General features: G+C 43.6%; 4 protein-coding genes and 1 pseudogene across 9 annotated transcripts; 3 read left to right on the forward strand and 2 right to left on the reverse strand.

Annotated features, from left to right (window-relative positions):
• The first annotated feature begins 10,333 nt into the window (after window positions 1-10,333).
• Window positions 10,334-18,716, forward strand: LOC106569403 (phosphatidylinositol 3-kinase regulatory subunit gamma). Of its 2 annotated transcripts, none has more exons than XM_014140740.1 (7): window positions 10,334-10,728; window positions 14,687-15,081; window positions 15,288-15,556; window positions 15,757-15,933; window positions 16,047-16,121; window positions 16,316-16,486; window positions 16,670-18,716. In XM_014140740.1, exons 1-7 carry the CDS (start codon window positions 10,674-10,676, stop codon window positions 16,974-16,976), a joined length of 1,449 nt encoding a protein of 482 aa, XP_013996215.1. In that variant the 5' UTR covers window positions 10,334-10,673; the 3' UTR covers window positions 16,977-18,716. The 2 variants fall into 2 exon arrangements, with proteins under 2 accessions (XP_013996215.1, XP_013996216.1); XM_014140741.3 differs by having other exon boundaries at window positions 10,343-10,433.
• Window positions 18,717-25,083: 6,367 nt separating this feature from the next.
• On the forward strand, window positions 25,084-35,366 carry ipp (intracisternal A particle-promoted polypeptide). Its single transcript, XM_082960936.1, has 10 exons — window positions 25,084-25,190; window positions 25,943-26,411; window positions 26,537-26,748; window positions 26,925-27,144; window positions 27,344-27,499; window positions 27,694-27,861; window positions 28,036-28,173; window positions 28,430-28,552; window positions 28,689-28,909; window positions 32,118-35,366. The coding sequence occupies exons 2-10, from the start codon at window positions 26,051-26,053 to the stop codon at window positions 32,340-32,342; spliced, it is 1,824 nt and encodes a 607-aa protein (XP_082817062.1). The 5' UTR covers window positions 25,084-25,190; window positions 25,943-26,050; the 3' UTR covers window positions 32,343-35,366.
• A 121-nt stretch (window positions 35,367-35,487) lies between these two features.
• On the reverse strand, window positions 35,488-36,364 carry LOC106569398 (transmembrane protein 69 pseudogene; annotated as a pseudogene).
• A 752-nt stretch (window positions 36,365-37,116) lies between these two features.
• Window positions 37,117-48,885, forward strand: gpbl1 (Vasculin-like protein 1). 4 transcript variants are annotated; one of them, XM_014140661.3, is made up of 11 exons: window positions 37,117-37,436; window positions 39,424-40,619; window positions 40,699-40,813; window positions 42,682-42,811; window positions 42,951-43,279; window positions 44,909-44,984; window positions 45,120-45,478; window positions 45,643-45,876; window positions 46,014-46,138; window positions 46,222-46,324; window positions 48,504-48,642. In XM_014140661.3, the coding sequence occupies exons 3-11, from the start codon at window positions 40,754-40,756 to the stop codon at window positions 48,522-48,524; spliced, it is 1,437 nt and encodes a 478-aa protein (XP_013996136.1). In that variant the 5' UTR covers window positions 37,117-37,436; window positions 39,424-40,619; window positions 40,699-40,753; the 3' UTR covers window positions 48,525-48,642. The 4 variants fall into 4 exon arrangements, with proteins under 4 accessions (XP_013996136.1, XP_013996134.1, XP_013996135.1 ...); XM_014140659.3 differs by having other exon boundaries at window positions 37,120-37,436; window positions 48,521-48,885; XM_014140660.3 differs by having other exon boundaries at window positions 37,123-37,436; window positions 45,643-45,801; window positions 48,521-48,885.
• Window positions 48,886-49,625: 740 nt separating this feature from the next.
• hgv2 (HGV2 protein) lies at window positions 49,626-57,184 on the reverse strand. Of its 2 annotated transcripts, none has more exons than XM_014140670.3 (14): window positions 56,989-57,126; window positions 56,713-56,826; window positions 56,515-56,595; window positions 56,241-56,350; window positions 55,753-55,998; window positions 55,640-55,662; window positions 55,451-55,542; window positions 55,196-55,269; window positions 54,881-55,069; window positions 50,738-50,916; window positions 50,529-50,594; window positions 50,345-50,422; window positions 50,159-50,271; window positions 49,626-49,787 (listed from the first exon to the last, which is right to left on the reverse strand). In XM_014140670.3, exons 2-14 carry the CDS (start codon window positions 56,817-56,819, stop codon window positions 49,781-49,783), a joined length of 1,365 nt encoding a protein of 454 aa, XP_013996145.1. In that variant the 5' UTR covers window positions 56,820-56,826; window positions 56,989-57,126; the 3' UTR covers window positions 49,626-49,780.
• Window positions 57,185-62,801: the final 5,617 nt, after the last annotated feature.

A 62,801-nucleotide genomic window follows, 5' to 3' on the forward strand; every position in this document is an offset into this window, starting at 1 on the left:
CAGGAAGGAGAGTTTTTGAGTGGAAGAGAAAAAGAGGGAGAAAAAGAGAGAGAATGGGGAACATAATGTGCTGTATATGTACTATGTATGTCATTCCTGCTGAAATATACTGTTAATGTAGTCATTCTCCAATGCAGTTGGTCCTTTTCTTCTCTACATTGGTTTTTCCTTTTGGCTTGTTTCAGTTATTTTGTGACCTCCTTAGAGAACAAGCTATGTTCCCAGGCCCAGCTATTTGAAGCTCATAGTTTTGGTCATCCAACATTTCATTCTGTTCCAACTCAAGCAGCTCAGACACTGTCCCCACTCATACACTGTCCCCATTTCCACAATGGTAGGGTCCTGAGGACCAGACCATAGCCATCCTACACTTTGCCCGCAGTCCAGTTGCCTCTGGCATCGTCACTGCATGCTTTGTGAGCTGGTCTGGCAGCAGATCAGGGAAACCCCACAGCTACTCGGTGGAGAATGCAGAAAGAACACCCTATCAAGTACGTTACAGACCGTTCTGCATCGCTTCAATTGTGGTAAATAGGTCTACACACACACACACACACACACACACACACACACACACACACACACACAGCAGACTTGAGACATGCTGCATTTATGTTTTGATCACGTGGACTGGGATATATTCCAGGTTGCCTCTGAGAATAACATTGACATATACACTGACACAGTGACTGAGTTCATCAGGAAGTGTATAGAAGATGTTGTTGCCACTGTGATGATTAAAACCTATCCAAACCAAAAACCGTGGATAGATGGCAGCACTCGTTCAAAACTGAAAACGGGAACCACATTTAACCATGGCAGGGTGACTGGGAATATGGTTGAATACAAACAGTCCAGTTATGCCCTCCGTAAGGCAATCAAACAGGCAAAATGATCAGTACAGAGACAAAGTGGAGTCGCAATTCAATGGCTCAGACACGAGATGTATGTGGCAAGGCCTCCAGACAATCACGGACAAGCTAAACACCTTCGCCTGCTTTTGAGGATAACACAGTGCCACCGATGCGGGCCGCTCCTGAGGACTGTGAGCTCTCGTTTTCGTGGCCGACGTGAGGAAGACATTTAAGCATGTTAACCCTAGCAAGGCTACCGGCCCAGACAGCAACCCTAGCCACATCCTCAGACATTATCAGACCAGCTGGCTGTAGTGTTTATGGACATATTCAATCTCTCCCTATCCCAGTGTGCTGTCCCCACTTGCTTCAAGATGTCCACCACTGTTCCTGTACCCAATAAAGTGAAGGTAACTGAATTAAATGATTATCGCCCCGTAGCACTCACTTCTGTCATCATGAAGCGTTTTGAGAGGCTAGTTAAGGATCATATCACCTCCACCTTAACACCCCTATAGCTCCACGGGAGATGCAATCGCACTGCACAATACCCTATCCCATCTGGACAAGAGGAATACCTATGTAAAAATGTTGTTCATTGATTACAGCTCAGCCTTCAACACCATAGTACCCCCCAAGCTCATCATTAAGCTCGGGGCCCTGGGTCTGAACTCCGCCTTGTGCAACTGGGTCCTGGACTTCTTGACGGACCTCCCCCAGATGGTGAAGGTAGGCAACAACACTCCACTACGCTGATCCTCAACAAAGGGGCCCCACAAGGGTGCATGCTCAGCCCCCTCCTGTACTCCCTGTTCATCCATGACTGCGTGGCCATGCACGCCTCCAAATCAATCATCAAGTTTGCAGACACACAACAGTGGTAGGCCTGATTGCCAACAGCGATGAGACAGCCTACAGGGAGGAGGTGAGGGCCCTGGCGGAGTGGTGCCAGGAAAATAATCTCTCCCTCAACGTCACCAAAACAAAGGAGCTGATCGTGGGCTTCAGAGAGCACACGCCCCCATCCACATCAACGGAGCTGCAGTGGAGAAGGTGAAAAGCTTCAAGTTCCTCGGCGTAAACATCACTGACAATCTGAAATGGTCTACCCACACAAATAGTATGGTGAAGAAGGTGCAACCACGCCTCTTCAACCTCAGGAGGCTGAAGAAATTCAGCCTCCTAAGACCCTCACAAACCTTTACAGATGCACCATGGAGAGCATCCTGTCGGGGTGTATCACCGCCTGGTACGGCAACTGCACTGTCCGCAACCGCAGGGCTCTCCAGAGGGTAGTGCGGTCTGCCCAATGCATCACTGGGTGCACACTGCCTGCCCTCCAGGACATCTACAGCACCTGGTGTCAAAGGAAGGCTAAGAAGATCATCAAGGACCTAAGCCACCCGAGCCACGGCCTGTTCACCCCGCTATCATCCAGAAGGCAAGGTCAGTACAGGTGACTTTTTCAACATTTTGTTACGTTACAGCCTTATTCTAAAATAGATTAAATAAATATAAATCCTCAGCAATCTATAATCTACACACAATACCCCATAATGACAAAGTAAAAAAAAAATGTATACATTTTTGCTAATTTATTAAGAAGAAAAACCTTATAAGTATTCAGACCCTTCACTATGAGACTCGAAATTGAGCTCAGGTGAATCCTGTTTCCATTGATCCTCCTTGAGATGTTTCTACAACTTAATTGGAGTCTACCTGTGGTAAATTCAATTGATTGGATAGATTTGGAAAGGCACACAACTGTCTATATAAGGTCCCACAGTTGACAGTGCATGTCAGAGCAAAAACCAAGCCTTGAGGTCGAAGGAATTGTCCGTAGAGGTCCAAGACAGTATTATGTCGAGGCACAGATCTGGGGAAGGGTACCAAAAAATGTCTGCAGCAATGAAGGTCTCCAAGAACACAATGGCCTCCATCATTCTTCAATGGAAGAAGTTTGGGACCACCAAGACTCTTCCTAAAGCTGGCCGCCCGGCCAAACTGAGCAATCGATGGAGAAGGGCCTTGGTCAGGGAGGTGACCAAGAACCCGATGGTCACTTTGACAGAGCTTTAGATTTCCTCTGTGGAGATGGGAGAACCTTCCAGAAGGACAACCATCTCTGCAGCACTCCACCAATCAGGCCTTTAGAGTGGCCAGACGGAAGCCGCTCCTCAGGAAAAGGCACATGACAGCCTGCTTGGAGTTTGCCAAGAGGCGCCATCCCTACGGTGAAGCATGGTGGTGGCAGCATCATGCTGTGGGGATGTTTTTCAGCGGCAGGGACTGGGAGACTACTCAGGCTTAAGGGAAAGATGAACGGAGCAAAGTATAGAGAGATCCTTGATGAAAACCTGCTCCAGAGCGCTCAGGACCTCAGACTGGGGTGAAGGTTCACCTTCCAACAGGACAACAACCCTAAGCACACAGCCAAGACAATGCAAGAGTGGCTATTTTACAATAGTTATATTTTGTTTGTTTTTACTCCTGTACTTCCTCTAACCTCAACCTCTCCCATCTATTTCTTTCACAAAAGTTCTGAACCTATATAGGTTTTACGGACATAGTATGTTTTACATTAGTTATCTTGTTGTTATTAGTTGTTATTATTCCCAACCTTCAGCTCCATTCAACCCCTCCCATCTATCTCTTAACACCATTCATATTGGATTTCTATTTGCCATATATTTTTCAACTGTGCTGAGATGTTTCACAAAAGTTCTGAACCTTTCTATTTTCATAATTTCTACAGATTGTAAATTAAAAATAAGCATTTTTGCTAAAAGTATTATTATATTATTGATGAATTGACTATGACTTTTCAGATCACCCAGTAGTGCTATCTGCAGAGTTCGCTCCAGGTAAATGTTACAATTCTTCAGCCATTCCTGGACCTGTGACTAAAAACAAGCTACAAATGGACAGTTCCAAAACAAATGATCTAATGATTCTGTCTCTTCGCAGCAAAATCTGCAGAGCTGGGAAGGTTGCCTCCCCCATATATATAACACTCCATTGGTTGCAAGAATTTTGTATAAATTAAAAGTTTTGAATCCGGCGTCATTTTGCATATAAATTCATAAACCATGTGACATGGAATCGGTACATCGTAAATCTCTTCCTGACTATTTTGAGATTTTCACTGTACAGTTGCAGTAACAGCCTATCCCATTAAGGCTTTCAGTATCAACCTATACCTGTAAGCCTGCGATTAGCCTCCACTGATCTCATCAGGGCTGCCTAAATCTGAGGACCAGAGCCCACAGGAGCCCACTGGTTTATCCCTGCCAGAGTTACACACACTTCTCACTCACACTGATAATACACTTAAGCATAAGAGGGAGGGAGGTAGCCTAGTGGTTAAGAGCATTGGGCCAGTAACTGAAAGGTCGCTGGTTCAAATCCCAAACTGGCAAAATGAAACATCTGCTCTTGAGCAAGGCAGTTAACCCCCAACAACAACTGCTCCCTAGACATTGATTAAGGCAGCCCCTCTCTGATTCAGAGGGGTTGGGTTAAATGCGGAAGACATTCTGGTTGAATGCATTCAGTTGTGCAACTGACTAGGTATCCCCTTCCATACACACACTGAGTAAGCATTTCACTGTTAGTCTACACCTGTTGTTTACGAAGCAGGTGATGAATAAGATTTGACATGTTCACACACAAAGTCATATATAAAATGTCACTGTAGTCCCCTTATACATTGTCTTGATGTTTGCACGCCACAGACACACTCAGGGGCAATGCCATCTCTCCCCCTATACAGATCCAGCATTGATGCTAGTGTTAGCAGGGTAGGGCACTGGAAGTGAAACATGATGTCACAAAGGTCAGACCCAGAGGCCATGAGGCCACATTCTGTGTACTGATTGACATGAGGAATTTGCAGGGTGAGTGGTGGGGGATGGGCAGCCACTGACAAGCCCTGACAGACTAGCACTAAGAACCCACAAAGAGTACACACATGCACGTACGCACGCACACATGAACAAACATAGACACACACAAACTTGGACACATACACACCTGTCAACTGGAGGTCGAATGCTTCACAAGCCCTCTGCCTGGCGTGGGTGGCATTTTTCTGCTATAAGTAATAGTTTGCATAAGGAATGCAAGTTCCACTAAGAAAATGCAAATAATTAAAATACAGTACATTAGAGGGTGTACTAGATATACACGTGTGTGTGTGTGTGTGTGTGTGTGTGTGAGAGTGTGAGCGTGCGTGGCAATGTGCGTACCTTTGTGAGCGAGCATGAACGTGTATGGGTGTGTGCATGCATGTGTTGTGTTTCTATGACAGAGATGGTTAAAGTAGATGCAGGCTCAGAGGGACTAGTGGACACTGGAAAGACTCAGAGGGACTCGTGGACACTGGAAAGACTCGGAGGGACTAGTAGACACTGCAAAGACTCTGGAAAGACTCAGTGGGACTAGTGGACACTGGAAAGACTCGGAGGGACAAGTGGACACTGGAAAGACTCAGAGGGACTGGTGGACAATGGAAAGACTCAAAATGAATAGTGGACACTGGAAAGATTCAAAAGGAACAGTGGACACTGGAAAGACTCAGAGAGACTAGTGGACACTGGAAAAACTTGGAGGGACTGGTGGACAATGGAAAGAGTTGGAGGGAATGGTGGACACCATAAAGAAACAGAGGGACTAATGGACACTGGAAAGACTCAGACAGACTAGCGGACACTGGAAAGACTTTGAGGGACTGGTGGACACCATAAAGAATCGGAGGGACTAATGGACACTGGACAACTTCTTCGCTCGCTTTGAGGACAATACAGTGCCACCGACACGGCCCGCTACCAAAACCTGCGGGCTCTCCTTGACCACAGCCAACGTGAGTAAAACATTTAAACGTGTTAACCCTCGCAAGGCTGCCGGCCCAGATGACATCCCTTGCCGCATCCTCAGAGCATGCGCAGACCAGCTGGCTGGTGTGTTTACAGACATATTCAATCAATCCCTATCCCAGTCTGCTGTTCCCACATGCTTCAAGATGACCACCATTGTTCCTGTTCCCAAGAAAGCTAAGGTAACTGAGCTAAACGACTATCGCCCCCTAGCACTCACTTCTGTCATCATGAAGTGCTTTGCGAGACTAGTAAAGGATCATATCACCTCCACCCTACCTGACACCCTAGACCCACTCCAATTTGCTTACCGCCCCAATAGGTTCACAGATGACGTAATCGCCATCACACTGCACACTGTCCTAACCCATCTGGACAAGAGGAATACCTACAGTGGGGGAAAAAAGTATTTGATCCCCTGCTGATTTTGTATGTTTGCCCACTTACAAAGAAATTATCAGTCTATAATTTTAATGGTAGGTTTATATGAACAGTGAGAGACAGAATAACAACAAAACAATCCAGAAAAACGCATGTCAAAAATGTTATAAAATGATTTCCATTTTAATGAGGGAAATAAGTATTTGACCCCTCTGCAAAACATGACTTAGTACTTGGTGGCAAAACCCTTGTTGGCAATCACAGAGGTCAGACGTTTCTTGTAGTTGGCCACCAGGTTTGCACACATCTCAGGAGGGATTTTGTCCCACTCCTCTTTGCAGATCTTCTCCAAGTCATTAAGGTTTCGAGGCTGACGTTTTGCAACTCGAACCTTCAGCTCCCTCCACAGATTTTCTATGGGATTAAGGTCTGGAGACTGGCTAGGCCACTCCAGGACCTTAATGTGCTTCTTCTTGAGCCACTCCTTTGTTGCCTTGGCCGTGTGTTTTGGGTCATTGTCATGCTGGAATAACCATCCACGACCCATTTTCAATGCCCTGGCTGAGGAAGGAGGTTCTCACCCAAGATTTGACAGTACATGGCCCCGTCAAATGATGAGGTGAAGTTGTCCTGTCCCCTTAACAGAAAAACACCCCCAAAGCATAATGTTTCCACTTCCATGTTTGATGGTGGAGATGGTGTTCTTGGGGTCATAGGCAGCATTCCTCCTCCTCCAAACACAGCGAGTTGAGTTGATGCCAAAGAGTTCCATTTTGGTCTCATCTAACCACAACACTTTCACCAGTTGTCCTCTGAATCATTCAGATGTTCATTGGCAAACTTCAGACGGGCATGTATATGTATTCTTGAGCAGGCGGACCTTGCGGGCACTGCAGGATTTCAGTCCTTCACGGCGTAGTGTGTTACCAATTGTTTTCTTGGTGACAATGGTCCCAGCTGCCTTGAGATCATTGACAAGATCCTCCCGTGTAGTTCTGGGCTGATTCCTCACCATTCTCATGATCATTGCAACCCCACGAGGTGAGATCTTGCATGGAACCCCAGGCCGAGGGATATTGACAGTTCTTTTGTGTTTCTTCCATTTGCGAATAATCGCACCAAATATTGTCACCTTCTCACCAAGCTGCTTGGCGATGGTCTTGTAGCCCATTCCAGCCTTGTGTAGGTCTACAATCTTGTCCCTGACATCCTTGGAGAGCTCTTTGGTCTTGGCCATGTTGGAGAGTTTGGAATCTGATTGATTGATTGCTTCTGTGGACATGTGTCTTTTTTACAGGTAACAAGCTGCGGTTAGGAGCACTCCCTTTAAGAGTGTGCTCCTAATCTCAGCTCGTTACCTGTATAAAAGACACCTGGGAGCCAGAAATCTTTCTGATTGAGAGGGGGTCAAATACTTATTTCCCTCATTAAAATGCAAATCAATTTATAACATTTTTGACGTGCGTTTTTCTGGATATTTTTGTTGTTATTCTGTCTCTCACTGTTCAAATAAACCTACCATTAAAATGATAGACTGATCCTTTCTTTATCAGTGGGCAAACGTACAAAATCAGCAGGGGATCAAATACTTTTTTCCCCCACTGTATGTAAGAATGCTGTTCATCATCTACAGCTCAGCATTTAACACCACAGTACCCTCCGAACTCGTACCCTCCAAACTCGTCCCCGCCCTGTGAAACTGGGTCCTGGACTTTCTGAGGGGCCGCCCCCATGTGGTGAGGGTAGGAAACAACATCTCCACTCCGCTGATCCTCGACACTGGGGCCCCATAAGGGTGTGTTCTCAGCCCTCTCCTGTACTCCCTGTTAACCCATGACTGTGTGGCCATGCACGCCTCTAACTCAATCATCAAGTTTGCAGATGACACTACAGTGGTAGGCTTGATTACCAACAACGACGAGACGGCCTACAGGTGAGGGACCTCGGAGTGTGGTGTCAGGAAAACAACCACACACTCAACGTCAATTAAACAAAAGAGCTGATTGTGGACTTCAGGAAACAACAGAGGGAGCACCCCCCTATCTACATCGAAGAGACAGCAGTGGAGAAGGTAGAAAGTTTTAAGTTCCTCGGCGTACACATCACGGACAAACTGAAATGGTCCACCCACACAGACAGCGTGGTGAAGAAGGCGCAGCAGCGCCTCTTCAACCTCAGGAGGCTGAAGAAATTTGGCTTGTCACCAAATACACTCACAAACTTTTACAGATGCACAATCGAGAGCATCCTGTCGGGCTGTATCACCGCCTGGTACGGCAACTGCTCCACCCACAACTGCAAGGCTCTCCAGAGGGTAGTGAGGTCTGCACAACGCATCACCGGAGCAAACTACCTGCCCTCCAAGACACCTACACCACCCGATGTCACAGGAAGGCCAAAAAGATCATCAAGGACAACAACCACCCGAGCCACTGCCTGTTCACCCGCTATCATCCAGAAGGCGAGGTCAGTACAGGTGCATCAAAGCTGGGACCGAGAGACTGAAAAACAGCTTCTATCTCATGGCCATCAGACTGTTAAACAGCCATCACTAACATTGAGTGGCTGCTGCCAACATACTGACTCAAATCTCTAGCCACTTTAATAATAAAAAATTGGATGTAATAAATGTATCACTAGTCACTTTAAACAATGCCACTTTGTATAATGTTTACATACCCTACATTACTCATCTCATATGTATATACTGTACTCTATACCATCTACTGCAGCTTGCCTATGCCGTTCGGCCATCGCTCATCCATATACTTAAATGTACATATTCTTATTCATTCCTTTACACTTGTGTGTATAAGGTCGTTGTTGTGAAATTGTTAGATTACTTGTTAGATATTACTACATGGTCGGAACTAGAAGCACAAGCATTTCGCTACACTTGCATTAACATCTGCTAACCATGTGTATGTGACCAATACAATTTGATTTGATTTGATTTGGAAAGACTCAGAGGGACGAGTGGACACTGGAAAGACTCAGAGAGACTAGTGGATGCTGGAAAGACTCAGAGGGACTAATGGACACTGGAAAGACTCAAAATAAATAGTGGGCACTGGAAAGAATCAAAAGGAATAGTGGACACTGGAAAGACTCGGGGGGACTAGTGGACACTGGAAAGATTTGGCGGGACTAATGGACACTGGAAAGACGCAGACAGACTAGTGGGCACTGGAAAGACTCTGAGGGACTAATGGACACTGGAAAGACTCAGATGGACTTGTGAACACTGAAAAGACCCAGAGGGGCTAGAGGACACTGGAAAAGCTCTGTTCTCTCCTTCCTGGTGGGAAAATGGGGTGCTGAGGTTCATCACCTTCTCCACTATGGAGTAGAGGTCAAAAGATGCCTGCCATAAACCACTGGCCACCAACAGAGAAAGGCCTCTGTCCAACACAGGCCTTGTTCAACTAGGCTATATTTACTGCCACAACGTTTCAAGACTAGATGGCCCTTTGGATTGTAGCCTGGACAGAATGTATATGCCTTACAATGCTTTTCTGTTCTTTAAAAGGACAGAAATGCACATATTTGTGTCAATTGTGTGTATTTATCATGATCTTAGATGTACATTATAAGGTCAAATGTAATAGTACTGTAGTAATAGTGGTAGGCCTATACCTGCATATTAATGATGATCTAATTGCAATTAACAGCATATTACCACATATTACCGCTATGTCCAATTTATATAACTGATCAGGCTAGTAGTATCTTGTAACATTTAAACAGCACCTGGAAAGCCATTCATATTGGTTATTGTTGTTCATTTACTCATCGATCAGGATCTATCTGCCTGTCCATGCCTTTGCAATGCTGAGAATAATTATTGAAAATAAACAATTTATCTGTGTGCATGGTAGTTCATTCCATTCGTGTCGTCAAATAAATCAGCAAATTACCTTGCATTGAGATCCTTCAATGAAATGATAGGGCAGGGAAGGTACCACTTCCAATTTATGGGTGCGGTTATCACACAATACACCCACTAATAATCTTCTGTCAAAATAATCTTCTGTCTATAAGGCTATATAGGCTATAATCACTCAAATACAAGACAACATGATACTATTTCAGATTTACATCAGAAATGTATACTATTTTCTGTCTGTCTGCTTTAAGCAATCCGCCTTGTGGGGCAGCCCTCCCTTTGAAAGTGGTGTCTTTTGGTTTCTCCCAAGATGATGTTCCAGATCCCTTTAAAATCTCCTGACTGCTACCTCTGCGCGATGAAGTTTGGAGCGGCGCCGACAAAGCGATACTGACAGACGTGGCTGGAAATGACTATTTTTTTTGCAGAACACTTTCTGTGAGTAAATGTATTTAACCAATTACGAGTTTGGCGCAAATTATATTCTCCGAAATTGGACTAATGGACAATCCTGCTACTGGCTGTCTAATCTGAAATTGGCCGCATATGTTCCTAAAACGACTCGCCATTATGATCCTTTCACTCTGGTGCAAGTAAAACTTGTATTTCTCACGCATCGCAAGACAGGGAAAGATACCTCACAACAAGACGGTTTGCAATATAAACGTTTGGAACGGGATGTTTTATCCCTCTGAAGTCATATTCTACATCGAAATGGATCAGGCACCTCCAGGTATTTGTTGGATCTGTAATCATTATGCATATTATCATATTAATCATCACTTCCAACGATGATAGAACGTTGACATTTGGCCAGTTGTGCACACACAGGTGTCTGTGCTGGTACATTATTGTGTGTCCTCTCTATGGGCTTTGCCCAGACATGCAAAGTGCAATTCGCTGCTTGCCAATTACGTAATACTTTTCTGGTGGACTTGCTTGACGCGGTGGTTTTGCTCTTTGTCTTGCTTCGTGTTACTAAAGAGATATATCAAAATTAAACATGATATTTTTGGTCGTAGGTTGGTGAAATACTCTGTATCGTATTATTATGTTATAACGCATTTTACCAGCGCGTGAACAATGTTGAGTGGAGAAGAAATTCCGCATGAAACGACTGCTTTGTTCCCCTTTCTCCTCTAGTCTACTGTAGCCGACCATATTTAATTCGTACGCAAGCACTGAAAGCCTACCAACTTGTCGCATGATTTATTTTCAAACTACAAATTCACGTGTAGCCTATCCTACTTGATGTGATATTGTAATAGTTTAGAATATATCACATCGTGTGATATTTTTCATTCAGTAGTCTCTATAAGCGATTACAGTGAATGACATGGTGCATTGGCCTGGTTTGTGTCAAAGAGAGGGACAATTCCCTGTATTGCATGAACTGAAATACCTAATTAATGTATCTTTATATGTGCTTTTATAAACTCTATTCCTCATGATACGGTATTTGTGTATTAGCCCCTAGGCTACTTTACATCATGACACAACCTCCAGAGTGATGGGCACAGTCACACATACACACACGTACACACACGTACACATACATACAGTTGAAGTCGGAAGTTTACATCAACCACTCCACAAATTTCTTGTTAACAAACTATAGTTTTGGCAAGTTGGTTAGGGCATCTACTTTGTGCATGACACAAGTAATTTTTCAACAATTGTTTATAGACAGATTATTTCATTTATAATTCACTGTATCACAATTCCAGTGGGTCAGAGGTTTACATACACTAAGTTGACTGTGCCTTTAAACAGCTTGGAAAATTCCAGAAAATTATGTCATGGCTTTAGAAGTTTCTGATAGACTAATTGACATTATTTGAGTAAATTGGAGGAGTACCTGTGGATGTATTTCAAGGCCTACATTCAAAGTCAGTGCCTCTTTGCTTGACATCATGGGAAAATCAAAAGAAATCAGCCAAGAAGTCGGAAGTTTACATACACCTTAGCCAAATACATTTAAACTACGTTTTTTTACAATTCCTGGCATTTAATCCTAGTACAAATTCCCTGACTTAGGTCAGTTAGGATCACCACTTTCATTTAAGAATGTGAAATGTCAGAATAACAGTAGAGAGAATTATTTATTTCAGCTTTTATTTTTTTCATCACATTCCCAGTGGGTCAGAAGTTTACATACACTCAATTAGTATTTGGTAGCATTGCCTTTAAATTGTTTAACTTGGGTCAAATGTTTTGGGTAGCCTTCCACAAGCTTCCCACAATAAGTTGGGTGAATTTTGGCCCATTCCTCCTGACAGAGCTGGTGTAACTGAGTCTGGTTTGTAGGCCTCCTTGCTCGCACACGCTTTTTCAGTCCTGCCCACACATTTTCTATAGGATTGAGGTCAGGGCTTTGTGATGGCCACTCCAATACCTTGACTGTTGTCCTTAAGCCATTTTGCCACAACTTTGGAAGAATGCTTGTGGTCATTGTCCATTTGGAAGACCCATTTGCGACCAAGCTTTAATTTCCTAACTGATGTCTTGAGATGTTGCTTCAATATATCCACATAATGTTCCATACTCATGATGCCATCTATTTTGAAGTGCACCAGTCCCTCCTGCAGCAAAGCACCCCCACAATATGATGCTGCCACGCCCGTGCTTCACAGTTGGGATGGTGTTCTTCGGCTTGCAAGCCTCCCCCTTTTTCCTCCGAACATAACAATGGTCATTATGGCCAAACAGTTCTATTTTTGTTTCATCAGACCAGAGGACATTTCTCCAAAAAAGTACGATCTTTGTCCCCATGTGCAGTTGCAAACCATAGTCTGGCTTTTTTATGGCGGTTTTGGAGCAGTGGCTTCTTCATTGCTGAGTGGCCTTTCAGGTTATGTCGATATAGGACTCGTTTTACTGGGGATATATATACTTTTGTACCTGTTTCCTCCAGCATCTTCACAAGGTCCTTTGCTGATGTTCTGGGATTGATTGCACTTTTCGCACCAAAGTACGTTAATCTCTAGGAGACAGAACGCGTTTCCTTCCTGAGCGGTATGACGTCTGCGTGGTCCCATGGTGTTTGTACAGATGAACGTGGTACCTTCAGGTGTTTGGAAATTGCTCGCAAGGATGAACCAGACTTGTGAAGGTCTACCATTTTTTTCTGAGGTCTTGGCTGATTTTATTGAGATTTTCCCATGATGTCAAGCAAAGAGTTTGAAGGTAGGCCTTGAAGTACATCCACAGGTACACCTCCAATTGACTCAAATTATGTCAATTAGCCTATCAGAAGCTTCTAAAGCCATGACATCATTTTCTGGAATTTTCCAAGCTGTTTAAAGGCACAATCAACTTAGTGTATGTAAACTTCTGACCCACTGGAATTGTGAATTATAAATTAAATAATCTGTCTGTAAACAATTGTTGGAAAAATGACTTGTGTCATGGACAAAGTGGATGTCCTAACCAACTTGCCAAAACAAATAGTTTGTTAACAGGGAATTTGTGGAGTGGTTGAAAACAAGTTTTAATGACTCCAACCTAAGTGTTTGTAAACTTCTGACTTCAACTGTACATACATACATACATACATACATGCATGCATGCATGTATGCATGCATGCATGCATACAGTAGGTGTGCAGGGTGAATTTAGCTGAGTCTAGTAGGAATCCAGGGTTTCAGCTTCTGCTGCCTGTCTGCCATAGTGCTTTTGCACCTGTCTTGTGCTTATTTTACAGTTGTTAAAAAAAGAGAGAGCGGAGGAAGCGAGAAACCCGCATTTCCTCTTGACTGAAGTTATGTGCAATTCTGCTACAGGTTCCTGAAAGGCACTACTGTCCTGTAGTGAAACATATCTCCTTTCTCCTCCTCTTGATGTGGTCTTCTCCCCTCATCCCCAACCCCCTCTTGTCATTTTTGGAGAGATCCAGACGTTTTTTGTTGTTTTTAGTTTTAAAATGTATATGGAAAAGTTAAAGCTGCAATATGTAACTTTTCACATATAAATGTGATTCTCTACACTATACTTGCTTGTTTTGTCTCATAAACGGAAAATAGGGGAACTATTAGAATTTTTGCAACCGGGATATAGCAGAGCGATTTCTGCATAGTGCACCTTTAAGAGAGTTTAGAAAGTCTGAAAAATGTAATTGTTTTATATATGATCATAACTTTAGAATCCTCCCTGAAGATGGATGGTTTATGGTTTTGGGCGGTTGCAGTTTGGACACTGGACAAGCAGGGGATGTAAAATGTACCCCACTCAAAGTTTGTCTTACATTTGCACTTTACTGACAGACCAGTGAAAATGGGCAGAATTTGCAGCATTTACATTTGCTTTAACTTCATTGTTGGTTTTTCTGACCTGTTGAAAAATATGTAAAATCTATTTCCCCTGCAAGAAAAAAAATATTAAAAGCATACTGGAGTTAGCCGGCTTTGTGTGTGTGAACCTACCCTCTTTTTCACTGACCGATCTTGTCCTCCGTCTTTGTTTCAGAGCATGTGGCAGTCTGGCATGTTGTCAGTCCTGATATGGTCGATCTGGGCCATTAGGACAGAAACTGTTATCAGCTGGGGACATGCCTAGACTTGTCTGGAGATTTGACAGTGTCTGGAGAGAGTGTGTGTGTATGGGGGGGTTGAATAGAGATGCACCCCCCCACTTGTGCTGAAACAGCTTTTTCTTACAAACTGTCATCCTGATCTGATCTCTCTTTCTTTCAGCTCTCCCTCCCAGGTCAGCCAAACCCATTACCTCCTTCATGAACGACAACTGCCTAAGGGAAGCCCCAGTATATCCCCTGCAGGATGCCGAGTGGTACTGGGGAGACATTTCCAGGGAGGAAGTCAACGAGAAGCTCCGCGACACACCTGATGGTTCCTTCCTGGTTCGTGACGCTTCCACTAAGACACAAGGAGACTTCACGCTAACGCTGAGAAAAGACGGGCACAGCAAGCTGATTAAGATATACCACCGTGAGGGGAAGTATGGCTTTTCAGAGCCCCTGACCTTCTGCTCTGTAGTGGAGCTCATCTGGCACTACCAGCACCATCCTCTGGTGGAATACAACGCTGTACTGGATGTCATGCTCACACACCCCGTGTCCCGCTTCCAACAGGTAGGCAATAGGCACCTCTCATCTGCTATTTCAAGACGGTCTTCAAAGAATGCAATAGAGTTGAGTTGACATTTGTCAGGGAAGGAAATTTGCCTTTGGTTTCGTAACTAAATTGAAGACAATCATCATACACAGACAACAAGTTTATGTCTGCTGGACCAGCCGTGAGTTTCATAAATGTATTAAATATGTATGTCTGTATCCAGGATGAGCAGGTGAAAGTGGACAGTGTTGATGTGGCCGGGAGGAAGCTACAGGAGTACCACAGTCAGTACCAGGAGAAGAGTCAACAGTTTGACTGTCTGTACGAGGCCTACACTAAAACCTCACAGGAGATCCAGATGAAGAGAACTGCGATAGAGGCCTTTAACGAGACCATGCTGATCTTCGAGGAGCAGTGTCTCGAGCAGGAGCGTTATGGGGAGGAGTGTGAGAGGAGCATTCGATCTAAGGGAACAGAGAAGGACTTGGAGAGGTGAGTCTGGTAACTAGTCTGGTTGCATCTTGGTCTATCTCACATGGAATGTGAGACGTATGCTCATAGTGTGGATAGATGGATGTCTTTTTATTGTTTCCTCCCTCCGACTTGCATGCAGCTGTGGTTCAGCTCAGGCCAGTGGCACTACCCCTGACCCTTCTTTTGACCCCTCATGACCTTTGCCCTTTGCCCCCCAGATTCCTGATGAACTATGAGAAGCTAAAGTCTCGGCTGGGGGAGATCTATGACAGTAAGGTCCATCTGGAACAGGACCTGAGGACCCAGGTCCAGGACTACAGAGAGACAGACAGGAGGATCAACAGTCTCAGGCCTGACCTCATAGAGCTACGCAACATCAGAGACGAGTACCTAAAGTACATTACAATACTTCTATTTTATTCTATTCTATTAAAGTCACTGTTAATGAAAAGTAGCTTTTTTCAAACACTTGGCACAGACATTCATTTTTTGTCTCTTTGCTTTTCAGTTGGCTGAATCACGAAGGTGTGCAACAGAAACGCATTAACGATTGGCTGGGGTTCCAAGACAATAGCAGTGACAAGTAAGTATTTCACATTATAGACCTAAATTGTTATAATACTTCTTAATTGTATTTAGTTGTGGTAAGAAATGCTTGTAGTGCTTATAACTGTTTAGAACTTATTCAATACTAATGTATAAATAGTATGCACACTACTTACTTATCATTTACGATTCTTATCAATTATTGTTAAATGTTCTTTCTGGTGTGTGCAGCACCTACGTGTTGAAGGGCGAGAGTGAGAGACTGGCACACCATGACGAGGGGAGCTGGTTCGTGGGCGAGCTAAGCAGGACGCAGGCTGAGGAGATGCTGATGGACAAACCCACCGGAACCTTCCTGATCCGCGAGAGCAGCAAGCAGGGTTGCTACGCCTGCTCCGTAGTGTGAGTGTCCTCTTCCTGTGAAAAAATAACAATATGTAAATGGTCATGAAGGAAGGTAGACTAGGAAGAATATGGGAATACTGCTACACTGTTTTATAGGCTCTTGTTAAGTTACTTCACTGTGATCCATGTTCCCAAGGCTACACTGGTACTAACCTATATTTTTATTTTGTATCCTTTCAGTGTTAATGTAGAAGTGAAGCATTGCATGATTTATAGCACGCCACGTGGCTATGGCTTCGCTGAGCCCTACGACCTCCACTGCTCTCTGAAGGAGCTCGTTCTGCACTACCGCCTCAACTCCCTTGCACAGCACAACCAGGCTCTGGACGTCCGGCTGGAGCACCCTGTCCACGTCACTCCTGTCTCGTCAGCCTTGGCACACACAGCCACAGAGGACTGCCTGCTACAACAGACGGAGGAACACCACCTTCTACAGACTCAAACTAAACTACCTGCTGGACTCCCTGCAGCCGCTCCGGAGATGTAGATTAGTCAGCTGTGGGGCGTGTTTGCGTACTGTAGCATCCTACAAGGATTACTTTAGGGTGGACGTGTTTGCGTACTGTAGCTATCCTACGAGGACTACTGGAGGACGGACGTGTTTGCGTACTGCAGCTATCCTACGAGGACTACTTTAGGGTGGACATGTTTGCGTACTGTAGCTATCCTACGAGGACTACTTGAGGGCAGACGTGTTTGCGTACTGTAGCTATCCTACGAGGACTACTGGAGGACGGACGTGTTTGCGTACTGTAGCTATCCTACGAGGACTACTTGAGGGCGGATGTGTTTGCGTGCTGAAGCAACTTGAGGGCAGACGTGCTTGCGTACTGAAGCTATCCTACGAGGACAACTTGAGGGTGTTCTTTTCTCGAAGAAGAATGTGTGAAATTTGCACTAGGATGATTCCAACGGATTGGTGAATGTAATTTCACTTAATTGGAACTTTGACCGGAACTTGAATGTCAGCTAGGACTTTGTTTTTTTATAAGATTCTGTTTGCTATTTGTTTTTTTGTACCCATTTTTCACCTTTTCTTTCATGGGATTTTATTTGTTTTAGTGGGCCTGGTCATCCGGGAGATGACTGACTACATATACTACGTCACAATATGTCAGGTGCTGTTTTTTATTTGGACTTCTAGGGTCCCATTTTGACAACACAAGTACTGGTGCTAATGTAAAATGAGACTGTAATGCACCCAATACCTTGGAATTTAGAATTTATTTCAAAACATTTTAATTGTTGTGATGTCCATGCACAGAAGATCATAAAAGTGGATTTAGAATATAATGGTACAGAAAAACAAGATGGCTAACTCAGTGGCGTAGCTAGCTGTGGTATACATACCAAACATGTTCTGGGTATTTCAGTACATAGTCATGCAAATATAGGAACTGATGTGGCGCATCTTGACAATAGCGCAGTTTTTTTTTTTTTTGACAAAATATAACCCAGTTACCAGTTGATATGTACTGTATGTAGCATAAACAATTTTCTGGATATCCTTAGAATGACATTTTCCATATTGTATCCAATAACCAAAGCACTTGCTATTAGTGATAAAGTATATATTCCGACCAGAAAATTACATTTATGGTGATGGCGGAAAACACACCACACGTGCTTGATCAAAACATAAATTGAAGTACTGTATATTATATTCTGTTATTCAAAGTATAAGCTTTTTGTATTTTTTGATATTATATATTTTCTGAAATATGCCACAGAAGATGAAAGCTTGAGGAAAGTGCAATCCAACAGTATTTGTAATTTTAGAAATTCATTATTATAATTATGGGGGGTCATCAGCTTTTGCCACAGAAATGCACTAACTTTTAATTGGTGGCGTTATTCATCTGATGACGTGACCTTTTAAGAACATTGTGTGAACTGCCAGAGATGCGGAAGTGTACATTCTGTCTCTATTACTTGAACTGTGGCATTGCTCAATAAGAGCGATTAATATTTCCTCATGACATGTAGGCCTACATAGCTTAAGAGGAAAATAATACATTTTGCTCTTGGCACATATGTCAAGTTTGAGGACAAAAGACACTCTGTATTGAGATACTGTAAAACGTTTGTGGTTGGTTTGATGGAGGGTGTTTTAGTCATTCTTAAAAACTAGACAGGAGCATTGAGGAAACTCCTGGGGCGACTTTAAGCAATGTGAGATTCTCTTTTTTCTTGCTGAAGACAATAAACTGATGAGGGTTTTGTTGAAGTTGTGTTGTCCTTGTTCCACTTCTTCCAAGTGTGTGTTAATGCAACCAATCAATTACAATATATATCTTATGAAGACATCACTATGCCTTTAAATTTTGCTGCCAATCCTACACACGAGGCGGGAGTGAAATCTCTCACCCGAGCAGCTGCTTATGGACAGATCATCCCCCCAGCCTCAGGACATCCTTTCACCTCTATAATATCCTGGTGTGATGAGAGTGATTGAGAAGGGACATAGGGACATAACACATGAGTCAATCAGAGACAGAGAGAGAAAAAACATGGCGACATGGGTCAAATGAGAAAGAAGGGATGAGGGTTTCCATTAGATAAGATAGCCACAAAGTCAGATTCTACAAAAAAGATCTTTGGTGTTAATTTAAGGTTAGGGTTAGGAATAAGGTTAGAAGGGTGGTTAAATGTAGGGTTAGGGTTAGGAATAAGGTTAGAAGGGTGGTTAAATTTAGGGTTAAGGTTAGGAATCAGGTTAGAAGGGTGGTTAAATTTAGGGTTAAGGTTAGGGTTAGGAATAAGGTTAGAAGGCTGGTTAAATTTAGGGTTAGGGTTAGGAATAAGCTTAGAAGGGTGGTTAAATTTTGGGTTAGGGATAGGTTTAAAGTCAAATTTGAAAGCTGCGAAGTTCAACTTTTTGGGAGAAGACAAAATTCGCATAGAAATGTGATAGATCTTTCATTCTCATTGAAAGCAAGTTTAAGAAGCCAACCTGGTCTCAAAGCACGTAAATACAAGATACCCCATTTAATATATGTTACGTTTGGTATGGTTACATAAGACAGATGGTTACTTGAGGCAAAAATGACGGACAACCTTAACATTTTCGCTAATTAGCAACTTTTAAACTACTTACTACTTTTTAGCTACTTTGCAACTACTTAGCATGTTAGCTAACCCTTCCCCTAACCTAACCTTAACCCGTTTAGCTAACCCTTCCCTTAACCCTAAGCCTTTAACCTACCTAACTCCTACCTAACCTTAACCCCTAACCTAGCTAACGTTAACGAGCTACAGTAGCTAACGTTAGCCACCTAGCTAGAATTTGTAACATATCATACGTTTTGCAAATTCGTACACATTTTGTACGTTTTGCAAATTAGTAAACATATTGTATATTTTGTAAATTCGTAACATAACGTAACATAATCACTCAAAATGAGTGATGGAAATGTATACATACCATACGAAACGTAACATATCATACTAAATGGAGTATCACGGATATACGTACAGAATAATACGAAATGCTCTGAGACCAGGTTGAAGAAGCAGTAGATCTGTTCTATGTTCATTATTTCTATGCTCTCTGGTTTTGCATACCGGTTTAAAACAGCTGGAAATACTATATTTTTGGTTATCGAAAAGCAATTTCACAGTGGTTTAGATGGTACAATGATTCTTTACACTATAATTGCTTGTTTTGTCACATAAACTGAAGTTTATGTTGCAAACTATTACAATTTTAGCAACCAGGAAATGGAGGAGCAATTTTTGCATAGTGCATATTTAAGAAGAGAAATTGTAGAAATGGGCAGGGTTTAGAGAGTGGACAGGACAGCCTGCTTGGCGGGAAGGATGGACCAGATGCAGTGGAGTCAGGACAGCCTGTATGTTCTCACTGCAACCGTGCCAGCCACCATGAGCTGCTGCTGACTCACTACCAGGGTGTGTGTGTGTCTGCGTGTCAGTGTGTTCCTGATTATAAAGTGGACAGAAGGCAAAGCATCACCGAGACAGATTACACGAGACAGATTGCACAGGTTAATTTTGCACTGCAACACCGAGTGACAGAATGACAGCTCCGATTACACCTCCAATTTAGCCCTTCATTTTCGTCCCAACTTCACTTTATCAGTTTGAGCCTAATAATCGATGCTACCTGGTTTGAACTCTCTGACTGACTTGACCTGAAACTGTCTTCCCGCCATAACCCTCATCTCTTTCCCTCATGGCAATATTTGCACATTTGCATTCTTCCATTGATAATCCACGTACTGTTTTATTTATTTTTGCAATCCCTTGCTTTCTTACTATCACCATCCCACCTTCGAAATAACTTCAGAGCAAGGAGTGCTTGAGGAGAATGAATTACCTTTGTAGTAACACCTAAAATACTGTTTCCACTAGTTACTACAGTCACAAAGTAAAAATGGTCTATATCGTAAAAAATAATGAAAACAAAAATGTGCTTTTTGGTTTTAAATTAAGGTTAGGGTTAGGCATAAGGTTAGCAGTGTGGTTCATGTTAGGTTTAAAATCAAATTTTGAGCCGAGGAATATAAGAAATAGGCGGGGTTTATGACTTTGTGGTTTTGGTAACTAGTGACAACCCTAAACTACACCGTCAAACATGCTCTCAGGCATTGGCAATTGAGCCAATGACGGCCCTCTTCCCTCTGTCTCTGTCTGCCTCTCCGGTTCCACACCAACCTGGTCCACCAATGAAACGGCGAACAGATCTCTGACTGGCAGCCAATCAGCAGCCAGTTGCTATGTTGGAGTCAGACTGTAGCCCAGTGACTGACACTGGTGATTCTTTCCTTTCACCAGCATATATACACTTGGATGGTTTGTGGAAGGCATGAAAAAATGTGGTTAGTTATGTATACATTGTCTGTTTTGTAATACTGCAGAATCTTGAAAGTCCCCAAACATTAAACAAAAATTGTCCTAACTGCTTCATGACATCCAGTCAATGCTCACACAATTACAAAGAATAGGGCTATCCTCGTTATACAATTTGTTTTAATGTCATTTCAACCCAGTAAAAATCTTATTTTATTAACTGTAATTTTATTATATACATGCTTGCTTAGATTTTTACTTGTTTTATCAATTTTATCCAGGCCTGCTGTGTATTTTATCACTACTGTGCACACATTGTTCCATTGCTGAACCGTTCTTGCCGCCAGTGTTGACTGAATCATTTATCCTATTTATTTGGTATTATAAACTGGGTTGTTCGAGGCCTGAATGCTGATTGGCTGACAGCCGTGGTTTATCAGACCATATACCATGGGTAGACAAAACATGTATTTTTACTGCTCTAATTACGTTAGTAACCAGTTTATAATAGCAATAAGGCACCTCGGGGGTTTGTAGTATATTTCCAATGACTTGACCTGAAACTGGCACTCCGCGTTGTGTCGTGCTTAGAAGGGCCCTTAGCCATGCTATATTGGACATATACCACACAACCTTGGGCCTTATTGCCTAATTATAAACGAGGTAGTTTGGGTCCTGGATGCGGATTGGCTGAAAGCTGTGGGGTATGACACAAAATTACTTGTTTACTGTTCTAATTACGTTGGTGACCAGTTTATAATAGCAATAAGGCAACTCTGGGATTTGTGTTATATGGGGTTGCATCGTGCCTAAGAACAACCCTTAGCCAAGGTATATTGGCTATGTACCACACCTCCTCGGGCCTTATTGCTTAATTATATTAGTCAAGTGACTGTCTATCCCAGGGCATTACTACCTCAGGGATCTAATTTATTTATAAACAAAATCTATAAGCAAATAATTAACTGTTTATAGACTACTTAGAATCCCTTCATTAAGTTTTACCATGAAGTCTTATATTGTCCCATGTTTATGTAACCTTACATGGTTGTTTTCAGGCTTGACCTTTTGGCAAAGGCTACCTCTGGCATCTCTGGTCAGGTAGAGGGTTTTGGCCAGACGTTCTGCTGGTTCAGCAGGGGTAGTAGGCTACTACCTCCTGCTGACTGACCGCCCTATGCTTGCTAACAAACCATCCAGGGGGATTCTAATCCAGCAAATAAGATCTGTAGGAGCTAGTTTGGCAGCCAGGGGATCCATCTTTCACACACTGTCCTCCTCTAAATAAACCTCATAACCCTTCTTCACTCACCCTCATCATATAATTATATTAATTCATGTATTTATTTATCCAGGAAAATCCACTTACAATTGCCACAGTTTACCCGGAAGTCCTCTTTTCCATCCCAGTTACTCTCACGAGTCTTACCTGATCAGTTTGAGTCCACTTGCACCGAGTATGACCTCTGATTTAACTACGGAACCCAATTGGCCCGGGCCCCCTCATAATCCTCATAAAATTATCTCACCTCTGTCTGTGAACAAGAACCTCCGTCCACCTCGACAGTCAACCGTGTAAAGGTGTTCAGCTCTGAAAGATTAATATGGCTGGCCACTGGACTGACACAGGGCCAGTGTCACTTGGATGTGGCCTGGGATTGGAAACCATTAGCTACATGCAGATGGCTGGAGGGCCACTGGGGACTAATCACGGAGGAATTAGAGCTGGAAGTGTAAGGATGGCAAGGTCAGCCAGGAGGAGTAAGAGGATATAAGACCTATAGTCAGACGAAGATACTCTACTGATGATATCCCCCACAAGGCCACAGAACAGACTACATTTGATATTAGGGAGATACACGAGATACAAAACCTCACTGAATGGATATCAGGTGTACCCTGCACCTGAATGGATATCAGGTGTACACTGCACCTGAATGGATATCAGGTGTACACTGCACCTGAATGGATATCAGGTGTACCCTGCACCTGAATGGATATCAGGTGTACACTGCACCTGAATGGATATCAGGTGTACACTGCACCTGAATGGATATCAGGTGTACCCTGCACCTGAATGGATATCAGGTGTACACTGCACCTGAATGGATATCAGGTGTACCCTGCACCTGAATGGATATCAGGTGTACCCTTCTGCCCTGCATCTTAGAGACTGCTGCCCTATGTCCATAGAGTCATTGAACACTGGTCACTTTAATAATTTTTAAATACCGTTTTACCCACTTTATATGTATAAATTGTATCATGGCTCATCCTATATAACTACTGCTGTACATACCTTTTCTATTCTAATACTGTCCATACTTTCTATATTCCCTATTCTGGACCGAAAGCTAATTTCCTGCAATTCTGTCCATTTTGCCATGGAGTTTTGTACTGTGCATTTAAATACAGTATTTGCGACATAGCTCATTCTAATATTTGTACTACTGAACAGTACATTGCATTTTAGTTACACTGTTAATACACACCGTATATTTATTTCTATACTGGATTCTTGACATAGCTCACTCTAATATATCTACTGCTGTACATATCATTCTTGTGTAAATTAATTTGCTGTATATACGTGTAGATTGCATTTGGATTACTGTTACAGTGCTATTTGAATTGTTAATTGAATTTGTTCCACCATTTCTTGATTTAATTTATAATTTCAAAACATTTGACATTTTACTGCGTTGTTAGGAGCTAGTAACATAAGCATTTCATTGCACCTGCTATAACATCTGCTAAACTTTGTACGCAACCAATAAACTTTGACTTGATGTATAGATTCAATTTATAAAGGGCTAACTAGTGAAGAAGAAGAGGGATTTGAAGATCTTCTTTAAATCGCATTAGCTAATTGAACCAATTTCTTGATTGTCTTGATTAATTGACCTTTTTAACCTTAAGGTTAAAGAGGAACAGGTTTCAGACACCGTGAACAGGGTTCCAGACAATCAAATCATCCAAATGTCCCAAAAATGAAAGAAGTAATGGGTTGGTGGGCTAGAAATGTCCACCCTGTGTCTGTCAGGCCAAAGAAAGTCTATTTAACGACAGTCAATAGGTTCAGGTTCAAAAAGTAAATTGAATGAATTCACTTTCCGTACAGTAGCCTATGTTCTACAAAACCCATTAACAAGCTTGTTATAGGCTTACTGTCCTGATTCTGCTCTAATTGACATATCTGATTAGCCAGTTGTTTCACACAGTTAATGGCCATAATGTTAATAGCTTAAGCACTAAGCAGGGGCTACAGGCAAGTGTGCAGTAAGTGCATGTAGGGGCCATGTAAAGCCTCAAAACCGTCTGATCTCGCAAGCTTACATGAATGGTTCACAACCAATAGCGCAGCGGAAATCAGTCTGGTGGATTATATACAAGGCTAGGGTCCATGACCTCTTAAACCCTATTTAAAAAATGTGAACACTCACTGTGTGCCCTGTCATTTAACAATCAACAGCACTGTGGGCAAATTATAACCAAACTACAGAAAAGATAAAGATATTGCAAACTATGGGCCATGTCTTGCTTTTCCTTGAACAAGTGCTACATGCAGAATTATAGAAATAATAATCATGTGGTTTTAACTCAATGACTGTGGCCTTCATTTTGGTAGGCACGCAGGCAGCAATGCAGGCCTTTGGTCCCAACCCTGGTTATTTTTTGCATGTGCTTCACTTGCACGCTAAGGGCAATGATGCCATCTACTGGTGTTGACTTCATTATACGTTTGGTATTTGCTTAGTTAGCCCTAGTATTCCATCCACTCAAGACCGTACAGTCGATCCAGAAAAAAGATTGACAGATCTGTTTGCGGAAGTTGCCTGCTGGAAATGAACTAACTGGAAAACTTAATGTGGACTAGCAAGCAACTGTGCAGGTTGGTGTATTATATTTCCTTTGTGTAGACAAGGTTCCATTTGAACATTTTCGATTATTGTCGTGATTTACCATTCAAATAATAAAATGGTCTGACCCTATCTGTCACATAATTTAGCAGGCGCTAACGTTAGCTAGCTAACTGACGTTAGCTGCAGGTATGTTTGCTTACCAACCAACTGATCTCTAGGGCGACGGTACACTAGTAGCCAGACTAGTGGGACACACCAATCCATCTGATGATGCAGCTATACTTTTTATACCGTGAACTAAATTAACATTATTGTAAATCCATCTTGGTCTGGTTGCTAGTAAGTGAGGTGAACTAACTTCATTCTTTTTGTATCCAAGATTTAGCTAGCAACCACAGAGCAAAGTCACAGATCAATGGTGGATGAAATGCTGTGTTTTATAGCAAATATGTTGTCATGAGCTGGTTGTACAGTTTGAACTAGTCCAGATGGTGGTGGTGATATCAAAAAGGTCCCTTGTTTTTATAACTGATACATGAACAGTTATATAATGCATCACTTGAACTCAATAGAGGAAAGAATTCATCCCCCTCTATTTCTTGTTCTCACAAACACAGTTGAAGACAAGAGCAACAGACAGAACACCAGCATCAAATATTTGGCACTTTTTATCATAATGATGTTATTTTGTATTGTAACGTTATACCAACTTGTTACATTCTCAAATGTAACATAACATACTGTGTCATCTTTCATGTTTCTCGTGCTCTTCTGCCTAGAGTCAGATGATGTGTCCACTTGAAGAGTCCTGCACCATGAAGCAGCAGTAAGGGTAGACTGTGTCTGTGACACTGCCCCTGTCTCTTTCCCTCCCTGTCACTGAGCCACCATGTCCTCTGTGACGTTTCCACCTCGCTCCCCACCTGGGAGCAGTGGCTGTGGCAGCGGTGACATACCTGCAACTAGTGTGACGACCCAGTCCGCTGAGCAGGCTCTGTTTGCATCGGACCGCTACGCCCGACTCATCCTGGCCCAGATGAACAAGATGCGCCTCCGGACAGATTTCTGTGACGTAAGGCTGCGGCTGGGAGGCCGTGTGTTCAGTGTCCACAAGCTGGTCCTGGCTGCCAGCAGCCCCTACTTCTCCGCTCTCTTCTCTGGGGGGATGAGCGAGGCAGACAAGGAAGAGGTCCAGATCCTGGGGGTGGAGGCACCAGTGTTTGAGGTCCTGCTGGAGTTCATATACACAGGTTCGCCCTGTCAGGAAATGTACCATTTACTGAGTGTGTAGTGTACAGTAGTGTGTTCATACAAAGAACAGTAAGTAATACATGATACAGATTTCTTTGTGTTTCTTTGAACTGAACCCGTCCAGGTATGATTAACGTGACGGTGGAGAACATGCAGGAGCTGATGGTGGCAGCAGACATGCTGCAGCTGAGTGAGGTGGTGTCTATCTGTGGAGAGTTCCTCAAGGGCCACATGGACCCGTCCAACTGTGTGGGGGTATACCAGTTCCTTGAGCAGATCGCCTGCATGGACATGCTGGCGTTCACTGAGAACTACATCCAGGTCCACTTTCTGGAGGTGCTACGCATGGTCTCTTTCTTCCTCCATCTCTGTCTGTCTTTAGATTCTCTCTTCCCTCCTTTCCTCTCTGAGGCTCTTTTCTCCTTTCATCTCATTCTAATCTGCTGAGGGTGTGTAACCTGTTACCACTGACATCAAAAAACAAAATCACATTCAAAACATCTGACCTTTAGGTGTGTGTGTCGGACGAGTTCTGGGGCCTGTCCAAGGGCCAGCTGGTGAAGCTGCTGCGCAGCGAGGAGCTGCGAATCGAGGATGAGTACCAGGTGTTCACGGCGGCCATGGACTGGGTCCTACAGGACGTGACCAAGAGGAAGAAGCATGTGGTGGAGGTGCTGGACCCAGTCAGGTTCCCCCTGCTCTCCCCACAGAGACTCTTCAAGTACATCGAAGGTTAGATGGAAAGATGTTTCCTCCTGATTTGTCAGGAAGGAATGTCCTTATTTCTCCTGATTTATCAAGAACTGATTTTCTTAGATCCTTTTTTATTCCTCACACCATTAAAATGTACTTATCCCCAAACCAGTATCTTTCCCCCTTATTTTTATTGTTGTGCTGCTAATCGATGACATCATATAATTTCTCCGTGTAGGCATTTCTGACTTCAGCCTGCGGGTGGCGCTGCAGACACTGCTGAGGGAATACACAGAGGTCAGCAAGTCTCCCAAAGAGAATAAGATGTACAGCCTGTTACAGCCAGCCAAGATGAGGCCAAGGAGAAAGGCCAGGAAATACCTCTATGCCATAGGTAGGTAAACCTCAGTTTAGAACATGGCCACCTTTATATGTTGACGAAAACAGAACTGGGGTGGCCATTTTTGTTGTAGCATCTTCAGTGTAAACTCAACAGATTATATGAGTACCAGTTCGATCCAAATTTAATTATTCCATTTCATGAAGTGATCCAGGCTGTTGCGTCACGGTTGGTTTCCCCTGTCTCAGGAGGCTACACTCGACTGCAGGGCGGCCGTTGGAGTGACAGCCGGGCCCTGAGCTGCGTGGAACGCTTTGACTCATTCAGCCAGTACTGGACCACCGTGTCCTCCCTGCACCAGGCCCGTAGCGGGCTGGGAGTGGCTGTGCTGGAGGGCATGATCTATGTCGTGGGAGGTGAGACTCTCATTTTATTTATTTAGGATAGTCAGGATAGTCCACTCAGTAATGAGTCCTGTCTGTGTGGTTCTGTGTTTGTTTGTGCAGAGAACATGCCATGTGTTTCAACATGTGTCTTCCTCAGGGCATTACAGGTATGTTTCTAGTATTCTGTTTCTTGTCATTTCCCAGGGGAGAAGGACTCCATGATATTTGACTGCACAGAGAGATACGACCCGGTGACTAAGCAGTGGGCAGCTGTGGCCTCTCTCAACTTCCCTCGATGTGGTGTCGGGGTCTGCCCCTGTCATGGGGCTCTCTACGCACTGGGTAAACTAACGAAGCCAAGGCCTTGATTGGGAATACATGCTTAATTTTTCCCCTCCTTGAAGTCATCACATATCTAACATGATTGGACAGGTGAAAGTAAGGTTTCCACTGCATAGCTTTCACCAAAACAGTCATGTCAGATCAGTTATTTTTTTTAAAGAAGGGAATGAAGAAATTAGTGTTTAAGAGTCTTTCACTTGGGTCTATGGGATAAGGTATTAATACCATGTCTCCTCACCATGTCTCCTTCCTGCAGGTGGTTGGGTTGGATCAGAGATAGGGAAAACAATGGAGCGCTACGACCCGACAGAGAATAAGTGGGAGATCATTGGAAGCATGGCAGTGCCTCGGTATTACTTTGGATGCTGCGAGTTACAGGGTAATTCAATTCATACAACAACAATACATAAAACATTTACAACAGAATATACTGTATCAATATAATTGCTTCCGCTGTCGCAATGACGGAATTTTTCTGAATGGCCGCTGATCATTCCCATCTCCCCTATGTCTAGGCTTCATCTATGTGATCGGGGGGATCAGTGATGAGGGGATGGAGCTGCGTTCTGCGGAGGTGTACGACCCCATCTCCCGGCGCTGGAGTGCCCTGCCCGTCATGGTGACCCGGCGGGCCTACGTGGGCGTGGCCTGCCTCAACAACTGCATCTACGCTGTGGGGGGCTGGAACGAGGCACTGGGCTCCCTGGAGACGGTGGAGAAATACTGCCCTGAAGAGGTGAGGGAGTTATGGTGGATTTATACAGTGCATTCGGAAAGTATTCAAACCCTGTTCCCTTTTCCACATTTTGTTACGTTAGCCTTATTGTAAAATAATGAGAAAGCGAGAATAGGTTTTTAGACATTTTTGCAAATGTATTAAAAAAAATACAAAACATACCTTATTGACATAGGTATTCAGACCCTTTGCTATGAGCTCAGGTGCATCCTGTTTCCATTGATCATCCTTGAGATATTTCTACAACTTGAATGGAGTCCACCTGTGGTAAATTCAATTGATTGGACATGATTTGGAAAGGCACACACCTGTCTATATAAGGTCCCACAGTTGACAGTGCATGTCAGAGCAAAAATCAAGTCATGAGGTCGAAGGAATTGTCCGTAAAGCTCAGAGACAGGATTGTAGAGGCACAGCTCTGGGGAAGGGTACCAAAACATTTCTGCAGCATTGACGGTCCCCAAGAACACAGTGCCCTCCATCATTCTTAAATGGAAGAAGTTTGGAATCACCAAGACTCTTCCTAGAGTTGGCTGCCTGTCCAAACTGAGCAATCAGGGGAGAAGGGCCATGGTCAGGGAGGTGACCAAGAACCTGATGGTCACTCTGACAGAGCTCCAGAGTTCCTCTGGAGATCGGAGAACCTTACAGATGGACAACTATCTCTGCAGCACTCTACCAATCTACTCCTCAGTAAAATGCACATGACAGCCCACTTGGAGTTTGCCAAAAGGCACCTAAAGACCCTCAGACCATGAGAAACAAGATTCTCTGATCTAAAGAAACCAAGATTTAACTATTTGGCCTGAATGCCAAGCGTCACATCTGGAAGAAACCTGGCACCATCCCTGCGGTGAAGCATAATGGGGGCAGCATCACGCTGTGGGGATGACTTTAAGTGGCAGGGACTGGAAGACTAGTCAGGATCGAGGGAAAGATGAACGGAGCAAAGTACAGAGAGATCCTTTATGAAAACCTGCTCCAGAGCTCTCAGGACCTCAGACTGGGGCGAAGGTTCACCTTCCAACAGGACAACGACCCTAAGCACACAGCCAAGACAATGCAGGAGTGACTTTGGGACAAGTCTCTGAATGTCCTTGAGTGGCCCAGCCAGAGCCCGGACTTGAACCTGATCGAACATCTCTGGAGACCTGAAAATAGCTGTGCAGCAACGCTCCCCATCCGACCTGACAGGGTTTGAGAGGATCTGCAGAGAAGAATGGGAGAAACTCCCCAAATACAGGTGTGCCAAGCTTGTAGCGTCATACCCAAGAAGACTCTAGTCTGTAATCACTGCCAGAGGTGCTTCAGCAAAGTACTGAGAAAACATGTAAATGTATGATTTTTTAAAATTGCAAACATTGTCATTATGGGGGGGGGGGGGGCAATTTAATCAATTTTAGAAAAAGGCTGCAACTTAGCAAAATTTGTAAAAAGTCAAGGGATCTGAATACTTTCCGAATGCACTGTAAATACAGCATTGTTTAAAAAGCCACACGTTGTCACCATACCTCATCATAGCTTTATGTACAGTTGAAGTCGGAAGTTTACATACACGTATGTTGGAGTCATTAAAAGTTGTTTTTTAACCACTCCACATATTTCTTATTAACAAACAATAGTTTTGGCAAGTCGGTTACGACATCTACTTTGTGCATGACACAAGTCATTTTTCCAACAATTGTTTACAGACAGATTATTTCACTTATAATTCACTGTATCACAATTCCAGTGGGTCAGAAGTTTACATACACTAAATTGACTGTGCCTTTAAACAGCTTGGAAAATTCCAGAAAATGATATCATGGCTTTAGAAGCTTCTGATAGGCTAATTGACATAATTTGAGTGTACCTGTGGATGTATTTCAAGGCCTACCTTCAAACTCAGTGCCTATTTGCTTGACATCAAAAGAAATCAGCCAAGACCTCAGAAAAAAAATTGGAGACCTCCACAAGTCTGGTTCATCTTTGGGAGCAATTTCCAAACGCCTGAAGGTACCACGTTCATCTGTACAAACAATAGTACGCAAGTATAAACACCATGGGACCACGCAGCCGTCATACCGCTCAGGAAGGAGACGCGTTGTCTCCTAGAGATGAACGTACTTTGATGCAAAAAGTGCAAATCAATCCCAGAACAACAGCAAAGGACCTTGTGAAGATGCTGGAGGAAACAGGTACAAAAGTATCTATATCCACAGTAAAACAAGTCCTATATCGACATAACCTGAAAGGCCGCTCAGCAAGGAAGAAGCCACAGCTCCAAAACCGCCATAAAAAAGTTAGACTACGGTTTGAAACTGCACATGGGGACAAAGATTGTACTTTTTAGAGAAATGTCCTCTGGTCTGATGAAACAAAATTATAACTGTTTGGCCATATTGACCATCGTTATGTTTGGAGGAAAAAGGGGGAGTCTTGCAAGCCGAAGAACACCATCCCAACCGTGAAGCACAGGCGTGGCAGCATCATGTTGTGGGTGTGCTTTGCTGCAGGAGGGACTGGTGCATTTCACAAAGTAGATGGCATCATGAGGCAGGAAAATTATGTGGATATATTGAAGCAACATCAAGACATCAGTCAGGAAGTTAAAGCTTGGTCGCAAATGGGTCTTCCAAATGGACAATGACCCCAAGCATACTTCCAAAGTTGTGGCAAAATGGCTTAAGGACAACAAAGTGAAGGTATTGGAGTGGCCATCACAAAGCCCTGACCTCAATCCTATAGAAATTTTGTGTGCAGAACTGAAAAAGCGCGTGTGAGCAAGGAGGCCTACAAACCAGACTCAGTTACTCTGTCAGGAGGAATGGGCCAAAATTCACCTAACTTCTTGTGGAAGGCTACCCGTAACGTTTGACCCAAGTTTAACAATTTAAAGACAATGTTACCAAATACTACTTGACTGTATGTAAACTTCTGACCCACTGGGAATGTGATGAAATAAATAAAAGCTGAAATAAATCATTCTCTCTACTATTATTCTGCCATTTCACATTCTTAGGATCACCACTTTATTTTAACTGACCTAAAACAGGGAATTTTTACTAGGATTAAATGTCAGGAATTGTGAAAAACTGAGTTTAAATGTACTTGACTAAGGTGTATATAAACTTCCGACTTCAACTGTAGATGGAAACACTACAACGCCTCTGATTTCCCTCAGACGGTCTCTCTCAACTCTGTATCCATTACTCCTTCCCTCTAAAAGGAGAAATGGGTGGAGGTGGCCCCCATGGCAGTGGCGAGGGCCGGGGTGTCCGTGTCAGCCGTTAATGGACTGCTGTACGCCGTGGGGGGACGGGCCTCCAGCAGAGACTTCTCGGCCCCCGTGACGGTGGACTCTGTGGAGATTTACGACCCCCACCTGGACACCTGGACGGAGATTGGCAACATGATCACCAGTCGCTGTGACGGGGGCGTGGCCGTGCTCTGAGATTGAGCCCTAGTAGAACCAAGGGAGGTGGTTCGGTGAACCACGAAACCTGATGAGTAGCTGTTTTCTTTTTTTCTGGAACAAACCTCATTCTCAGACGAGAATAGGGTTTTATGTCTGGTACCGTGAGATTACATGATGAGTAACTTTGCCTGAGATCTGGATACTTGAGTTAGCTACAGAGCTATAAATGCGCCAAATATGCGCCAAATACAACAGGTGTAGACCTTAGTGAAATGCTTACTTACAAGCCCTTAACCAACAATGCCGTTTTAAGAAAATACCTATAAAAAAAGTGAGATAAGAATAACAAATAATTAAAGAGCAGCAGTAAATAACAATAGCGCGGCTATATACAGGGCATACAGGTACAGAGTCAATGTACGGGGGCACCGATGTCGAGGTAATTGAGGTAATATGTACATGTAGGTAGAGTTATTAAAGTGACTATGCATAGATAGAGTAGCAGCAGCGTGGGAGGGGACAATGCAAATAGTCTGGGTAGCCATTTGATTATCTGTTCAGGAGTCTTATGACTTGGGGGTAGAAGCTATTTAGGAGCCTCTTGGACCTAGACTTGGCGCTCCGGTACCGCTTGCCGTGCGATAGCAAAGAGAACAGTCTATGACTAGGGTGGCTGGATTATTTGACAATTTTTAGGGCCTTCCTCTGACACCGCCTAGTATAGAGGTCCTGGATGGCAGGGAGCTTGGCCCCAGTGATGTACTGGGCCGTATGCACTACCCTCTGTAGTGCCTTGCGGTCGGAGGCCGAGCAGTTGCCATACCAGGCAGTGATGCAACCCGTCAGGATGCTCTCGATGGTGCAGCTGTAAAACCTTTTGAGGATCTGAGAACCCATGCCAAATCTTTTCAGTCTCCTGAGGGAAATAGGTTTTGTCGTGCCCTCTTCACGACTATCTTGGTGTGCTTGAACCATGTTAGTTTGTTGGTGATGTGGACGCCAAGGAACTTGAAGCTCTCAACCTGCTCCACTACAGCCCCGTCGATGAGAATGGTAGCGTGCTTGGTCCTCCTTTTCCTGTAATCCACAATCATCTCCTTTGTCTTGATCACGTTGAGGGAGAGGTTGTTGTCCTTGCACCACACGGTCAGGTCTCTGACCTCCTCCCTATAGGCTGTCTCATCGTTGTCGGTGATCAGGCCTACCACTGTTGTCATCAGCAAACTTAATGATGGTGTTGGAGTCGTGCCTGGCCGTGCAGTCATGAGTGAATAAAAAAACATATTTCTAAGTTTAACAAACCATAGAACTCTATGCACAACTAATACTTTGAACAATTTACACAGTAAAAAAAATATACATTTACTAGAAAAACTGCAGATGCAAAGTTTCGTAACAGAATTACAGTAAAATCTCCCTCAGTTTTATTCTGTACCAAACTTTAACGGCACAGTTCTTAATGGAAATGTGTTTTTGTAAAATTTCCATTGGAAATTGTTCAAAGTAGGCATTGTGCATAGAGTTCTATGGTTTGTTTAACTTTGTAATCATTGGTTTTCTGTTTGACATATTTTAAAGTGAGTCTCAGCGTAATTCCGTTATGAATTTGCCCTTAGTGGGCTGACTCTGTGGTGCAGCAGGAGACTGGGTTTGCTACCCAGGTTGGACACACTAGACAACTGCATATGACGTTCTTAGCCATATCAAAGACGAGTCCTCAAGTTCATTATCAACATGGCCTTCACCAGCAATGTATTTAACTTTTGAACAGCAGTGGCAGAACGCCGCAGCAGAATCGAATTCCGTTATCTGCTATACCCATGGTCACACATTGTACTCTGTTAGCTAATGGAGGGTGAACTACAGTTGGGATGAGACTTGTAGAATACTCTTTTGAGCTCTTCACAGAGCATGAACACAGAGAATTTTTTAGCTAGAAGAGTTTGGTGTTTTCAAAATACAAGACAAATCACTTTCTGTGGACTTCGAGTGGAATAGATGGATTTCAGAATGTTTGGATTGTTTTGTTATTCTGGATTGTTTTTTTTTATTGCTTTTATGTAACTGAACTAGACGTACACTGAGCCAAACGGATGACTGGGACACTGCCAACCAAGAAACTGTTGATTCAAATGAGCTGGCTAGGCTACAGTACTTACTCCCAGTCAGTCACATGGCAGACCCATCTGTCTCCATCAATCAGTCACTTCACTGTTCTGTTTCAGAGAAGTGTGCCAGTGTTTCTGGATGGTCAATAGCTTTCATTGTTACTGTATTGTCTCAGCTTATTTGTGTGAACTTAAAAACATTGCCACTTTCAGGACCATTATATTCTCCACTGAAGTGTATGAAGGATGTTTGTCTGTTTCTGAGAATGGGATGGCTGGCTGTCACTCTTTGTGATATCCTATCAATTGTTTCAACCTGTGCACTTTAAATGGAAATTTGAATATACATTTTGCCCAACTTCAATTTCTCAAAATTACCACCAAAACTATGTTTAACTTCCATGAGAGTTGTGAGTTATCCATGTTGACTGAAGGTTGACTGACTGCTAGTGCAATGGGCTTCATGTGTTTACACTGAGTTATATTAAACCTTGTACTGCACTTACTTGACTGCTGAAGGAAGAAGCTACTATGAGAAAAATGTTACTTATGGCCCCTCGTGAAACTTTGTTACGGTTGGAAATGGTAAGCTTATGGTATCGTTCTGCTGTGCTCACAGCGTTTGTTAAATGATCACTAAGGTACATTACTCTGTAGTAGAACTGTTGCACTCAGTATTTCTGTTTAATATGTCTCATTGACTGAAACGCAGCCATTGTGTATATAAAACAAACAACAAAAAAAACACTGTAAATATCAGTGCCTTTTTTAGTCAGTACTCACTATTCCAAAAACACTGAGAAATGTCCCTTTGTTTGAAAATACTGTAGCTTGTATTACCTTCATTTGGCAACGGCACTAGATTAAAGTTAATTTAGATTTCAATTCTCACCTGTTGAGTAACGGATGTGTCATGAATAACACATTGATTAAAAGAAAATTCATGTGAAAATGTCTTTTTTTTTGTTTTAAACAATGTTGCACCACCTCCATTTTCTCCCGTTAACTCCTACTGAACAAGACCCTGATCTGTGTTCCACTATTCATTCACTTGTCTTCTTGAGATACTTTAGCTCTCAAGTGTAAACTCTGAGTGAGTATCCCCTAGCCACCATTACCTAGTCAACTGTCTTGATCTTCTTCTCCGGGAACATCTCCTTCAGTGTCAATGTGGCATCCAGGGAGAAGGTAGCCACCAGAGTAAGTATGGTTTTCAACCAGCCGGGGTAGCCAGGCAGCAGAGTTTGATTGTTGTGCAGGGCCCGGCCCAGCCCAATGATAACCACCAGGGCTCCCTCTGCGATATTGTCCCTGCAGTGCAGAACCAGCCAGGCCAGCAGGGAGGGCACCACTGTTGCCCAGGTTCATCCAGTCGCGCTGGGCAGAACTTCCTTTAGGCAGGCAAAAGCCCCAGCGGGCCCCGCCCAGGAAGGACATGATGGAGGCCCCATAGACCACCTGGGAGTAGGCCACCTCAGGGAGGTAGGACTGGGTCACAGCTATCAGCAGGGGGGCACCCAGGAATGGAAGGAGGGCGGAATAGCCGAGGCATTGACCAGGGTTTTCATGCTGAGGCGATGTTGGTTCTCTCCTCCCAGGGGCCCTGGGAGCGGGGTGCCCCTGGCAGAGCAAAGAAGCAGAGCAGCTTAGGGACCTGAGGGTCAGAAACCTGGAGGAGGCTAGTCTCCGGAACAGTAGCGAAGTCGCCATGGAAACTTGTGGAGCCATCAAGTGGTTGGAACTGGTGTAAAAACAGTCCCTCTTCACCGTACAGCTGGACCCCCAGAGTACCCGTTGCAGAGATTGCCATGTTGGACCCTGGGAGTAAAAAAAAGAGTGTTGCAGAAAGCATTTCTCAGTAGGGTTTAATATGATCTGGCCCACTGTGTCTATCCTGGTCCAGAGAACCCAGATGTTTTTGGCTATTTGTTGCAAGGTCAATTTGACAGATAGACCAATATGATGGTGTCATAGGAACTGGTGTAATGTTCCTACTTACCACACAATTGTCTCTTCAATGCAAATTAGATCTCTTTTTTTTTACTTAAAAGGGGAAGAGGTGCATGTGCATTTTAGAACATAGCTAGCTAACCAGTTTGATCTTGTTAACAAGCTTTGACCTCTTTAGCATTATCTAACAACGTTAGATATCCAAATTAATAGACATGTTCTAACAAAAGCCTGTGCTTACATTTTTTTGTCACCCTTGATCTTCACGTTGTGCAGATCAATAATAAATTAGCAATTGCATAGGTTTGTAAGGTCGATTACTCGATTTACTGTGTCTGACGAAAGTTTGATTTCTGCAGCGATCGATTAGTGCGCCTGCCTGGAAAATAGTGTGTCGCATTCAATATCACAAATATGTATCTAGCTAGTACTTTTTTTAGTACTAGTTGAACAGGGGCGGCAGGTGCTGGGTCGAATCCCCGAACTGACAAGGTTAAAATCTGTCGTTCTGCCCCTGAACAAGGCAGTTAACCCACTGTTCCCCCAGTAGGCCATCATTGTAAATAAGAATTTGTTCCTGACTTGCCTAGTTAAATAAAGGTTAAATAAATAAATAAAAATACTATTTTGATCGCAAAATGTTTTAACTAATTTCTTTCTAATCTGCTTCGACGTTTTTAGTATACAAAAATCCCACTCCTATTCAGTTTGAAACAAAATGCTACGCGCCTGAGGTTGCAAAATTATAAGAACTTGAACGTACCCCAGATAAGTAAGCTCCGCGAGCGCTCCAAAAACCCAAACAAACACCCAATCGCCACTTTAATCTGGAGGCACATAGCAGGAAGAAAGTATTGCAGTGCTAAAGGAATATTAATAGTCAAGATATATTTTTTAAATCGTATTTCGTGAAGATATTGCTTGATATAAGTAGGTTTTGGCATCATCATATCAAATCTAGCAAGCTAACGGTAGATATAACGTTATTAGCTAGCTAGCGCCCGAATCCTCCGACCCCGTGTGGGCTAACGCGGAAGCCATTTTGAAGCCGTGTTGTGCCAACGAAGCGAAGGTCTGTTTACCTCTATTTGCAGAAATTTGACAGCAATATTAGAAACAACTACACGTTACTCTGTTGCAAAAATATATTGTATGTGTCTGAGACTGGGTCGTAGTTGTGCGAGTTACTGTATGTTAACTAGTTGACTTGCCATCTTTGGTGATAGTCGTGGCTAGCTAGCTTGCTAACAACTTGGTTACAACGAGTTTACAAGGAATATACTGTACATTGCATGGCCAAAAGTATGTGGACACCTACTCGTTGAACATCTCATTCCAAAATCATAGCCCATTAGCATTAATATGGAGTTGGTTCCCCCTTTGCTGCTGTAACAACCTACACTCTTCTGGGAAGACTTTCCACTAGACCATTAGTGAGGTCCGGCACTGATGTTGGGTGATTAGGCCTGGCTCGTAGTCGGCGTTCCAATTCTTCCCAAACGTAGTCGATGGGGTTGAGGTCAGGGCTCTGTGTAGGCCAGTCAAGTTCTTCCACACCGATCTTGACAAACCATTTCTGTATGGACCTCGCTTTGTGCACAGGGGGCATTGTCATGCTAAAATAGGAAAGGGCCTTCCCCAAACAGTTGCCACAAAGTTGGAAGCACAGAATCATCTAGAATATCAATGTATGTTGTAGTGTTAAGATTTCCCTCTACTGGAACTAAGCCCAAACCATGCAAAACAGCCCCGGACCATTATTCCTCCTCCACCAAACTTTACAGTTGGAAGTATGCATTTGGCTAGGTAGCGTTCTCCTGGCATCCGGCTAACCCAGATTCGGCCGTCGGACTGCCAGATGGTGAAGCGTGATTCATCACTCCAGAGAACACGTTTCCACTGCTCCAGTCCAATGCCGGGGAGCTTTGCACTACTCCAGCTAACACTTGGCATTGTGCATGGGGATCTTAGGCGTGTGTGCTGCTGCACTGCAATATAAACTAATTTCATGAAGCTCCCGACGAACAGTTATTTTGCTGACGTTGCTTCCAGAGGCAGTTTGGAACTCGCTAGTGAGTGTTACAACAGAGGACTGACGATTTTTACGCACTACAGAGCTCTGCGGTCCCGTTCTGTGAGCTTGTGTGGCCTACCACTTTGCGGCTGAGCCGTTGTTGCTCCTAGACGTTTCCACTTCACCACATTGAAAGTCACTGAGCTCTTCAGTAAGGCCATACTACTGCCAATATTTGTCTATGGCGATTGCATGGCTGTGTGCTCGATTTTATACACCTGTCAGCAACAGTTGTGGCTGTAATAGCCAAATCCACTAGCCAGATAATTAGCTAGCAGTGATCAAAGTTTTTGCTTCCTCAATCTGCTCAAATGATTTCTTAACTTTCTAAGAATTTTGACAGTGTCTTAACTTGTTTATAAAAGTGAATGTGTTCACAATAACTTAGTCAACTCAATACACAATGGAAGCCATTGGACAGCCTATCACAGTACTATAAAGGATTTTTTAATAAAAAAATAAATATAATTGTACCTTTTAACTAGGCAAGTCATGTTTATTGATTTGTATTTAGGAAGCGCACTGCAGCCTCATGATCATTAATGATGATGACATGCTGTGAGTGGGTCGCTGTTCTTAGTAGTTTAGAACACACAATCACTCACTGCCCGATTTAGATCAGGAGCTGGGAGAGAGTGAGAAACATTTCAGGTCTAGAATATTTTTAGACTGGTATACATATTTGATAAAAGCTTGCAGTTTTGTAAGGGAGTATAAAATGTCTAAAGAGCTCTGGTTTTTGATTGTTTTGCTTCAAGACGTTTTATTTTATCATTGCATTGTGTTTGCTGTCTTTTGAATGAGAAGCTATATTGTGGGTTCATCAAAGGTGTTCTGGGAGAACTATTCATCAAGTTTGACATGCAGTACAGATTGTGCTGGAAACATGACTTGGGTATACACCTGCATAAACTTGTAAGTTGTGTGCATTACAACCTTACCGGTGTGTCTGAGATTCAAAAGTATTTCTGTTTTGTTTTTGCAGGTCCGGTCTGCATAAGTGCAGATACTACTACATGTGAAAGCAACACTACAAGAGGACGGAAAATACTAGGAGTAACTGCACAGCACCTGTCCTTCTGACACATGCTCCGTATGTTCCTACACTTTCTTTGCTTTGAAGAAAGGAAGATATTTGCCTTTCAGAGGTTCCCTCTTTTATGGACACGTTTATTTTTTGTCTTTCAACAAAGGAGTCCCAGGTGTGTTGTGACACACAGGACACTGATCGTAAGCGATTGCTGTTATACTGTTTAAAAACTTTTGCACTCTCATCCTTCAACCACACAACTACGGCTAATTATACCAGCAAATATAATAGGACAGATGAAGAAAGCAACCAATCTAACCAGCCGTTGAGACACCATTGTGTTTAGTATGCATTGAAAAACAGCATTATAATGTGTTGCTCTGCAGTATCAACATTTCACTGACCGGAATTGAAGATGTCAGAAATGTAACAGTGGATTCTGCTGCCTTTACTGTCATGTGACTGTAATACTAGACACCTTTTTTTCCCCCTTCAACCCCAGACAGCCTTTTCACCAGTTTAATGAGGTGAGCTGTGGTTTTCAGTGACCTCCATTGGAATTAAAAGAGGTCTCTGAATTGATTTATTTTCTGCATGTGTTTGGGTAGAGCCTAAAATGACTAAGAGCTGGCACTCATAGTGGCAGGAGAAGAGCCAGAACCTCCTTCCAGCACACTTCTGATGTCATAGTGGAGCTGTCCCGTTCACACTGACAGGGATCGATGCCCCAGAGCTTCCAATCTCAGCAGACAACCTGCACCTGCCTCTCCCATTGGGCAATTCACTTGCCTGTCTACTGAGCCCACCAATCAGAACCTTCTGTTTCACAAAACGGATCAAGCGGGTTCCATGTGTCTCTTCCCCTGACAAAGAATCCTACCTGCTTCGGTAGAGTGATCAGGACGAATTTGGGGGTAACAACGCGCCTCTGGATCACCATTCCAGATAATCCCAGAATCCTGTGACCCGACACCCAACTTTTCACCCTGGACGACGGGGTCTGCCTCTGGGGAAAGGGGCTGTTCTGTCCTGGAGGTGGAGGAGGGCTTGGCAGTGAGGTGCTGCTCTCCATCACACACTCTGAGTCAATCCCACAGAGGAGGCAGAGACCGAGAGGAAGAGGAGAGGACTTCAGAGCCAAAGACTCTGGGGTAATAATAAGTCTTATGTAACAATGTTTTTCTTTTGTCCCAAAATCCAAGATTTCTCATTCATTTTACTCTGTGTCAGATCCTTGCCATGAGGTTTGATGCCTCGATCCACTGACAGGAGACACTGGACCTAAATGGCGCAGCATGACTTTGTTCCTGCCTGGCTTAACTTCTCCACGCCCCAGCCTGCCAAGGTGAGACCGTGTGTGTGTGTGTGTGTGTGTGTGTGTGTGTGTGTGTGTGTGTGTGTGTGTGTGTGTGTGTGTGTGTGTGTGTTTACATACGTTTGTGTGTGCGCACAACCAGGGGCAGGCTTATTGGGGGCAGACTGACTGCAATCAGCACAGGAAAAATAGTCAGAGATACAGTTTGTACTAAGGGAAACAGACAGGAGAAAATCAAGGAAGTCATATTGAATGAATGTAGACTGTAATGGAGAGAGGATGAAGAGTGAAGGGGATTTTGCTTGTTTTATTATTCATTCCTCATAGAGTTGTTATCATCCAGGCTCTGTATGATTTGTTATGTGTTTTCTTCGTGTGGTAAGTGAAAGCAGTAGAATTGTATTTATTTTATTTTTATTTAACCTTTATTTAACTAGAAAGGGAAGGTGAATGGACATATGGAGAAGTGTGAAAAGCAGGAGAGCCTGTTGTGGTGGTGTTTTGCTCGTGGGACTACTAGATACGGGATTGAGATTCAGCTAAATGAGAACAGTGTTTTTTTTTTTTACTCTCAGCAAGAGCTTGGAGTAATCTGGTCGTCAGAGTGTAGTCTATACCAGGCGATTTTTTTTTTCAGGTTGTACACCAGCCAAATTAGTTGTGGATACCGATCTCAACATTGGCAGTCCAGTAAGATCAAGCTGATAGTAGTGACTGATGGACGACACTAAGTTATTACATAAACACCAAACCTAAGCTGCTTAATGTCCACAAGACTGCATATTACATAGACACACTACATGACCAAAGGTATATGGACACCTGCTCGTCAAACATCTCATTCCAAAATCATGGGCATTAATATGGAGTTGGTCCCCCTTTTGCTGCTATAACAGTCTCTACTCTTCTGGGAAGGCTTTCCACTAGATGTTGGAAAATTGCTGCAGGGACTTGCTTCCATTCAGCCACGAGAATTAGTGAGGTCGGGCACTGCTGTTGGGTGGTTAGGCCTGGCTCGCAGTCGGCATTCCAATTCATCCCAAAGGTGTTTGATGGGGTTGAGGTCAGTCCCATCGAGCTGCACGCTTCAGCACTCGGTGGTCCCGTTCTGTAAGCTTGTGTGGCCCACCACTTTGCGGCTGAGCCGTTGTTGCTCCTAGGCGTTGCCACTTCACAATTACAGCATTTACAGTTGACCAGGGCAGCTCTAGCAGGGCAGAAATTTGATGAACTGACTTGTTGGAAAGGTGGCATCCTATGACGGTGCCACTTTGAACATCACTGAGCTCTTCAATAAGGCCATTCTACTGCCAATGTTTGTCTATGGAGAGAGATTGCATGGCTGTGTGCTCGATGTTATACACCTGTCAGCAACTTGTGTGGCTGAAATGGCTGAATCCACTAATTTGAAAAGGTGTCCACATACTTTTGTATATATAGTGTATGTATATTATGTATCTGTGTGACATTGCAATTAAATAAATCAGATGAAAAATGTTGCGTTTGGTGTGAGAGTATTCATTCCTGTTTCATAATTGTGTGTGTGGAGGTACTAGAAGACTAGGGGTAGGATCTGGGAGCACGTGGTTTCACCTCACTGCCCTTTTTTACATTTTTTATATTTTTTGACAATGATGACGACGTACTCTATGGCTGCAGTCTTGCGAGCTCCGAGGCAACTTTTTTGTGATTCTTTTGGTGTTTTTCTTTGACTTTTTTTACCCTGTATATGGCTTACTTACTTACTTTCTAGTGTTCTTATTTCTCGTGTGTTTTTGTTCTATTTATAATACTACTGATATTGATTACTGCATTGATGGGAATGCGGTTGCAAGAAAGGCATTACACTGTACTTGTGCACGTGACAAAAATATAACCTTTTTTCTTTTTGTATCCAGTCCCCTGCAGCCAGCCTAGAGAAGCATGGCGACCCCCATCACCACCGGAACAGCCGTGCTGCCGTGAGCCGCCGCCGACACAACTCCTCCGATGGCTTCTTTAACAACGGGCCCCTGCATGCCCCCGCAGGTAACCCTGACGATCAGAACCCCCTGCGCGACCCCCCAAAAACGTTTTTGTGATGTGTGGTTTGTTGACAGCCTGCTTGAAAGAGCGGTGTTTGTTTCGTTACATAGTATTAAACTTACTGTCCTGTGTGTGTCTGCAGGTGATGGGTGGCAGCAGCCCTCTCTCCTCCTGAGACATGACTCTGTGGACTCTGGGGTGGCGAAGGGGAGGCGTGGTGGTCTAGCGGGGGGGTCCTGCTGGAAGGAGGCTCATCCCACCTGGCACGGGGCGGCACAGGACAGGCACCACCACCCGGGGCGCCAACCCAAACGCCACGGGACGGGAGGAGGGGACAGGCAGGGGGGACACCGGCAGCGCAACGGCAACTTCCATCCCCGCAAGAGCGCCCCTGGGACCCTCTACCAGGACAAGTTCCCCAATGATGAACACAGCAGGGAGGACAATCTGAAGTTTGTGGAAGAGGACTTTGTGAGTAATAATCTCATCCTCCATTTCTGAAAACCTCTTGACAACTTCTTGTCACAATTTACAGTCTTGAGTTACTATGCCATATGTCACATATTAGTCAATGGGCATAGTGACATTAACTTCTTGGGGACCCCTTCGAGATAGGATCCCGTTAACGGGATTGTTTGACAAGATAGCATGGCGCGAAATTCAAAACAGCAAAAATCTAATCATTTCGATTTTTCAAACATACGACTATTTTACACCATTTTAAAGATACACTTCTCCTTAATGTAACCACATTGTCCGATTTCAAAAAGGCTTTACAGCGAAAGCAAAACATTACATTATGTTAGGAGAGTACATAGACAAAAATAACCACACAGCCATTTTCCAAGTAAGGAGATATGTCACAAAAACCGAAAACACAGCTAAATGAAGCACTAACCTTTGTCGATCTTCATCAGATGACACTCCTAGGACATCATGTTACACAATACATGTATGTTTTGTTCGATAAAGTTAATATTTATATCCAAAAACAGCATTTTACATTGGCGCGTGATGTTCAGAAATTGTCATCAGCAACGTTGACAAAATACATAACAATTATTTTAAGAATTATAGATACAGTAGTCCTTTATGCAACCGCCGTGTCAGATTTTAAAATAGCTTTTTGGGCGAAAGCACATTTTTCAATATTCTGAGTACATTGCTCAGCCATCACGGCGAGCTATTCAGACACCCGCCAAGTTCGGGGCAACCTAAACTCAGAATTAGTATTAGAAATATTGTATTACCTTTGCTGATCTTCGTCAGAATGCACTCCCAGGACTGCTACTTCCACAAGAAATTATGTTTTTGTTACAAATAATCCATATTTATGTCCAAATACCTCCGTTTTGTTCGTGCGTTCAGGTCACTATCCAAATGCATAATGTGCGAGCATAATTTGAGACACAAAAAGTCCAAATGTTCCATTACCGTACTTAGAAGCATGTCAAACGCTGTTTAAAATCAATCTTTATGGTATTTTTAACGTAGAATTGCGATAATATTCCAACCTTACAATAGCGTATTCATTTCAGAAGAAAAATAAGGAAAGGCGCGCTCGCGTGACTGCGCATTTCCAATCCCTTTGTTGCCAGGCAGGCCACTCAGTAACTGAGCTCCTATATTCTGCCCGGTTACTGGATACGGATGAAACAACTTTCGGAGGGCTTTTGACAGCCAATGGAAGCCCTAGGAAGTGCAACGTGACCCCTAAGTATTTGTAGTTTCTCTAGGGATTCAAAAGTAGAACTACAATTCTCAGACCTTCCACTTCCTGGTTGAAATTTTCTCAGGTTTTTGCCTGCCATATGAGTTCTGTTATACTCACAGACACCATTCAAACAGTTTTAGAAACTTCAGAGTGTTTTCTATCCAAATCTACTAATAATATGCATATTCTATTTTCTGGGCAAGAGTTGTAACCAGTTTAATTTGGGTACGTTTTTCATCCGGCCGTGAAAATTCTGCCCCCTAGCCCTAAGAGGTTTTAAGACCTAACAGGGAAAATACCTGGATTGGTACAGCTAAACATAAAACATAATGGGAAATATACTGTATATACAAACTTGTGAAATAATGTCAACGTTTTCCTACCAGCCCTCCCTTAACCCTGAAACAACTGGAAAGCCCGGGAACCAGATGAGGCCACTGGCTCCTCACGCTGGAGTATGGGGTAATCTCTCTAATAGATTAATTGATCTATTGACATTACAAAGTTGACACCAGTAACGTCTTCACAAAGTTCAGCCCACTCCCTTTGTCTCCATGTCATTACCCCCCTCCTAACTAGTTGCTCCCATCTCTCCAGAGAACCCGCCTAGTGGCAAGCAGATGGTGTCTAAGATGCTGGTGATCAAGAAGGTTTCCAAGGAGGACCCAGGATGCACTGCGTTCTCTACTGGCTTCACCAGCTCCGGAGCCCCACCCATCAATGGCAGCAAAGCCCTGCCCACCATCGCTAGCTCTACCCACTCAGTCTATAAGAACCTGGTGCCCAAGTCTGCCATGGTGCCCACCAAGCCCCCTCAGTGGAAGCCGAGTGGGAGAGACTCCACCAAGCCTGGCCTCCACCTGTCAGGACGAGACTCTGTCTTCACCAGCCCTGTGTCTGCAGCCAAACCCTCCGCCCCCGCCACCCAGCTACATAGCCACAACACCCCCAAAGAGGTGAGGGCAGCTCTCCAGACCCCTTACACAGGCCAAAGGGGTTCATAGAGAGCGTATAGCAGGCCATACACATCCAGTCCCGAGGAGAAAAAGTTTACGTAACTGTTAGAAACCACAAGCAAGGGCTCAACATTTTTCCTCCCTCTCTCTGTTTTTTCTATCAGCGTCCTTTCAGTACGACTCCTCCCATAGACATCGCCTCGTCGTCACGGCTGAAGCTGATGCGGCGCGGACCAGACCGGAAGAGTGACTTCCTGCGGATGCTGAAGGACGAGGTCACCGGTGACCTGACCTCCAGCAGCAGCCCTGGGGCACCTGGAGAGGTACATAACACCCCTAGAAAATGTCCAAGTGGGACGCAAAGGCCCTCCAAAATGTTACATTCAAACCAATTGAAGGTAAATTCACAGGCTGACTGAACAAAAATAAACTAGAGGCATGTGAAATGTGGAGCGTTACATGGCTCACTTCATATGTAAGCAGAAGTGACCTGTTTTATTAAGGTGTCTATTCTTTGGTGTAAATGACTCTTCAGGGCGAGAGCAGCACCCCAGAGCCCAAAGCCTACAGCCAGGGAGTCTGCAATGAGAACGGCCTGTCTCACTCCCTCAGCGACTCAGACACTGATCACTTGTCTAGCTCACTGGAGGCAGAACACCGGTATGACTGACATATATACACACACACACACACACACACACACACCATCAGTCTACTAAGCAGTGTTCACTGTTTCATTGCAGGTTACTGAAGGCCATGGGTTGGCAGGAATACCCAGAAAACGATGACAGCTTCCTGCCCCTGACTCAGGAAGAGCTCAGAGAGTTCCAGACTAAAACTGAACATGTACGTCTGAGTTTGTGACACAATCTTACAATAATATCATGAATGTTATGAGCATCTTCGGTGACTGCTTTAAACTTCATAGGAAGTGACGTGTTTAAATACAATGAAAATGGCTAGGGCTTAGGTAGCCTAGTGTATGTGCTGTTGCCAACTCTTCCATTGCTGTCATGCTGTACAGTAGAGTTGTCTCAAGCATATAGTGTGGGACCAGGCTTGTGTCTGGAGGCCCGTTTATACTTGGGTCTAACATGCGTCCTTTGTCCTGATGTCCACATTCTGATTGTGCCCAAATTTTTTGACCGGTGTAGATTATTAAAAGACTCATTGTTATCTGCATGGTCAAACCATTTAAATCATCATCATACTGGCCTCTAAAATCATTGACATTTCGTACAATGGACTTGTTTTACCCAGTAAAATACTGGGAGTTTTTATACATCTATACAGTACCAGTCAAAGGTTTGGACATTTCAAGGGTTTTTCTTAATTTTTACTATTTTCTACATTGTAGAATAATAGTGAAGACGTCAACACTGAAATAACACATTGAATCATGTAGGAACCAAAAATAGTGTTAAAAAAAATCGAAAAATATTTTTGATTCTTCAAAGTAGCCACGCTTTGCCTTGATGACAGCCTTGCACAACCTTGGCATTCTCTCAACCAGCTTCATGAGGAATGCTTTTCCAACAGTCTTGAAGGAATTCCCACATATGCTGAGCACTTGTTGGCTGCTTTTCCTTCACTCTGCGGTCCGACTCATCCCAGACCATCTCAATTGGGTTGACGTCGGGTGATTGTAGAGGCCAAGTCATCTGATGCAGCACTCCATCACTCTCCTTCTTGGTCAAATAGCCCTTACACAGCCTGGAGATGTGTTGGGTCATTGTTCTGTTGAAAAACAAATAGTCCCACTAAGTGCAAACCAGATGGGATGGCGTATCGCTGTAGAATGCTGGTTAAGTGTGCCTTGAATTCTAAATAAATCACGAGTGTCGCCAGCAAAGCACCCCTGCACCATCACACCTCCTCCATGCTTCACGATGGGAATAACACATGAGGAGATCATCCATTCATCTACTCTGCATCTCACAAAGAGACGGCGGTTGGAACCAAAAATCTCAAATTTGGACTCGGACCAAAAGAGATTTCCAAAATGTCCATTGCTCGTGTTTCTTGGCCCAAGCAAGTCTCTTCTTATTATTGGTGTCCTTTAGTAGTGGTTTCTTTGCAGCTATTCGACCATGAAGGCCTGATTCACTCAGTCTCCTCTGAACAGTTGATGTTGAGATGTCTTACTTGAACTCTGAAGCATTTATTTGGGCTGCAATTTCTGAGGCTGGTAACTCTAATGAACTTCTCTGCAGCAGAGGTAACTCTGGGTTTTCCATTCCTGTGGTGGTCCACATGAGAGCCAGTTTCATCATAGCAATTGATGGTTTTTGCGACAGCACTTGAAGAAACGTTCAAAGTTATTGACATTTTCCGAATTGAAAGACCATGTCTTAAAGTAATGGACTGTCGTTTCTCTTTGCTTATTTGAGCTTTTCTTGCCATAATATGGACTTGGTCTTTTACCAAATAGGGCTATCTTCTGTATACCACCCCTACCTTGTCACAACACGAATGCATTAAGGAAAGAAATTCCACAAATGAACTTTTAAGAAGGCACACTTGTTAATTGGAATGCAATTCTAGGTGACTGCCTCATGAAGCTGGTTGAAAAAATGCCAAGAGTGTGCAAAGCTGTCAAGGCAAAGGGTGGCTACTTTGAAGAACCTCAAATCAAAAATATATTTTGATGTAATACTTTTGGTTACTACATGATTCCATATGTGTCATTTCATAGTTTGGAGGTCTTCACTATTATTCTACGATGTAGAAAATAGTAAAAATAAATGGTGTCCAAACTTTTGACTGGTACTCTTATTTTTATAGCTTACAATCAATACTTGCTTTAAAATAAATACATTCATATTTTGAAAGAATCTGTCATAATTTGTGTACAGGGAGTAACTGGCAAATCTGGTCACAATGTGGACGGATAAGAGACACACAATACTACAATGTGTAGATGCAACGGCTAGTGTGGGCACAATCAGAATGTGGATAAGATCAGGACAAAGGTCACATGTTATCACCAGGTATAAACAAGGCTTAGGTTTGTGTTTTCACTTAGGTTCTTGTTCTTCCTAGCTGAAGAGGAATGGGATCTTCACCCACTGGAGATGTGTGGCCGAGGCCCACTTAGAAAAGGACGAGGGCTCCGAGTCTGAAACCAGCAGCCAGACCTCAGACGACGATGATGTCAACCTGACGAAGTGGCTTTAAAGAACAAACACACACCCCTCTCGTCTTCAGAACACCTGTTTGACTTATTTTTGCACAAGGGGAAATTCCAGTGGAGGGGGAAGTTCCTGCTTAGCCATGCAGATGTATTTTTCCTGCGTTGCACCTCTTCCCCCTCACTTTGTGGAACTGAGTGTTTGTGAAAAGGGCAATGCACATCTGATTTGAGACTAACAATATTAAAATGGTATCCTGACATGTTTCAAAAGGAATCAGGCCTTGCTTGGAGTTCTGATTGCGTTCATGGTTAATCAATGACGTCACCATAGACAACTGTCTAATAGTGTTAACCGTGCTGGGTGGTCTAGCAGTTAGGGCTGGATTCAATTTGTATCCCAGTTCTGTTACAGCTCGATTGAAATTTAAAGGCGACGTTCACGGTGAACACTGCAGGTCAGCTCAATCGGAAAGAACCATTAACATATCTGCTATACGGATTGAATCCAGCTGTTTAACAGTACACAAACCTGACAGTCAATAGTTCCGTTTCTCACCTCCCATAAATCAAATGAAAAAACAAACCATGCAAACTTATGTTACCACTAAGGCCTAGATTCAATCAGTGCGGTTGAAATTTAAAGGCAATATCCCTGCGCTCGGAGCCTGCACTCACAGTAAACCCTGCATATCGGCTCAACCGGAATTTACCTTAATTTCAATCGCACTATACTTCATCAATAGGGATTGACATGAGCCGTTAGTGGTTTAGCATTGTGCTTCCGACACTAGTGTGACCTTCTGCTCCGTCACCAAAGTGTCTCACCAACCCAGTCATTGGTGAATTCAGCTGGGATGGCCACAGCCAGGATATATCTATTCCATAAGCATACAAATTCATGTTTAGAGTACACCACAGATCAATGCTAGGAGAAACTGGGACAGTAGTTTGTTTTTCCAAGAGGTGGGTCTCCTTTTTGAAGTCTCTTTACACAAATCAAAGATGACAAATTGATCAAGTAGGTAGTCTTTAATGATCTGGTACAAAACCTTACAAATATGAAGAAAAAAAAGCACAGATACACAATAGGAACATGACACATTTACAACTTGATCTGCAGTAGGACGATGTGATGACAATCAGGAATTGGCATCAAAGTCACCAGGGCTTCACTGGCTGCAGGGGGAAACATGAGAATAATCACAATGAAGTCACAAAAAGCCACACATGCTATTGAATGTGAAAAGAGCAGAGGATCTACTTCGTACATATAAAAAAAAAAAGTTGAGTAGTACATGTAGGTATTCCATGACAACTTTATAGGTTGTCTTGGCCTCCCGAGTAGCAATACAGACCCTGGTTTGATTCCAGGCTGTATCACAACCAGCTGTGATTGGGAGTCCCATAGGGTGGTGCACAATTGGCCCAGCATGATTAGGGTTTGGCCAGGGTAGGTCGTCATTGTAAATAAGACTTCTAAACTGACTTGCCTAGTTAAAGGATAAATAGTCACTACTTGCAGTGGAAAATACATACTCCATACATACCGTTCAACCTCCATTTTGTCTTTGACACCGTTGTCTCTGTTGCTGTTAACTTGAGTCTCCTGTTTAACCTTTTTAGAGTCGTTCTCCTTTACTGGGCTGTCTCCTGGTTTCCTCTGTTAAACAATACAAAAAGGTATTTGTGGATACTATTGGTTATCTGGAAGCAAATAGTTTCACTTCACTGACCTTTTTTCTGACCAGGTGTGAGATGTCAGAGGCTGGAGACTTTGAGGGGGCGTTTCCGTATGTGGATCTGACTTGAATCTGAGTGAGGGAAGGACACACCGACATATCCCTTAGAATACAATTAGAATTAAAGGACAACAAATCAACCAATAAAGCTGACTAAAATCATGAGGCGCAGGCTTACTACAGATGCAGACGCCCCTTCGTTTTGAGAACTTCCGCTCGGAGTTGGAAACGCTGAACCACCTGCCTGAAAAAAGAAAACGAAAAGTGGATTCAAACTTCATGCTCAACGTATTGCATAAAGTCAAACCTTAAGAAAGCCTAAAAAAAGTGGGCTAGGACTGGGTCAATCACTGGTTAGAGCACCCTCCATCTCAATCGCCTTCTCACCAGTGTCTCCTGCATCACAGCCTCTGCTGCAACAGCTGCAGTTATTTTCTGTCCCACGGTGGCATCCTCAACCTTCTCCTGGATCTCTGGCAGCAGAGCCTTCAGCTCCTCCATCTCCTTTCTCTCCTCAGGGGCCACCTCTGGCCCCTCTGCCTTCTCCAGCACCTCCTGGAGCTTGGCTGGGAGACAAACGATACAAGGGTGTTACAAGGTAGAAGAGTAACATTTTCCAAGCATAAAACCAGCAGCCACCAACCGGCCGTCTTGTGCCGTTGGCGGTAGGTGCACTTAATTCAGAAGTGTTCCCATTTTGAAACTTTTCATTTGTCAAGAGCTGTGGCTAAATCAACTATGCTGCCCTGGCCAATCAAATAGCTCAAACCGCCGTTCCTACTGCTTCCATGACCCCACAACAAAGTTTGATACTAGCCTATGTGAGATTTCATAGCTTTTGAAACCATGACCAGAGAGACAAAGAATACCGCAAAGAGCTGATCTTTCAAATTAATAACACGCTTCACCCTACTTCCACTCGTGATGTAGCTGCAATGAATGAGTAGCCAACTATTGATAGGCCTGCATCGTGTCCATTTTAATATCCAGGAATATTTCACTTTCTCTGGTCATAGGAACATAAATTTGTACATGAAGCAGAAATAATGTGGTGCCACTCAAGTTTCGCCATCAGGTGGAAGACTATCCCCTCTGGTCAGTCTCACCGGAGGAAAGGAGAGAACAGGAACCGTGAGAGGCGGACCCTCTGCTGCTCTCCCTCCGTAGACCATCAGATTTCAATTTATGCTCAGCTGTGCCTCGCAAGTGATACAACTGATCTATTCTGTTATCAAAACTAGAGTTCTGAAATATATGCTCTGAGATGAACATTGGCGGGGTAAGCATATAGCCAATATGTGATAATGTATTAGGCCTACTGCACACACACAAACACCTCATTCCTACATAACTGGTTTTATTAGGTTAATGTTGCATAGACTTTAAGTCCTATTTATACATACTACCACCGTTCAAAAGTTTGGGGTCACTTATGAAACAGTGAAGAGGCGACACCGGGATGCTGGCCTTCTAGGCAGAGTTGCAAAGAAAAATACATCTCAGGCCAATAAAAAAATATTAAGAATGGCAAAAGAAGACAGACACTGGACAGAATAACTCTGCCTAGAAGGCCAGCATCTCGGAGTCACCTCTTCACTGTTGACGTTGAGACAGGTGTTTTGCAGGAACTACATTGCTCAAAAAAATAAAGGGAACACTAAATTAACACATCCTAGATGTGAATGAATGAAATAATCTTATTAAATACTTTTTTCTTTACATAGTTGAATGTGCTGACAACAAAATCACACAGAAATAATCAATGGAAATCCAATTTATCAACCCATGGAGGTCTGGATTTGGAGTCACACTCAAAATTAAAGTGGAAAACCACACTACAGGCTGATCCAACTTTGTAATGTCCTTAAAACAAGTCAAAATGAGGCTCAGTAGTGTGTGTGGCCTCCACGTGCCTGTATGACTTCCCTACAACGCCTGGGCATGCTCCTGATGAGGTGGCGGATGGTCTCCTGAGGGATCTCCTCCCAGACCTGGACTAAAGCATCCGCCAACTCCTGGACAGTCTGTGGTACAACGTTGCGTTGGAGCGAGGCATGATGTCCCAGATGTGCTCAATTGGATTCAGGTCTGGGGAACGGGTGGGCCAGTCCATAGCATCAATGCCTTCCTCTTGCAGGAACTGCTGACACTCCAGCCACATGAGGTCTAGCATTCTCTTGCATTAGGAGGAACCCAGGGCCAACCGCACCAGCATATGGTCTCACAAGGGGTCTGAGGATCTCATCTCGGTACCTAATGGCAGTCAGGCTACCTCTGGCGAGCACATGGAGGGCTGTGCGGCCCCCCAAAGAAATGCCACCCCACACCATGACTGACCCACCGCCAAACCAGTCATGCTGGAGGATGTTGCAGGCAGCAGAACGTTCTCCACGGCGTCTCCAGACTGTCACGTCTGTCACATGTGTGAACCTGCTTTCATCTGTGAAGAGCACAGGGTGCCAGTGGCAAATTTGCCAATCTTGGTGTTCTCTGGCAAATGCCAAATGTCCTGCACGGTGTTGGGCTGTAAGCACAAGCCCCACCTGTGGACGTCGGGCCCTCATAGAGTCTGTTTCTGACCGTTTGAGCAGACACATGCACATTTGTGGCCTGCTGGAGGTCATTTTGCAGGGCTCTGGCAGTGCTCCTCCTTGCACAAAGGCGGAGGTAGCGGTCCTGCTGCTGGGTTGTTGCCCTCCTACGGCCTCCTCCACGTCTCCTGGTAGCGCCTCCATGCACTGGACACTACGCTGACAGACACAGCAAACCTTGTCACAGCTCGCATTGATGTGCCATCCTGGATGAGCTGCACTACCTGAGCCACTTGTGTGGGTTGTAGACTCCGTCTCATGCTACCACTAGAGTGAAAGCACCGCCAGCATTCAAAAGTGACCAAAACATCAGCCAGGAAGCATAGAAACTGAGAAGTGGTCTGTGGTCACCACCTGCAGAACCACTCCTTTATTGGGGGCGTCTTGCTAATTGCCTATAATTTCCACCTTTTGTCTATTCCATTTGCACAACAGCATGTGAAATTTATTGTCAATCAGTGTTGCTTCCTAAGTGGACAGTTTGATTTCACAGAAGTGTGATTGACTTGGAGTTACATTGTGTTGTTTAAGTGTTCCCTTTATTTTTTTGAGCAGTGTATTTAATGAAGCTGCCAGTTGAGGACTTGAGGCGTTGGTTTCTCCCAAAAAAGGTCCAGTTGCCAGGACCACGAATACAAATTCCACCTAGACACCATTGCCCTAGAGCACACAAAAAACAACACATACCTTGGCCTAAACATCAGCACCACAGGTACAGTTGAAGTCGGAAGTTTACATACACTTAGGTTGGAGTCATTAAAACACTTTATGCAACCATTCCACAAATTTCTTGCTAACAAACTATTGTTTTGGCAAGTCGGTTAGGACATCTACTTTGTGCTTGACAAGTCATTTTTCCAACAAATGTTTACAGATTATTTCACTTATAACTCACTATCACAATTGCAGTGGGTCAGACCGTCCGCAATAGGCTGAGAGAGGCTGGACTGAAGGCTTGTAGGCCTGTTGTAAGGCAGGTCCTCACCAGACATCACCGGCAACAATGTCGCCTATGGGCGCAAACCCACCGTTGCTGGACCAGACTGGACTGGCAAAAAGTGCTCTTCACTGACAAGTCCCAGCTTTGTCTCACCAGGGGTGATAGTCAGATTCGCGTTTATCGTCGAAAGAATGAGCCTTACATGAGGCCCGTACTCTGGAGCGGGATCGATTTGGAGGTGGAGGGTCCGTCATGGTCTGGGGCGGTGCGTCAAAGCATCATCGGACTGAGCTTGTTGTCATTGCAGGCAATCTCAACACTGTGCGTTACAGGGAAGACATCCTCCTCCCTCATGTGGTACCCTTCCTACAGGCTCATCCTGACATGACCCTCCAGCATGACAATGTCACAAGCCGTACTGCTCGTTCTGTGCGTGATTTCCTGCAAGACAGGAATGTCAGTGTTCTGCCATGGCCAGCGAAGAGCCCGGATCTCAATCCCATTGAGCACGACTGGGACCTGTTGGATCGGAGGGTGAGGGCTAGGGCCATTCCCACCAGAAATGTCCAGGAACTTGCAGGTGCCTTGGTGTTAGAGTGGGGTAAGATCTCACAGCAAGAACTGGCAAATCTGGTGCAGTCCATGAGGAGGAGCACTGCAGTACTTAATGCAGCTGGTGGCCACACCAGATACTGACTGTTACTTTTTTGACCCTCCCCCTTTGTTCAGGGACACATTCAATTTCTGTTAGTCACATGTCTATGGAACTTGTTCAGTTTATGGCTCGGTTGTTGAATCTTATGTTCATACAAATATTTGCACATGTTAAGTTTGCTGAAAGTAAACAGTTGACAGTGAGGATGTTTCTTTTTTTGCTTATAGTAGATCTCTGCTTGCTTTTTGACTGTGAAAGTGATCTACTCAGAAAAGGTTGGTTAGCACTGATCTAAACAATTCATTTCGAAATGAGAATCTCACTGATCACATTCACCTCCTCACCTAGTCTGCTCTTGATAACCCTAGCAGAGTGGTTGAAGTGTTCGATGGCCTGGCTGTACTGGCAGTCAGAGCAGAGGGTGAGGCCCAGCTGGTAGTGAGTCTCGGCCAGCAGGCGGCTGTCTGAGGCCAGGTGCTTCAGCTGCAGGGACAGGCACTGCTGGAAGTCATCCACCGCCTGGCTGTAATTGCCTGGGGAGGAAATCGAACAGGTAGTTAGGAACACACCTCACAGAAACACAATGTATGAGCCAACCCCATATCAATCCATATAAAAACCGGGCCAACCCAAAGTACCAGCGGTGATTGGGAAAGTACCTGATTCAGCCGCTACTTCTCCCAGATTCAGATGGGCCTGGGCTGCCAGGAGCTGGTCCTCCTTACCCTCTTTCCTTCAATAGAACACAAACAAACTCAGGCTCTCAAACTGTTAAGTCTGTCTCATATGCAGCAATCCAACTGAGCCGTTGGAACAGACTTGAATAGAGTTTGCATTTGAAAGCCCTACGTACACAACAACTGGAGGATAGCAGGGTAAAACAAGGACGAGTGGGTATTTATTTCCTACCGTACCTTTTGTAGATGACCTTAGCCACCTCCAGCATCTCCCAAGCTAACTGCAGGTTGCCCACTTCCTCATCATCACTATCCTCCGGTATGTCCTCCTGAGGTCAAACGGTAATCGAATGTTAACTTACTGACTTTACAGCAGCTAAACCATCGGCAGGAACACACATAGGTCAGTAGTAGATGAAGTCTCACCTTTTCTTCCCCATCCTCAACATCTGAAACAGACAGAAGTGTGTGAGTGCATGACATTTATTTCCTTTGCATCAAAGATATTGCGTAAACATTATGACGCGTTTGCCTCAAACCTCCATCCTCCTCTTCTGGGTTGTCTGATGACTCTTTAGTCTCAGCTTTGTCACCCTTCTCTCCGATAACTTTCTCCTCGCCGTTCGTGGTGTCAGAACCGTTAACACGGCCGTTCACAGTCTGTCCCTCCTCGCCTCCTCCAGTCTCCTCCACTGTGTTCTTATCTGAATCTGCCTTCTCGCCGTTCTTCTCTTCTTCTGCCATGGCATCATAGACCTGAACTCTTAGCTCATCCCTGGTCTTCTCTGTGATAATACAAAAGGTATATTGAGAAGCGTGTAAGAATATATATATTTTTTTAAACGGGTAAATGTGACTACCACATTATACAGCATTCTGATATACAGCATTATCTGATATACAGCATTAACTGCATTATCAGAGAGGTCAACAACCACTAGGCCAAATTGTATACTTTTTTCAACATGACCGCTGTACCTTTAGGCAAGCATCAACTACATGTGGCTTAACAATGCAAAATGCTTACCATCAACATTGTCTGTGCTTTCAATGTTGGAGTCTTTGGGCTTCTCTTCCTCTCCTTCCTCTTCTTCTGGAACCCCTGTCAGAGCGTTCCCCAAGACACCATTCTCCATCCTGCAACACAATGACAACATTACATTTAAGTCTTAGTTACAACTGTAACAGCAGTGGTTTTGAGATCAAAATACTGTTTACACCCAGAATTCAATGGGGTACATCACTAAATCACCATCTATAGCGCATAGATTAAAATACTGTGAGGGACAGTGAACACCTACCTGGCAAGCTCCAAGAGAGCTTTACCACACAGGAAGAAAGCCTCCCCACACTCATCTGCAGTGTCACCATACCTTTTGGCTCTGGAAAAAAATAAGGGAAAAAAGGCAAAGTTATTTATTAATAAATTAATTAGTAATCGCGAATGATTTTACAGACCAATTATTTCAGTGTGTCACTTGACTTCCACCCCTACTCACAACATCCCGCAGGCTTCTTGAAGGTAGTTGACCGCTGATACCACGTCCCCCATAACGAGATGTCTCTTCCCTGTGCCAATGAGTTTGTTTGCCTCCTCCATGACCATTTTGCAACTAGAAGAAAACATTGATAACCAAGTCATTTTTGCTGTCTGTTAATGTCGGCACTAACAAAGTGGCTATCTAGTTACATTGGAAACAATATTCAACTGTCTTGAATAAAGACCTTTAGCAAGCTAACTAATCATGCATTCGTTCACGAACGCAATAACTAACGTTAAGCGAAGAAATTCGGTGGTTGCAACTCCACTTCTAGCTTCTCATCTCAGTAACGTCAGCGCGTTTTCGCAAACGCTGTTCAGTGATACTTTCCTGACCATGAGCATTAAACACATCTTATGGTAAACATTTACATACCGTGGATGCGAGTAGCTATAAATGTTTATCAGAAGAAACAAGCACAGCTCTCTCTGTCTAATTGTTCCAAAAATGGCGCCAAATTTGCTAATCATTTCCTGTCAACTTCTGCTTGGGGAAAACGCGGGAGAAAAATTAAAGTTGCAGTGACACATTTTTATATCCGTCGAATATTGGGGGGGACTCAGTCCAACTGGAAGGGAGGTCCCGAGTGAAAACGTTTGGTAACCCCTGGTTTAACTTACTTGGGAGAACGTATGGTGACAAAAGCCAGTAGCAAAGCAAATGATTTGTGTATTTACCAGTAAGAAAGTATCAGTGTGATACTGCTCTACTTTGCCTACAAGTGGGGATTTAGAAGTCTCTCCATCTCACATCAGCTCTGATCAAAGGAACCCTCATTGAGAATGCCTCTTTGAGCCCTTCACTATGGCACCATGCAATAATTTGATTGAACTCCAGTATGCATGAGATGCAAGCCTCGAGTCTACAGGGTAAGCAATCTAGGACATAGAGATCAGAGCAGATGAAGGTTCAAAACAATTCATAGGTGTTCTGTCACCACACCACACATTTCTCTCAAGATGCATTTTGTCAGCTCGGTTCACGTCCCAAAATGTTAATACTAGTTGTCCTAATGGAACCAATAAAGTTGTATTGAATTGATTTAAATCAGAGACATCAGCTCTGTCAGGCCTGTATGTGCCTGGCCAAGATCCATTCAGAGAGAGCTGACAGGTGTGAAGAAGGCCCTTGTAAATAACTTGCTGCTCTTGCTCTGTCCAGGGAGATGAGAGAGAGCAGCCCTGCTGTCAGTGCCTGCTGTGAAGTGAGCTCTAGTATCAACCCCCTCACTGAAGAACCCCTGCTAGCTCCCCTGTTACAGCCTTGTCAAGGCAGGCCTAGACATGACAGCCAATCACAGGGCAGGCCTGGAAATAACAACCAATCACAGGGCAGGCCTGGACATGACACCGCCAATCAGGCTCACAGTGAGACCCATCACACCAATTTGGTAATACATCTTCATCAACACAATACTTCTCTTCAAATACCCTGTGTCCTATGAATTGTAGAATGCAAATGTGTATTGTGAATTGTAAATGTAATGTAAATGTAAATGTGTATTGTTCATTGTAAATGTAATTGAAATGTAAATGTTTATTGTTAATTGTAAATGTAATTGAAATGTAAATGTGAATTGTGTGTCGTATGGTCACCTGTCCTAGATAGTGTTAGGGTAGACAGTGCCTGGGAAGTCTTTAAATGTAGATTCCTTGATGTGGTGAATGTGATGGCTCCCATTAGACGGGTCAGGGTAAAGCAGAGATGTAGCCCTTGGTTTAATCATGAGATTCTAGAATCTATCCAAGCAAGGAATAAGGCCTTTAAAAAATGTAAGAACTCTCAAGAGCAGCATGATTTTGTCCTATATAAACGTCACATAAATTAAGCACAGAGCAGGATGGATGAAGCTAAGAGGGGTTACTTTGCTGAGAAAATAATTGAGAACAAAAATGACCCTAAAAAGCTTTGGAAATCATTTAAGAAACTAGGCTGTAGTAGTACTACCAAAAACAAACTAAACAGTATTGGATTGAACATCAGGGGGGATATGGTATATGAAAAAGCAGAGGATGCCAATGAATTCAACTCTTTTTTTTTACTTATGTTGCTAGCAAGCTGGTTAGCAAGCTGCCCACCAGTTCTGGTTTGTATGGAAGCAACCAAGTCAAGAAGTATTATGTAGAGTTAGGGGTTCATCCAAACAGTTTTTCTTTTGCAAAGGTAGCAACAGCCAAAATAGTCAGTATGCTGGCAGAGCTTAAATGCTCCAAAGCCACAGACCTGGATAATATTCCTGCAAGGTTTCTTATAGATTCTACTGAGCAGATTGGCCCTTGTAGTACGCATATCGTTAATCTCTGTCTTGAACAAGGTACCTTTCCCAGGGACATGAAACAAGCTAAAGTTATACCTCTGTATAAGAAGGGGATAAAGTCTGACCCTGGGAATTATAGGCCTGTATCTATCCTCTGTGTAACATCAAAGACCCTGGAGAGAGTTGTACATGAGCAAATGTATGAATATGTTAACAAACAAGGTCTAACATATGATTTTCAGTCGGGTTTTAGAAAAACATACTCCACTGATTCATGTCTACTTTACTTGACTGACTTCATCAGGAAAGAGATTGACGAGGGAAATCTCTGTGGAATGGTACTGCTTGACCTACAGAAGGCCTTTGATACAGTTAACCACTGTCTCCTAATCGCCAAACTGGAGGCACTGGGGTTAAGCAGTATCCCTCTAGGCTGGGTAAAGTCCTATTTATCAGGAAGGGAGCAAGTAGTAGAGGTTAATGGTTCACTGTCTCAGGCAAAACCAATGAGTTGGGGCGTTCCGCAGGGGAGCGTGCTTGGGCCTTTGCTGTTTTTATTGTATATTAATGATATGAAAGATGCTTGTTCTTGCATCTTTTTCTTTATACGGATGACTCTACACTTCTGGTGTCTCACAAAAGTAAAATTATGTTGGAGAGCATACTTAGCACAGAGCTTACTAACATTAGCAAATGGCTTGGAGATAATAAGCTATCTCTGCACTTTGGGAAAACTGAGGCAATTATTTTTGGATCCAGACCTAAATTGAGTAGGTCCTCTGAAATCAGTGTGGAATTATGGGGTGAGGTGCTGACTACTAAAACCTCTGTTAGCTACTTGGGATGTATCCTTGATGGAAGCTTGGGAGGTGTGAGCAGGGCCAATAAAGTGCTAGGGAAGGTTAATGCCAGGAATACGTTTTTGGCTAGAAAGTCCAAGCTGCTTGATAAGGACTCCATGAAAGTGCTAACTACTGCCCTCATTCAATGCCATTTTGACTATGCTAGTACTTCCTGGTTTGGGGGCTTATCTAAACTAATGAAGGGGAAGCTCCAGATAGCCAAGAATAAGCTGATCAGGGTAGTAATGAAGGTGAGTCCACGTACTCACATAGGCAGGAGCTGCTTTCAGGAACTAAACTGGCTGCCTGTTGAGGCTAGGGTGTCCCAGATTAGACTAGGTTTGGTTTACAGGAGTATTTATGGTCCTGCACCCAGATATGTAAGTGATTACTTTCCTCGTGTTAGGGATGCACACAATCACAGCACCAGATCAGGTGTTGCTGATGTGTGCTTATACAGGTTCAGGAGTAATGCTGGGAAAGGTACTTTCTTGTATACTGGAGCCTCAGAATAGAATGAGTTGCCTCATCCCATAAAATAAACGTCCTCTCTGGGCAGCTTTAAAAATAAAGTAAAAATATGTTTGATGTCTTCTGTGCCCATATGAATAACCCCTATGATGTAACTGGAATGATGAGATAGATGTTCTTCTTCTCTGTTTTTGTTTTATTATTTCACTGCCATACTGTGTTCGATCTTGTCTAGCCATCTTGTCTCAAGAGGACCACAATGGAAATAAGTCCAAGACATTGTGTGTTATCCTCAATGATTTTACTCATGTGCATGTATGGCTTTTTCAAGTTTTATGTGTGCTTGTTTTTTTAAATGGTCGAATTAATAAAATAAAATAAAATCTATTGCACTCAAGTAAAACATAGGTCTTAGAAAGCTGACAATTTTGCTCTACTATGGTGAATGGTGAAAATTAATCATCCCGACCTGTCTTCATTCACAAGAGGGGCTGTTGAGCACCACGAGGCTCTTGTTGTTGTGAGGAAAATAGTCAGCTGATGGACTCAATTATATAAGTCTGGATGACATAGTGTGTAATATCCTGTCTACATGTACATGGCAGTGTACAGTGGGGGGAAAAAGTATTTGATCCCCTGCTGATTTTGTACGTTTGCCCACTTACAAAGAAATGATCAGTCTATAATTTTAATGGTAGTTTTATATGAACAGTGAGAGACAGAATAACAACAAAAAAATACAGAAAAACCCATGTCAAAAATGTTATAAAATGATTTCCATTTTAATGAGGGAAATAAGTTTTTGACCCCTCTGCAAAACATGACTTAGTACTTGGTGGCAAAACCCTTGTTGGCAATCACAGAGGTCAGACGTTTCTTGTAGTTGGCCACCAGGTTTGCACACATCTCAGGAGGGATTTTGTCCCACTCCTCTTTGCAGATCTTCTCCAAGTTATTAAGGTTTCGAGGCTGACGTTTGGCAACTCGAACTTTCAGCTCCCTCCACAGATTATCTATGGGATTAAGGTCTGGAGACTGGCTAGGCCACTCCAGGACCTTAATGTGCTTCTTCTTGAGCTACTCCTTTGTTGCCTTGGCCGTGTGTTTTGGGTCATTGTCATGCTGGAATACCCATCTACGACCCATTTTCAATGCTCTGGCTGAGGGAAGGAGGTTCTCACCCAAGATTTGACAGTACATGGCCCCGTCAAATAATGCGGTGAAGTTGTCCTGTCCCCTTAGCAGAAAAACCCCCCCAAAGCATAATGTTTCCACCTCCATGTTTGACGGTGGAGATGGTGTTCTTGGGGTCATAGGCAGCATTCCTCCTCCTCCAAACACGGCGAGTTGAGTTGATGCCAAAGAGCTCCATTTTGGTCTCATCTGACCACAACACTTTCACCAGTTGTCCTCTGAATCATTCAGATGTTCATTGGCAAACTTCAGACGGGCATGTATATGTATTCTTGACCAGGGGGACCTTGCGGGCGCTGCAGGATTTCAGTCCTTCACGGCGTAGTGTGTTACCAATTGTTTTCTTGGTGACAATGGTCCCAGCTGCCTTGAGATCATTGACAAGATCCTCCCGTGTAGTTCTGGGCTGATTCCTCACCATTCTCATGATCATTACAACCCCACGAGGTGAGATCTTGCATGGAGCCCCAGGCCGAGGGATATTGACAGTTCTTTTGTGTTTCTTCCATTTGCGAATAATCGCACCAAATGTTGTCACCTTCTCACCAAGCTGCTTGGCGATGGTCTTGTAGCCCATTCCAGCCTTGTGTAGGTCTACAATCTTGTCCCTGACATCCTTGGAGAGCTCTTTGGTCTTGGCCATGGTGGAGAGTTTGGAATCTGATTGATTGATTGCTTCTCTGGACGTGTCTTTTTTACAGGTAACAAGCTGCGGTTAGGAGCACTCCCTTTAAGAGTGTGCTCCTAATCTCAGCTCGTTACCTGTATAAAAGACACCTGGGAGCCAGAAATCTTTCTGATTGAGAGGGTGTCAAATACTTATTTCTCTCATTAAAATGCAAATCAATTTATAACATTTTTGACATACGTTTTTCTGGATATTTTTGTTGTTATTCTGTCTCTCACTGTTCAAATAAACCTACCATTAAAATTATAGACTGATCCTTTCTTTATCAGTGGGCAAACATACAAAATCAGCAGGGGATCAAATATTTTTTCCCCCACTGTATAAGTTGCTTCATACTTCCCATAATATAACATTTTATCTCTATAGGTCCCTAGCAACAGCAGAAGGAACACATTTGCATTGGCAGTCAGTATATGAGAATAGAGAACAGTTTAAGGTTTAGTGCGCTTCAAACAGTCAAATACTATGTAATTAGTGTTTTGGTGATGTTGATATAGGTACGTACTATTTATGTCTATATTAATGTGTTTTTGAAAGCTGAACAGGCCTTTATTTGATCTGTAGCCCACCGATTGCTGCCTGTAGGTTTAATAAG

Source organism: Salmo salar, chromosome 14 (genome assembly GCF_965601325.2).
Source record: "Salmo salar chromosome 14, fSalSal1, whole genome shotgun sequence".
Lineage (NCBI taxonomy): Eukaryota > Metazoa > Chordata > Actinopteri > Salmoniformes > Salmonidae > Salmo > Salmo salar.

Coding starts and splice junctions, on each gene's coding strand:
- LOC106569403 (XM_014140740.1), top strand. CDS start 10,674: ATGTTTTATCCCTCTGAAGTCATATTCTACATCGAAATGGATCAGGCA. Junction 15,082..15,287: donor CCGTGTCCCGCTTCCAACAG/GTAGGCAATAGG, acceptor GTCTGTATCCAG/GATGAGCAGGTGAAAGTGGA. Junction 15,934..16,046: donor ATCAGAGACGAGTACCTAAA/GTACATTACAAT, acceptor TTTGCTTTTCAG/TTGGCTGAATCACGAAGGTG.
- ipp (XM_082960936.1), top strand. CDS start 26,051: ATGTCCTCTGTGACGTTTCCACCTCGCTCCCCACCTGGGAGCAGTGGC. Junction 26,412..26,536: donor GCTGGAGTTCATATACACAG/GTTCGCCCTGTC, acceptor GAACCCGTCCAG/GTATGATTAACGTGACGGTG. Junction 28,910..32,117: donor AGAAATACTGCCCTGAAGAG/GTGAGGGAGTTA, acceptor TCCCTCTAAAAG/GAGAAATGGGTGGAGGTGGC.
- gpbl1 (XM_014140659.3), top strand. CDS start 40,754: ATGGCGCAGCATGACTTTGTTCCTGCCTGGCTTAACTTCTCCACGCCC. Junction 42,812..42,950: donor GCCCCTGCATGCCCCCGCAG/GTAACCCTGACG, acceptor GTGTGTCTGCAG/GTGATGGGTGGCAGCAGCCC. Junction 44,985..45,119: donor TCCTCACGCTGGAGTATGGG/GTAATCTCTCTA, acceptor CCATCTCTCCAG/AGAACCCGCCTAGTGGCAAG.
- hgv2 (XM_014140670.3), bottom strand. CDS start 56,819: ATGGTCATGGAGGAGGCAAACAAACTCATTGGCACAGGGAAGAGACAT. Junction 56,596..56,712: donor CAAGAAGCCTGCGGGATGTT/GTGAGTAGGGGT, acceptor ATTTTTTTCCAG/AGCCAAAAGGTATGGTGACA. Junction 55,663..55,752: donor CCCAGAAGAGGAGGATGGAG/GTTTGAGGCAAA, acceptor TGTCTGTTTCAG/ATGTTGAGGATGGGGAAGAA.